The 72,089-nt window shown below is 38.1% G+C and overlaps 1 protein-coding gene across 1 annotated transcript; it reads right to left on the bottom strand.

The window, feature by feature from the left end:
- Positions 1–13,812: 13,812 nt before the first annotated feature.
- Positions 13,813–67,532, bottom strand: ABCB5 (ATP binding cassette subfamily B member 5; the record flags this gene model as incomplete). Its single annotated transcript, XM_084283055.1, has 28 exons — positions 13,813–13,920; positions 34,994–35,140; positions 36,130–36,336; positions 37,210–37,407; positions 38,933–39,089; positions 39,567–39,707; positions 41,134–41,234; positions 42,020–42,223; positions 44,152–44,235; positions 45,307–45,384; positions 46,148–46,252; positions 47,285–47,431; positions 49,476–49,715; positions 49,932–50,093; positions 52,302–52,472; positions 53,122–53,325; positions 54,615–54,740; positions 57,119–57,229; positions 58,116–58,229; positions 60,229–60,406; positions 61,461–61,585; positions 62,767–62,938; positions 64,041–64,232; positions 64,463–64,529; positions 64,936–65,089; positions 66,120–66,165; positions 66,280–66,367; positions 67,484–67,532. The coding sequence occupies 28 exons, from the start codon at positions 67,530–67,532 to the stop codon at positions 13,813–13,815; spliced, it is 3,876 nt and encodes a 1,291-aa protein (XP_084139181.1).
- Positions 67,533–72,089: the final 4,557 nt, after the last annotated feature.

The following is a 72,089-nucleotide window of genomic DNA, read 5'->3' as shown; positions in this document are numbered from 1 at the left end:
CCATTGGGTATTAAGTATTAAATTAATTTTAAATCTCATCCCCTGGCTCACAGCAAGCACTATAAAGGAGTGGTGAAATGGAGAGGAGAAAAATAAGAGGCCATGAACATGTCAGCAAAGTCATTCTCCATGGCCTCATCTCACTTGACAGAAATGTGTATTGCAATCTGTCAACCACCCAGTGCCCATTTTTTCTTTTTCTTTTTTTTTTTTTTTTTCTTTTTTAAACACTATCTGGGCTGAATGCATCTGCACTCAGTGTGTACAGAATTGCTAGTCACACTGAGCCGGAGGTAATATGTTTGGAGAACAGAATCACACAACCCTTGTTAGGACACCTTGGCATTTCATTTCTCTTCTCCCATTCTAGCTTGCATTTTAACACCAATCTTTGAAAAGCCGCCTGTCCCAGGATTTTATGTCAACTGGTTTCCATTCAGACTGGAATACAGAATTAATACCATTGAAAATAATGACAATTTTTAGTTTGACAGCTGAGCCACAAATGTAACCCAAAGTTGGCCCAAATCAGAAAAGTTCTTTCTTTCCATTTTCTGAGTTATTCCAACTTCTTTGAGTGTTGTTTGTAAAGCTGAAGTTCATTTTGATCTGATAATACTGCTTTGAAACAGAACATTTCAGCTTGAAAATGTCAAAACAAAAATGTTTCGACTTACAAATTCCTCTCTTCCCTTTTCTAACCCTTGCTATTTGCTGAATTCAAGAAGTTGCTTTGATTCTTGAAAAAGGAGAATAAGGAGATTTGCAGTTTGCAATTTTTTATTCAAACTCTGTTATATGTCTGGGGTCTCCATAAGAGTTCAGCTGAAATACATTAATTCATGCATTCTGTCTACTTATCACTGATTCAATTGCTTTTTCTGGAACTGGGCTAGTCTGAAATCATATCCCCCAGTACACTTAAACTTTAGGGAACCTTGAAGTTTGGCATTGCTCTCTGCAGTTGGCTGACCTTATAATCCAGCTGAGCAGAGAAGACTCAACCTTTTGGAAAGTTGCAGTGCAAACTTCAAGGTTCACAGCTCAAGCCTACTGCCTCTTCATCTTTTATGCTTTAATATAATATGTTGTTGTTGTTTAAGTGCATGCAGTCTGTGTTGGGCTCTTCAAAGTGAAGTTTGGGTTTGACTGCTCTTGCTCCTGTCTGAAGCCTGTCTGTGTTCCCCTAAGTGTGACTTACTGTTCACTTTGCTGCTTTGTTGTCTTTCACTGTAGAAATAGGCACTCTGTGGAAAGTTTGATATTATTAATAACCTTCAAGACTGACCCATACTTAATGTTAACATTAAACTGACAAAGAAATGCCAGAGACAAACACAAAATTAGATTTTTTCCCCCTTTCTGTGGCTAACCTTGTCAAAACTCCAGTATTATTTTTTTCTTTACCAAAGCAGGGTGTTTCCTATAAGAACATACTGAGACAGAGGATGGGGGGAGAGGGAGAAGAAAAGCAGTTATTCAGTGTGTAAGAGGCTTCTTCTCTCCTTCCCACGTAATTATTAACAAAATCTTCTGTGTCTGCAAGTGCATCTGTTTGCACATGAAAAAAACACCACATGCATTAGTTCAATAGTGCTTCTGCTAATTAATGTGAACACTTACACATGCAAATCACATTAACTATCAGTTTGTGCATGCAATTACTTGATTTATGCATGCAAATGTCCATCTGAGGCCAGATCTTAACCTATTGTAAACTGGCATAGTTCTGCTGACTTCAGTCAAGTTATACTGATATATATTTGCTACAGAATTATTCCATGGTATTTTTGCGGACAACTTTGCATTCTTGGCAGTACTATAGATGCAGTAACAGGTTTGCTTTAAAAAGTTGACCTTTTGCATTCTTAGTAAAGGCACTATCTGACTCTAATGATAAGCCTGGATTTTACAATTTCTTTAAGTCCTATATGCTGAACCTCCTTTTTCTCCCTATGAGCTCTGCTCCCTCTATAAATCTTACTATGCCCTACAACCTGCAGCCTGAAAGAAAAGGAGGTCAGCAATTAGCTTTTTCAAAATGATGACATGTTAGTGTAAGGGCTTTGGGTGGTCCTATATATCAGACTGACTTTTAGTTACTGATCAATTGAAGATCATTTATGGGATACAATGAGAAATTAGATAGCCTGCTGCTCTGTTAGTATCTGAAAAAGGTTGATTCCAGGGCTGGAGTGGAGCTAAGGTAACTGGAAAATGAAGATCTGGAAAAGGCTTCATTATTCAAGTATGTCTCCAACCTAAACTTCACTATAACAGTGAGCAGGCTGTTTTGATGCAAGTATTGATTTTAACCGAGAGTACTTCCATGCATCACTAGAGTCCAGTTCTTCAGGAAATGTTGGGGTCCAAATGACTTCAAAATGATCTTAAAAAAAGGTTTCAGGCAAAAATAAAATGCCTTATATTGATCTAAAGAAAGCATGTCAAAACCATAGCTAAAAACATCTCAGCAGATGTATTGCAAAGCTCATAAAATACAGAATCTATGTTTTCTTGACATCAGAAAGATTGATCTGACCCTAAAGAATATAGAGATGCTTTCACTGGGTGCAGGAGCAGACCTTTTCTAGAGAAGTTGTAAAATAACTGGAAGATGAATTCAGCTCTACTTCCAGAACCAGCTGTAGAACCTGGTCTGCTTATGGCAAATACTGATGGACAGTAGATACATGGGAACACTCTTTCTGCGACATCTACCTTTCGTTGTTCTGAGTCTACAGCCTCTGTTGCTGGTATGGCCATGTTTGTAAGCATATCCATTTCCACCCAGAAAAATGCATGCCACTGGTGTACCACAAATACCTTGTAAATGGTTTTTGATACAATGTCCCTGAAATACCCTGCTGGACCTGACACTGGGAACGGGCAAAACTGAGCTCTCAGAGTAATCATGAGTGCTGGGATAGGAGATGAGACATATAGGTGATTCTGGAAAAAAAAAATAAAATAAAAATCACTGCTTTCAGCCAGAATTGTTTGATTTGTCTTAGCTGATGGACCTGGCAGCAGCAGAAGTAAAGATGCAAGGAGCAGCATAAAAAGCAGGCAGTGACAGGAACCTCAGAGAGATGTAGAGGACAAACTCCAGGACATGGGCAGCTGTGAAAACACCACCTAGTTTCTCAAGAAAGGCCCAGCTTCAAAGATTTTTGATACCAAGGAATCCTCAGAAAAAGTGGGAATCTATGCAAGTAGTAGTGAGATTTTTCAGGAGCATCATGCAGACAAGGACTGTAGAATAATCAGCTTGACCTTCGAAAAGATCTGATGTGGAGGCAATTTTAGCATCCAGAGGGGACTAAATATATCTTTCTGCTCCCTGGCAAACGAAACAGCTATTTTGTCCATGAGCCCTGCTTCTTAAAATTACTACTTGATTTACAGCTGTTAAGTCATTTTAAGGACCTGATTAATCACTTGCTCTTGGCAGGCAGAGTTATGACTGCTAAAAATAAGAAACAATGTCTTGTGTCTTAATCAGTGAAATGGGGAAGGTAGTCAAACAGGAGAGATTCTTGCAAACTTTCTGTGCACATATGTTTTTGATATGTGTTGGAGATAAACATACAAACATTCACCACGGTCTGTTTGGTTAATTGAACCAATCATTAAAAGGAAGCTGAACTACAAAGCATTCACACTGCACTGTAGTGCCATGACTGGTCAGGGAAATTGTGTGAGAGAATAATGTTTAATTGTGGATGTACTTAGCAAAGCTCTCTTCCAATACCAATAGGCACTCCAAAAATAGGTAATTACCAAATGCTTCAAACATTATTTTTTTTTTCTTGTAGAATTTTATTAAAAAAAATAAAAGATCTACAGAAGAGGAAAACGTGAATGAACCTCTTTCCTATTAAGTTTTGCAATACAATAAAAAAAAGTGTTGTGTATATTAGTGTGCCTAATACCAACCTGACTAAGAAAGGTTTTAAATGTTATATGCATTAACATTGTTCTTAGAATTTCTCCCTCTTTACTAAAAAGAAATCATTGCAAGAAAATAACTGTTCACATATAACATTTCAATTTTACTGTATTAGGCACTCAATGCTATTTTTACATGGTGTATATAATTTATTGCAGTATCTATTAAAATAAAGTACTACAAGTAAATACTAAAATGACTGAATCAAAACAGTTTCACAGCCAAGCACTTCTTCACTTTTCATGCCATGATCCCTTTGCTGCAGACACAAAATCCATCACAATTTAAATAAGCAGAATGGAAACTATTTCTTCAAAGAGTTATTCTATTGAACATAAGAATTACCTGCAAAATTTAAGTGGTTAGCAAAATATCACAAGTGTAATTGAAAAGACATGGTTTCATTCTGTTTAATTTCATACTGTTCTTAGTCACAGTCTTGATAATAGAATAGAGAAGAATGGAAAATACTATATGAATGAGTATTTTCAGACTGAGAATGAGGACTCGGTGTAAAGTTTTCCAAGACATTTGTCTTGTAAACTCTGTACACAGTCATTGAGATTTAATGTGCGTTTTGAAAGAACACCATTAGCGTGTCAGTATGGGTTCTGTTAGTTCTAACTGTGACTGTGGAAATAAATTTCTGTTGAAGACACAATCTAACCTCACTATAACAAATCATCAGTGTGCTAGGATAAATATTCATGATATCAGATTGTTCAACATAATAGGATTTGGCTGTTTGCTGCATTAGAAAAATGGGTAAACTTGCAATTTGAATTAAACATTTATATATAGTGCTTTTATCAAAATTGTTTTCCACAGATAAATATTTAGATGGTATCCTAAAAAAGCACAAAATAAATTAGAATGGAAATGAAAAGGAATTTTCCAGACCATGTACAACATGTATTGGGGAAAATTATGAATTTTAAATCTATACTAGGATTAAGTTGACTTTTTTTTTTTTTTTTTTTTTTTTTTAATTCCAACAGACTAATCAATAGCATAAATTCACTCTTGCTGATAGGAATGTTAAGGTAGGATATTATGATGAAGTTAGGATAGTGATTTTGAAAACAGATTATGTTTACATAGAGTATTTCCATTAAAAAAATGACAATTTAGGAATTTTATACAGCCTTGTTTACATCATACAGTCATTAGAGGTTTGCTTAGATCTGACAGGTGGATTTCTACTGTACAAATCTGACAGTCTAACCTATGCTTATCTACACTGAATACATGTATTTAAGATACACCTAGATACACATATAGGTATGTATTTCAGCCACACATTGAAAAACTATTTATGTACATACATTTTTTGAAATGTTTATATGGTTTCTTGACCAAGGCACTGCCTATCCTGTGAGGGACAGTCTTGCTCCAGTTTTCAGCTTCTGGCTACTGGCTTATCAGTCTTATTTGTTTTATATGTGCTGTTCTATTAGTATTTGATGATCCTGTTGGATGATACTATGGACATGATGAGCAGCATGCCCTTGCAGTGAAGCAGGGCAACTGTACAGAGGACTGTTAGTGTAAGAGTGCAGACAGCAGGTGGAAGGAAATGATTATTCTCCTCTGTTCAGAAACAGCGATGATGTCAGGAAGACTGTGTCTAATTCTGGGCTTTGAAGTACAAAAAAGACATTGACATACCTACATGAGTCCAGCAGAAGGCTGCAGAGACAAACTGAGCTCTGGAGCACACAGTGTATGAGAAGCTATTGAGATACTGAGATAAGTGGGTTTGTTTGGCTTGTAGAAAGGGAGTATAGCAATTGATGTCCTCAGCTACTTAATGGGAAGATATAGAGAAGATGGAGCCAGCTTCTTCTCAGAGGTACACAGCAAAAGAATGAGAGGTTACAGGCATTAGCTGCTTAAACAAAATTCTGCCTGATATTAGGAACAAACTGTTCACAGTGGGGTGACCAAACACAGGCACAAACTGCCAAGAGAGGCTGCGGGATCTCTGGAGATAATCAGGGATTGTCTGGACGAGACCCTGAGCAGCCTGACTTAGCTTCAAATCTAGCCCTTCTAGCCCAATAAATGAACATGCATATTTGTTTAATTTCAGTATCTTCAGGCAAGACATTTGGGACAGAGATTCCTATAAAACAGAAATTAAAACAAATATTTTGGTTTAGTTTTTGTTATTCTGGTATTTTGTTTTAAATTTATCCATCTTGCCAAATCAGCAACATTTCTCAAAGCTATTGCTGGGTAAAGCTATAAACATATCTCTTAGTAGGAAAACTATTATCCTTTAGTAGGAAAACTATGTATAAGTCTAAAGGGGAAAAAAAAAAAAAAAGTGAAAAAAGGGTGAATGTGTTGTTTCAAGCTCTAGGAAAACTATACTTGTTTTCCCTCAGAAAGGCTAATTCTGTGCAATTTTGAAAGATTCCTGAAAGCATCCATTGACTACAATGACAGATGTAATTACTCAGCATCTCTTCAAATAGCAAAGTTTGCAAGCAAACAGTAGATTCCTACAGGCATTGACAACTTTCAGTTCCATTGTTTTGAATGTTTTGGCAAACTCTTCAGGAAATGTCTTTGGTGGATGCTACAATTGGTGGGTGCATGTTTGTCAGTGTCTACAGTTTAACAAAGATTCTGATATGGCCAGGTAGGACCAGATTTCAAGATTTTTTTTTCTGTTGTGAGTTTCTTTATAGTTCTAACCACTTCCTCCACAAACACAAAAAAAGCTCATGTAGCTAATCCTAGGTAGTAGGCCAGCAGGACTCCCTGGCCATAGCATACTTCCAGCCATGGCAGAATCACACCTACCAAATGGTTCACATGGCATTCCTGGGTAGGGCCAGATAAGTATACGTTTTAAAGATGCTTTACAGAACATAGTTTTTAATGTGCTTTAGTAACCTCTGGAAATCTGGACCCACTATTTTTACTACCCATTTTAACTTGGTTGTGGTAGACAGGAGTGTCTAAAGTTATGCTATGACAAATGGTATGTGAACTGACAATGTGCTTAGTAAGACTTTGTCTCTTCTGTAATGCTGCCAGCACTTTTCTGCCTGTTGGTGTTGACAATTGCTCAACCCTAATTAGATGGCATGGTGGAGAACCCATTCATACCTGGCCTTCCTCTGTCCTTCTTATGTCTTCATTTGTACTTTTCATTTTGCTGATGGAGGTAGACCAGCTTGAGAAAAGTGATCCAGGCTTTTAATGTCTGCACAAAACCAATATTTGGCTGGAAGTGTTGGGAAATTTTGTGTCCTCCTATCGGTTTGGTTTTAGTTTGGCTTCCACAACACAGGTAGGTTCCACATTTACAGTCTAAGCCTCTGACCTTGTCTTGAGACCCCACTTTGAACAGTGAAAACCTTCACCCACGCTTCTACCTGAGATTACAGGCACAGCTGCTGCAGGCAGTTTACAGAGGAACTGAATTACAAGAAAGGTGTGGCCTACTTTGGAGATGGGTTGATTTTGGCAATGTCTCAGCGCCTGGCAGCATTGACAACTCGGTACAGAAGGGTTTTCCCACTGGAGGCCAATGTTTGGCTCTTATGTCACTCAATGCTTCTGCAGTTGTGCTTAAGTGCCATTTTAAATCATGCAAGGTTATGGCTGAGGCATGAACAAGGCTTTCTTTTAAAGATCATCTGAGACTTTCAGAAATAAAAAAAGTCACCATGCTGCATAAAAGAATCCAGCGTTGTAAAATTGCTGAGTAACAGATACATCTATGGATGGTCATGTTTCCAGCTCTCACAAATAAGATTGGGTTTAGTGGGGACTCGGTCTGTGATATATCATCCTGCATGCTATGATAATACAAATAATAATAGCAATAATAATAAAAGTACCTGTGAGGTTGTAAGTGAATAATCTGTCTCCTTTTTCTCCATCAGCTCTGTGTGTGTTCCCATTCAACCACTGCGCCATCCACAATGCCCACTGTTACATCTGCAGTCTGAGCGCTGGAGAGCCAATGAGCAATAATAACAGTAGTTTGACCTTGCCTGGCCTGTAAACAAAATACCAAACTGTAATTCATGTCCCCTGTTGCTTGGTGGTTTAGAGTAATTCATCTAATTTATCATATTGATACTGCTGTTACATCCCATTGATCTCATCTGTTGAACACCAGTACAATCCATGTTTCTTTCACAACCGACTTAAACTACAACCCATTTCCTTCCCTGACATGCTGGAGTTATAACCTGCTTTCTGTTTTGGTTTATTTGGCTGCTTCTGCTTTTCTTGGAGTATCTCTTGTAGTTTAAAATTCTATTTAAAATCCCATCCAAGAGGTATAAAGTTAGGATTATTTCCCTGGAGGCTGGCTTGTTGGCAGAGGGCACAACAAGGGTCTGTGTTTTGCTCTGTAAGTCCCAGTGATTCCAATAGCAGGGCAGAAGTTATTTGCTACTCGAAAACATTGTCTAGCATTACCTGGCTGAAGACAACTTGTCTGCTTTTAATAGATAGCTTTGGGCCTCTATTTCCACCTAGACACAAAGGTTTCACAATCTTGCAATGTATGGAGGAAAGCTATTGATGTCACCCAAAAGCAGAGGCCTAATTTCCAGGAACAAACAAATATACAGGTTAGTACCTGCAGCCTGTCTGTATAACCAAAGAAGAGACAGACTTCTTCCAAACAGCCTCTGACTCAGCCTCCCTCTGAGTTAACTGTTCTGAGTTGAATATTCAAAGGAGTGAATTGTCTTAAGTGAGGCCAAGTGGAAATCATTGTTTTGGTGGTGGTGAGGTGGAAGATATGATAATATTGCCACAGAAGAACAGAGAGCAGAGGCTTTTTTTTTTTTCCTTTCTTTTTTTTTTTTTTTTTTTTTTTTTTCCCAGTGAATGGGGAAATAACACATGTCATTTCTTCAAATCTGCTATGGAAAATGATAACTGTCACTTCTGTCTCTTCTCTGAATTTGAGTTAAATGCGTGATTTGAGAAAAGAGAAATAAGGGTTATATCAATGACAAAGCACTTACTTTTCCTTACACTTACTTATCAATGACAAATCACTTACTTTTCCTTACACTTACTTTCCTTACACCCTTACACTTTTCCAATACTTGTAGATAAAAGTAATGTTTTCTTGTTATGTGACATTTCCTCCTAGAAACTGAATATCAGTGCAAACCCACTCTAATTCAGCACACTTGTCCACTGACATAACTTAACGCATGTGAGTGGTAATAGCAGCGACATTTGTCAGCCTCAATTTATATTTATATTGAGCATCTTGCTGAAGCAGGGATCTGTTGTACTTACTAAAATATTTTGAGAGCTGTAATTTCCATTTTCGACACGAGGTGGCTGCAGCAAATCACTCTTTGGGTTATGCTGAAGGCCTCCACTCCTGGGTTTCACTGGTTTTGCAGAGGGACAGATGTTTGGGACCAGCATGTAAAACTTTTCCCCATCAAGATGTCAGAGATGTCATTCTAACTTTTAATGGTTCACTTGACCACCTTGTAGCTTTTGATTTTGTTCTTTCTACCCATTATTCCATCTCTCTATTTTCAATCATTTCTGCATCCCTTAGCTTTCATTTGTGTGTTTAGAGATAAGTTATGTTTTATAGATAAGCCCACAAAATTCCTCCAAACACATTAAAAAAATAACTTCTATTCAATACTGAACTTCATGTCAGCTCATTTCCAAGGAAGAAAGATGTTTGTATAACCGGGAAATCCCCTAGGTTAACATATATATTTTCTTCTTTTGTTACAGTTGCAATTTCTTCATTATTTTCTTTGTCTTGTCTTATACCAGTTCTAATTGTTCTAATCCTTGTGAGGATGGCTGCTTGTCTGACCATGCCCTGAATTTTCAGAAATATATATATATTTTTTCCATCATGTTCCTCCAGTGTCATCTATAGAAAAATGCCACACCCTTATCAGAGAGAAAGACTTCATTTTATGGCCTTTCATCTCTTGAGCAGACTGAATTTAGGGCAATGTGATACCATTTTAACGAGTCACAAAGTAAGAGTTCGTCCACATGAGGTGTGTATACAAACATCCCTGCAGATTCTTTGTCTGGGTAAAAAATAAGAAGTGATAATATGTATACATACACGTTTATATTAAGCAGGCATAGAACTGACAAACTTTCCCCTGCATTTTCAAAGAGGAGTGCATGGTACTGGAATTTAGACCTGAGTGTATTTTGCCACAGGGTTAGTGTCTGGGTTTATGGCATTACAGATTGATCTGGAGAGTATATACATGACTTAATGACTTCAGTTCTGTTAACTTTCTTATACTTAATTCCATCTACAAAAGTGTTAACCCAAATTACATCATTATCCATTCTTTCATTTAGGTTCTCTGGAGGCCTCTTAATCTTCTCTCCAGTGATTATTAAGGGAGCTAGATGATTAGCTTAGGCTAAACATCTAACTTCTAGATGGTTAAAACCAGGCAAAATAAAATGTAAGGATGATTAAGTTTAAACTTAGAATGCTTTATAAGTAGAAATGTTAGAAACTGATGAGTAAATTGTTTTCAATGCTACATGTCTCCTTTGGAGAACCAGATTGTCACAAAGAGACAACAAGGTCATTCTCAAACATTCATTAGCTTAACATAAGTAGTTATTATTGGTTCAAGTTTTACAGAAAACCTGCAGGCTCCTGCAGTCAGCACAGGGAGAATTTTTAGCTGGCCACATTATGAACAGCACCATTTCACCTGGAATCTTGTGGACAGAAGCAAATCCAGCTTCATCTCTCTCTGTTGTCTTCAAAATGCTCACCTCTACACATCAAGATATTGTCCAAAGAAAAGGCAACCTGACCTTTCATTAGGCTTTATTAATCACAGAACGTTTAATTAGTATTTGGTGAGAAATACTATCCCTTTCTTCTGTTAAATCCATCTATAGCTTATGATGTTCTCTGTAGCTATTTGAAATCAACAATTAAATGTTCCATGAAGTCACATAATGTTGTTCATGTCATTTATTTATTTAACCAGAGAATAAGTTATATTTTTGGCTTTAATTAGTGTAGAAAGTGATTTTCATGGTCACCTCTCGAACTTCAAGCCATTTCAATTCTTCTAGCACAATATTTACACCAGACAGGAAAAAACATGCTTTAATATGGCTAAGACCACTTTTCTTTCCTGTTATATTTAATTTCTGTTAGGTAGTTGACCAAGATAAGAAATAATTTAGTCTTGTTTGTGACAAACAAACCAAGGTGGATAGAAAAGATAAAAAGGCTTGATTTCAGCATAAACAATGCATTAATTTCATGAAGAAGCTTCATACCTTTTATATTACACTTAAAAAAAAAAAAAAGAAAAAAGAAAAACTTTTTAAATTATGTATACAAAATTTTATATTTATTCAATGAGAGTAAATACTTTATTTTCCTAGGGTAAGATTTCACAAAACAAAATTGCTTTTGGAGGAAATAATGAAGTGCTTTTTCAGTTTGTACAATCCATAGGTAAATAAATTATTTTCTTCTGTCTTTACAATTACCATAGCGAACTTAAACCTCACGATAAATCTAGGTTTTAGGTTGATGCTTACGTGAAAACATCTCCCTTACTGAAAGAACAATCTCAAAGACACAGCCAATACGGTCATTAAGAGTGAAAATAGATGCTTCTCTCTATATATAAACAAACAAACAAACAAACAAAACACCCACAAAGCTCATAATATCCGTTTATAAATTGCTTCACCCAACCAAGAAAAGATCTGAGAGCAATTGCTTTTTTATACTATTGTTTTTTGCTTCTAGTTTAAACACATAATTTCTAGTAAGAAACACTTCAAGCATTGTACCTACAATGAAAATCTGCATCAAAAGGCCGTTATATGCTAGTGAGGGCAAACCAGCTGATTTCTTTCTTTTTGCCTCCAAAGGCTCCCACTACTGATACGGATGATTAGATGTTTTCAGCTGTTACACCTGCACAGGTACAGTTTATTAGTGCCTTACTGGTTACTTTGATAACCACCTACAGGCAAGGGGCAGAAAGAAATAAACCTGAAAAAAATAACAAACAATGTAGACCAGCTTTGTGCAGACTTCCTGTGTTATCTCAGTTGGTCATGGTGACAGAAACACCTGATTTATGTTTTCCAGCTCCCCTGTCCTTTACTGCCAAGTTGCACTGGTGCACAAAGGTAGTCTGCCTCAAGTGCAAGACTTTGTGTTTGCCTTTGCTGAATGTGCTGAGGTTTCTCTCAGCTCCTTCCTCCAACTGGCCAAGACCCCTTGGGTGACAGCCCTGGCTCCTGCCCAGCTGTATCAGCCACTTGCCCCAGTTCAATGTCTTCTGTGAACTTGAGGACACAATATGCTCCATGGTCCAGGTCATTAAAGAAAGCATCAAATAATAGTGTTCATGGAGAAACACCACTTGCAACTGGTCACCTGCTGTACTTTGAACCAGGGACTATTCTCAGAGCATAGTACATCTGTTTTTTCACCAGTTTTGCAGTCCAGCTACCCAGCCCATATTTCCTCATTTTGGCTATTTCTGTGTTATCTATCTATCTATCTAATGTATGTATATATGTGATCTATCTAATGTATGTATATATGTGTGTATGTATTTATCTATCAAATATAAGTTTGTCTTCCATTCATTCAGAGCAATTACATTTCTCTCTGCTTTATGGCACAGCATGTATTGTTCCAATTAAAAAAACCCCTTACTTTTACAAGTACAGTACTGTTTCCCAATTTTTGATTTTGAACGCTTCATCCTAGTATCCTAGTTCTTTCAGTGACTCTACTGGCATTTTCAAAGGAAGGAAAAAAAAAAAAAAAAAGAAAAAAAGGAGAGAGCAAAATAGCTGTGGAAACAGAGCACCAAAAAAAAAAAAAAAAAAAAAAAAAAAGGATGGACAGGACATTGATAGGACATGATTTGATGATTTGGACTTCATATTTCCCTGTGCAAGAGCAATAGCATAATTTCAATATCCAACAACATGAGAACTGTCCATCTGGAACTCAGCAGGAACATTGTGAGTTCCGTTTCCAAAAATTGTTTCTAGCATTATGTCCAATACACTAGCCTAGACTATACTGGACTTTTTTTTTTTTTTTTTTCTGATTTTGCCTTACAAGCCTGGATGCAAGTTACCTATTTAGGGATGCACTTCTTTTACTATAAACAAGTCATCTGATACAACATAATGCTTTCTACAATACTACTACAAAGACAAACATTTTTTGGGTACCAAAGAGTTGCAAACATGAGAAATCACACTTCCTGTCCATATACAGGACATGGTAAGCAGGTTCAGAGGGCTTTCCAGTGCATCCGGAGTTGGTTGAGGTTGTGCAGAAAGTGCATACAAATAGCACATGCAGGTCATTTGCAGAGAATTATTAGTTCAATTGCAACCAATTTTCTGCCTTTTGCCATGGGAGATTGTTTTGCATGAACCTATTTTTAACTTAGGTTATTACAGAACTATTACTATGTTGCAATGGCTACAGGAGTACTGTTTTTAGTTTATCAAAGCAAATGTTTACTGGCAAAATGTGCACTTATTCAGACAGGATGAATACACAGAAAAAAATACTCTTTTATTTTAGAATCAAAAATCATAGCAAAAGACATATTGAGAGAAACGTTAAGAAATTGATGTCTGAGGGATCAATAAGAGAAAAATGGAGAAAAACCATCTCCTGTGGAAGATGTAGCTTGTTGTGTTAACCATCGCAAGAACTAGCACCTCAAGTGGCAGTTCAAGCCAAGCTGCTGACTGCCTGTGGTGTACAAGAGGGCACTCAAAGAATTGTTCCTTTGGCATTGAGCCTTCACTGCTGACAGTTGTCAAAGGTCCCTCAATCATTGTTGAAGCTATCCTGTCACATTGTTAAGCCTGAAGGTTGAAGGCACCTCTGAAACCAGCCTCTTTAGACCTCTCACACCTTCAGATCTGCAAGTTCTTACATCTGTGCTTTGACTCTAGAAGCAAATAAGTACGCAACTCAACTATGCAGCATTGTCTTAATGATTACATTTATCCAAACCACGCTAGGAGTTCAAGTCTCCTTATTCTATACCAGTTGATACACCTGTATGAAACCATAGCTTTCACCAAGAGTTTCCCAGTTGCCAATGAGAATAAAAAGAGGTATGGCAGAGTGAAGGGGTGCCAATATAAAAAATAACAAGGAATACAGGGTAAGAAAAACAGGGAAATGGGCATGTAATTTAAATCTCTAAGTGATTAAAAGGTGAAGGTGTTATTAAAATTCATGAGCATAATTAACCCATAGATTTCACTGTCTTCAAATACAGCGGAACCATAACAAAGCAAACATTTTAGTCTTGAAAAAGTAAATTGACAACATGTAATTAGCAATATATGGGATTTTTTTCTTTTAATTTTAATTGAAAGACAAATGGAACCTTTAACATTCATGACAATCTATTCTCCCATTGATTTCACTACTCATCAGGATCATAAGTGTGTTAACTTCAAAACTTTAGAATGAATTCTATTCCACTGGATTGAATTTCCAGGGAAGTCAGTTGGGTTGAAGAGCTCAGATACTGAATACAGAGGACACTTGAAAGGATTTTTTATTCAGAAGAAAGTTACCAGGAACTGAACAGACTCAGAATATATATTCTTTGATAAAGAATACTATGAGTGAACAAAGAATCCGCCAGAAGGGGAAAATATATTTATCATTTATATTTTAGATGTCAGAAAACATAAAGATGAAATAAGATTTTTTTTGAAGTCAAGCAGGAAAAAGTCAAGAGCTGAAAAAAAAAAAAAAAAAAAAAAAAAAAGACTAATATGAATTAGTTCTTAAAATACCTGGATAGAAAATGAAAGAAGCAACAAGACCATACTGTGTAATTGCCTCCATCATAACTGCATAATCTATGTATGACCTCAGTCAGTACCTTGTCTCAGTTTTTCAGAAAGCTGGTGATGTCATGTATGGAGGAGAAACAGAATGACAAAGGGGACAGACAGCATGGAGAAGGAAATATTTATGGTCACAGAGCTCAAAGGTTCTGCTCAGATAATCTGTGTTCCAGAAAGGAAATGGTGTGTGCAGTTCTGCCCAGGGGCATACAGTCTGAAATGTTCTGGATGCATCAGAGGCATATTGTACGCTTTACTTGGCAGAAAATCAATTTTAAGAATATTTTTGGATGTAAAGAAACAGATAACACAAATGATTCCATCACCTTTTGTACTTGTGTGAACTGTTTATATTATCTTAAATTTATTTTAGTGAGTCAATGGTATGTATAAGAGGAATAAGAGAGAAGTGTAATTTGCATTCAATTTGATCACCAGTAATTTAATTTAATGAACTCTTCCCACATCAGCAAGAATTGAATTTAAATTGTCAGGTTAAATAATGAGTACCTTTCAATACAGAACTGAGGACTTGTTAAAGTTTCTGGTGCAAATTTTCTCTGTTACCCAAGGGATGAATTTGACCTGCAAATTCAGAAAAGAAAAATATTAACTGGTATCATACAAGGCAACAGGGTCACCTCCACCAGCATGTTCCATTTACAAGACATGTCAACATTAAATCTGCAACTCCTTTAGATCCAGACAGTATATTCTAACGTACAAAGTTCTTGTTTAAGACTGGTGATTAATTCCACTACTATTGCATATAAAGCAGAAGCTCGGACCAGGAATGATTATTTCATTGTTGCCTTCACATTGTATTAAGCTCTTCTGGGGTTTATATAAATTATACATATAAATTACATAATCGTAAGTGATAAAACACACATGAGGTGTAGAGCACACAACCTGGCTTGCAAAGATTAAGCTAAGGTTAAAAATATGTTTTTATGAAAAATGCTTGTATTTGAGATATGTCTTTCTCCTCACTTTCCTTTGTACTTACATTCTGTGGATTTGGTAGAAGGTATAGTTTTTATAAATACTTCTCTAAAGTTAATATCTTTTGCAACACTTTCTTTAGGCTCTTCCATCTAAGACAGTTGTCTCCTCATATTTCAACTATCTAGCAGCAAGCTGGCTTTCTGCAAAGTACTGTTCTCTGTACTCACAGAGGAAGGTTATAGACGTCCAAGCAGCAAGTAAAAGTGGGAATGGCTCTGCAACCTGCAACCTCTGACCCATTCACAACAGTGAAAGAGAACAGTCATCTGAAGCAAGGAAGTTTTACACTTATTTGTTTTGCAACTGAATCTTTATCTTTTGCTGAGGAAGCAGCTGACAGTTAAAAAGATAAATGAGGAATGAGAAAACAAAGAAAAAAAATATTTTTTCCCCCAAACATGCTAACTAAACTCAACTCCAAACTGATCACCAATTTCATAGGGACTGACATTCCCTTAAAGAGGTCTGTCATGTGCAGCAAAAAAAATAATTTACTTATTTATATGATTAAAATAAATTGATGGACCTTCTTGTTTTTAAACATTTGTAATAAAATAAATACTACTGTGTGATTATAATAGATTTATTTACTATATAATCACATTACTTATAATGTTACATGCATTAAATATATCATTGCACATGACACATACTTATGCACTGTGTATATATTATAAAATTCATATTTACATTCTGCTGGGTATATATAGTTTTCTGCAGAAAGAGTATCTGAGTATCTGAGCCAGTATATGGTGTTTGCTTCATGCATTATCCTTGCTTTTACAGTATAACTTTTTTTTTAAAAAAAAGAGTTGTGATCAATTTTTCCATGTTGAGTAACTGCATGCTTATAGGCATACTTAAGCTTATGAATATTAATGTCTTTTTATATTTTCCCATTAAAATAATAACAAACAAGTTTTTCTTTTCTAAACAAATTCCATCCTGACCTTCCCTTTCCCCAAGAGTAATGCTCTTGACTCATACGGTATTTCAAAATTCTGGTAACTCTCCAACTGATATGTTTAAAGGATTTTCTTACTAGCATCTGCTTTGTGTTTCTTGGTGAGATGTTTGGCCCCCAGCACATGATCAATAGTTTGCCAAAACATATTCATTGGGATAGCTTCTCAGTTTTACACAGAGGCTTTTCTGGATTCACATTTTTTTTTTTTTTTCCTGAGAATTTCTATGGCTTTGTAAATTTACAACAAAATTCTGATGGAAATAAACACTACTGCCAAAAGTAAATACACAACTTACAGCTATGGACCACAAAAATAAGCTTCATACTTGAACAGAAACTTTTAGATTATGAGAAAAATGTGCTTGAAGACAGTATGTAGCTTGGAGTAGGAAGATGTTTCTTTTCTGAAACAATAAAATAATTTGTTTTTAAATGACAAGCCATTTCTCTGCAGAATTATGAAAGTTGCTGGATAATGGAAAGACATACTGCAATTTGGAATAGGCTTTTTATTTAGAACATTTCCTCTTCAATTTGGTTTGACTTCAGCAAAACACTTGGATGAGGGGGACCTTGCCTTTCAGTCTTTTGAAAGCATTTTCCTTGCAGAACATACTGGAAAATGTTAAGCAATCCAGAAAAAAAAAATGTGCATGTCTATCCCTCTGTGTGATAATGTTTCTTCAAGCCACTGGCATCAATACCAGCTCTCCAAATTCATCACAAGTATCAGGAGACATCACAAGCTATCAGGAGACTTCATTTTAGGGATAAAACTACAGATAATGCTCCTTCCCAAGTCCAAGCTCCAGTGGATTTTGATACTCCAGGAGAAGACATCAGCCAGAATTTAGAGAAAAGTAGAAAAGCTACTAAAAATGCATTTAAAGTCTCTGCAACCAACCAGTTGCAGAGACTTTAAAATGCCAAGATTACCTGCAGAACTGAAGAATGAAGCATTGCAATTTGACCGACACTTTATAGAAAAGTATAGGTCATTTGCAATGTGACTTGTGCTACTTTTTTGCTTCAGGTGGTTGACCATCTAAGCTCTATGTATCTTTTTAGCTCTTAAAACAGTGACTTGGATTATAATCAATACCGAGTCCTTCCAGCTTTAATATAGCTTTTAAACCTCCATGTCTGGATTCACAAATACAACCAATATAATCAGCTGTAGAAAACATTCAAATAAAAGGGAAATTTTAAATTTAAAAATAAAAAAGGAAAAAGAGAATGAAGTTTTGTGAAAACATCTGTGAATTTGCTTTCCCTTATCTTCAGTCCTGGCTCCAGGGACACAGTGGGAATGACACCCAGCAGGATGATTGCTGGACAACCCTGTAAGCCAGGAAGCATTATCATGTAGTGCATGCATAAAACTGTTCACCCAGGATAGCTGTGATGCCACAGGTTTACTGACAAGCAATTTAAACAGCAGCAGTCACTAATTGGCTGAAGTTGTCTCCTGCATGTGAAAACAAATCATGGTTGAGTGATTTACTTATGTTTTTAATCAAACACCATCTCTCTAGAGGAGACCTGACTGCTCACTGGGGATTTTCTTGCACTGCTATGTAGAAAAGCTACTTTCTTCTTCTAGAGGCAGCATTTGTCTCTGTTTGAGCTCTATTTTCTTAGTCATTAGCAGTGAATGCATCAGCTACCACTTCTCCCTAGGCAACAACAATGACTGTGACCACAACAGAAATCCAGTCTCCTCACAGTCTCTTCCTTCTCTGCTTTTGTTACACAAGATTTCATAATATTGGGTGATCTTATTCAGCTTAGGTTTATTTTCACATGGCTGGTTTAGATGCTATAGAGTTAAAAACCATTAATATAATAAAACCTGACTAGACACCACTTTTTACAAAGAATAGCTAACATAGTAGAAATGAAAATCCATTTTAAATCATGCTTATATGACCTCTTCTCTCTCTCTCTTTTTTTTTTTTTTTTTTTTTTTTTTTAAATCAGACTTCTCTGATGTACAAGGAAAGCAGCAAACCAATATGTTCTGGTTAAAATAACTGGTCTTTTAAGCTTTTCTCTACATCTTTTTAGAGCCCCACAGTGCTAGGTAAACTGCTTGCAACTGAGATAATCAGGAATATTTTAACTGAAAGACTGCTTAAAAAAACCCTCTAAGACTAATAAAACTGGAGATTTAACTTGACTTTACAATGCTCCTGAAATGCCCGAGCACACTGTATTCTAGGGACCCAGTTTATCCTCTTGCACTGAGCTGCACGGTATCACGTACAATTATGGAAACAGGAAAAGATCACTGGGAGTTAGTAATGGTTATTGAACAAAATACTCAGCTAGAATCATTATTTTGGCCACACAGCAATCAGGCAGCTCTAGTTAGAAGCAAGCCTCAAAACACTTAAAACTTGCCACCCCAAATCAGAAAAGGTGAGACAGCCATGTAAAAGCAAATAAGAGGGAGTAAAATCACCTGTTTATTGTTCACATCCAGGCAATGAAAAATGGGTAAAGTATCTAATGCCCACATTAGAAGGAGCTAGATAGCATTTGTCTGCATTTACTTTCAGCCCTAGCTTTACTATGGCTCTGACTAGCAGAACAACCACAGCAACCTCAATTCACTCACTGGCAAACTCATCGTTTGCACGTGTACATGCAAAATGCCCTTGTGGCAGCTCATCTGCTCAGCCTGCTGTGTGTCAGCATTGCTGCTCTTCCAGGAAGAATCCAAGAGATAATAAATTTGCATTTATCTTGATTACTAAGACCCTAAGACCCTTCCTAAAGGTGCCTCCAACTCACTGGGTGATTCACTGGGGGCACTATAGGACAACCTGCAGATCTCTGCTCTGTCTGAAAGCACAGGTGTGAACTATTTCCTTGAGAGTATTTCACTTACCCTCTCAAAGCACAGGATTTTTGAAAAAGGGATGCGGCAGAGGAGCCGATTAATAAATTTCAGGCCTTAATGAGAATAAGATATCTTATCCAGGAAAGTTACTTTTATGGTGCAAATTGTGTTAAACCTGAAGAGATGGTCTGGCAAGTGAGGTGATCTAAAATCACCATGAAGCAGCCTAATTTATGACTCTCATAACTCTGCAACACTCTCATGAGCTAGGGAATCTGGAGCGTGTGGCACTTTTGTTTGTTTGTTTGTTTTCCTTCTATTTTATGCCAACAAAAGATTGGGAAAGGAAGTGTCACTCCTTTGACTACTGAAAAATCTATTTTGGAAGGAGACCTGAAGACAGGATTTTCATACATGGGACATCCATGTGATATTATGCATTAGCTTGCTAATTAGTAAAAACAAAACATACAAAAACAACAACCAAAACAAAACAAAACAAAACAAACAAACACAAAACAAAACAAAAAAATATACAAGTTTGATGCCTGTGGCCTGCATAGAAAAGCTGATCTTGCTAAATCTTGTGACGTGGAAAGCAGATGGGGGAGGCTTGCACAACACTGCTGTCATCCTGTGGGGTAAAAAAGAGTTTAAACAGAAAACTAAAAGCAAACCTGAAAAATGTTTGTTCTGCATTTTATAACTAACATTATTTTGCAGGTGTTTCTGTTAAAAAAAAATATATATCTATATATATATGTATAGATATAGATATATTATACAATCTGGTTTCTGCCCTGGAATCTGCCCTGCAAAAGGTACAATGTTTATGAAGGATGTGTGGTGACCTTAACCCAAGCAAGAGACTGCAGGTGCAAGGTGAGGAGGTGGTTCAGGTTCCCCAGCAGCTGGGGTTCTGTGTAAGGCTGGGTGTTCTGCTTAGACCTGTGGAGGAGCATGCTGGCCACAGCCACTGCCCTGCAGGATAGGACAAGAGCTGGAAGGAAGGCTACTTGCCCTTACAGTCAACCTTCTGAGAAGATGGAGAGGAGGTCTTCAAGTGGTAAGTATTATTCTCGTAGTTGTCTGTCTGATTATGATGTTTTGTCTTTTTGCATTCCCTCTACATTTACCTTCTCTCTTCCTAGTCCTATGCAACAAGTTAGGTTTTCTGACAGTGTAATTTCCCTTGAAGACGACCAAGTTCCCTGGGGCTACACTTAATACATAACCTCAAGTTCTGTACATCCCTAAGGGAGAAATAGTCTTACTAGCAGCCTTGGATCTAATGGTCTTTGCCTGGAGAACTGCTGGGTTCCCAAGAGAGAAGATTTTTTTGTGGTGAATTCGCTTCTCCTTCTAAGCTAACGTCACAAATGTTTGTGCTACAAGTGCATATTTTCACAGGTGGATGTATCTTGGGGGGGGGGGGGGGAGGGGCAGAAATGGGTCTACTCTGTGTGTTGCAGAAGCATGAACTGCAGCTTTTACTGTGCAAAGAGAATAGTCTGTTCATAGTCGAGAGTAAATTTCTATGCTTTTTAAGGGCAAGTTATCCAAGGAAGTCTTTACCTGTAATCACAGCAGCATGCTACATGCACTCATGGTATTGCTAATGCAGATTAAAAAAAAATTGTGGTAAACAACCAATGACAGGCGAGGTCTGTGTGCCGATAGATGTCACTGTTGCATACCTTATGTAGCTTCACATTTCTGGCAAATGCTGTCAGATGTAGATGTGCTAGGCAAGAACTGTAAATGTGTCCTGTTTTGTTTTATAAACTCTTGTTTGTGCTTTTTAATATATACGTCTTCCCGTACGACAAGGAGTAAGTGAACTGGGGATTCTGTTGGCTAGCGCTTCATCAGCTAGATTGTTAAAAATAAGTTGCATTTGTCACTTAATGATAAAACCAGACCTTTACCATGGATCTGTTTGAATTTGTGGGCCTGGCAATTAGCAACACCATCTGCAATCCAGTGATAATTAGGCTGCCCAGAGATAAGAGAGGTGAAGCAGAGGAGCTGCAGAGCTGTGCCCAGCAGTGCCTAGCCACTCTGACACCCCAGTTAGTCCTGACATAATATCTCCTCACATGCCGTGCTGCTGTGGGCACATGCATCTGAGAACAGGGCTTGGCACAGCATTTTGGCAGCCCCTGTGGCTGACTCACACTCTGGGAGAGTTACCAGAAGTCTTCTCTGCTGCAGCATTGGGGAAGTGTGCCTTGTCCTTACCCTGCTTGTCAGCCCAAGATGCTGCCAGGAGGCATTTTCCAGGGGGGTTTGCTCTCCCACCAAGGGCTTGCTTTCCCTTCCTCACCGGCTTATTCATCCTGGTCTCATTTCACGCCATCTCCCCCTCTCATGCTCCTGCACCTCTGGATGTGTAGCAGGGGAAATACAGAAAATGTTACTATAATTAATGTGCCACTTCAGGATCCCGTCTTGCTTGTGCTCTCGTTCCTGGCTAATGACTCATCCCTGCTTTTCTTCCCCGTATGGCAATCCATGTGCATCAGTGCTTTTACCCCAAATGGCAATGTTTTTGTTAAAGACAGCAAGCATGCCCTTCTCTCAGCGATGCCAGGTAGAGCACAAGCAATTTTGATCCTACTGACATAACCGGAAAGTCTGAAGAGCCTTTTTGGCCTCCCAAATTTCCTGCATCTCATTAGGCCAATCGGTGCACATCTGTAACAGCTCACAAGCAGGCCTGTCGGCACATGGCTCATTAAAAAGCCATGGCTGCCAGCTTCTCTTGGCCTAACTCCTTCCCCTCCTGGCCTAACACAAATGCTGCTCTGTGCTCTGGATACCTTCATGGGAGCCTGAGGCAGACCAAAGCAATCTCTTATCAGACAGCTCACTTCTCTGTGGGTGTTAGCATATGCTGATGTGCAATGGCCTCCATGCTTCCTGAGTGTGATGAAGTGGAAAATCGCCACAGATGAGGCTCTAACCTAAGGGATTTGCCTTGTCATTCACACAGAAGGGTCCCACTGGTGAGAAGGTTTTGGTTTTGGCCTCCTGCAATTCCTTTTCTTAATCCATCTCTTTCCTTGATCATATTATACCATATACGACTTGCAAGGTGTATAACAAAAAATAAAAGAGAAATATTTAGTCAAAGCTATTTTTCCATTATCCCATTACTCTTTCCTAATTAAATAATAATTAAAAAAAAATCTGGTTAATTATTAGAATTTACTTCTTGTATGTGAACTATTAAACTTACATCAAGAACCAAAGTATCACAACCTTAACCACAGAATCATAGAATGGCTTGGGTTGTAAGGGACCTTAAAGATCATCTAGTTCCAACCCCCCTGCCATAGTCAGGGATGTCACTGACTAGATCAGCTTGGCCAAGGCCCCGCCCAACCTAGCCTTCAATATCTCCAGGGATGGGGCATCCACAACCTCTCTAGGCAACCTGTTCCAGTGCCTCACCACCCTCTGAGCAAAGAGTGAAGAATTTCCTCCTAATCTCTAATCTAAATCTCCCATTCTTTAGTGTAAAACCATTCCCCATTGTCCTGTCATTAAACTGCCTCAAAACCTTTGTCATCCCAGAAACCAGAGCCGAAGGTACAAACTGATCATCATCGCCTTGCCCTGCTAATACTTCTCTTTCTCAGGAATTTCAGATGTTTCCTGGACTGGGAAAACAGAGAATTTCTCACTAAAACATTGTTTGAGAACATTTTTTTCTATAAGCCGCTTGATTTATGGCAACTTAAAAATGTTTTCAACTATCTGTTGAAGCATTAAAAACCACTGAGTTGTGTGGATTTGTGCTAAGGAAGGAGGAAGAGTGTTTTTTTTTTGTTGCTGTTTTTGTTTTTTTTTAGTACTATCAAGTCATTTTTTCCAATTAGGAAAAGTGTTAAGATCATGTAATCAAACCAAACATGATAGAAAACATGGGTGACATCTCCCCATTCTCCTCCAGCCCCAATTCGTACCATGAGCAAGTACCTCAGAGAGTCAAACATCTCCTGCTAAGCCCACACAGGGCTCTACCAGCAGGTCCAGGCCCCATTCACTTCCCATGGGAGAAGAGGGGTGGCAGGGCTGTCCCACCTGGGACATCCCCACTGGTGAGGTGCAGATGGTAGGCAGGTGTAGAGCAGCCATCCTCTGAAATGAATGTTTGTGCTGTGAGTGCTTGGAGAGGCACAGCAGGGATGGGCAGCAGCTGTGGCTTCCTGTCATTGACCTCCCTTTCCTCTCCTACAGATCTCACCACAGGCTCCATACATTTTCCACCTTTCTTTCTGGGCAGCAACCATGAATTTATGTGGGGTGGCCATGTCCCAGCTGGATGAGAAGAGCTCTCCAAGGTGCACATGCTCTTCTTGCTGCTGGTTTATTAATTTGCTGCTCCTCAACCTCCCTTCCCCAACAGGAGTCACCCGCTGAGGTTGTATCTCCAGCCCATTAGCACTAGGACTGGGTGATTGGCTTTGAATATACAGTTTATTTAGTAAAAAGGCCAGTGGAGGTTAAAACTGCTTGCTTCTAAATATGAAAAATAGCTTTGGCCACGAAATTGCTGAGAAGGTTGAAGCTCTTCATCTCAGTGCTTCTAAACCAAATAATTTTTACTTTAAGAAATTATTTCTAATGAAGAATTTTTATAAACAGCATATCTGCTTTCAGTTCATTATACTTTCAATTTTTGCTTCAACAAGCTCTTTGAAGTTGTTGGCTTAGCTAAAATATTTTTTTTTAGCAGATGCATTTTCATTCTGGTTTCTCCAAAACAATCTGGGCAAGAACATCTTTGTAATGGTATTGCAATTACAATTTGCTAGGGCAAAACTTGCCATGACAGAATTAGCAGTGTCAGGTAAGGCCCTTATGCTTTAAAACCTGTGACTGTGTGAGCAGATTGCTTTTCTCAGCTGTTGTTGGATGGAGGAAATTCCCTGTCTTGTGATCTGAGCATAATGAGGCTTCTTTAAAAAATGACCTTTTGAAATCTCTCCTACTAATCAGCCAGAGAGCAACAATACCCAACAGAAATCCTCTTTCTTTGTTAGTTTCCTGAAGCATCATTACTCATCACTTCTGGAGTTTGCTTACTCTTTTTGTTTGTAAGACTCTTTGTTTGCGATACTTTATTATTATTGTGTTCCATGTGATGAAAGTATTCAGTGAGGATTGAAGCTGAACCATGCTAGTCATGTTATAAATGACTTTGGGGAAATATATCCCCCTCTGCTGACGGATTTGCCATTTAATCTGAAGCAAGATAGGACAAGTGAATGTGATGAGCTGAAAGAGGGAAGGCCACATGAGAGCTGCATGGCTAACGTCCTTGTGGCACATCACTTACCCCTTGAGCCTCCTGAAATATTTCCAGAAAGCACATACATCTGACTGTCATTTAATTCAGCCTTTACTGGTTGCCAAGTTTTTTTTTTTTTTTAAGGTTAATATAGTGCAGAGACCTGAAAAAAAAAATTTTGGAGATGTTTCTGCTTGTACATATCCAACTATGAACTTAAAGTGTTTATTTTTTTTTCCCCCTTATTTATTTATTTTTTTTCTGGATTGATCTCATTTGGGCACAGGATTCTCCCTGGTGCTTCAGAAAATAGCTGGCATGTTTTAGAGGCAGTTGTCTAAATAATAAATATGGTAAAAATTACAGTAAAGCCCCTTCTGACTTTGATGTGTCATCAAACTGGGGTTACATGGAGCATCTGCCTCTGTACTAAAAGTTTCTAGACATCTAGTTGATATGGTCATTTTTATTTTTCCTTCTGGTAAATGAAATGCAGCAAGTTTGTGTTCAACTTCTTGACATACTGCTGTTTGAAGGGGAGCCTTATGGTGAGTAATGCAGTCTCACTAAGTGGGCTCTTGTTAGTCTTAGTGAAAGACTGAAATACCAGGGTAGCCTAAGTTCCTTTTCCATGGCGGTGGTTGCAACTGAGACATTGACTAATATGTGGGGCAATCTAAGAAGAAATGAAGGGAGGTAAAGGAAATTCCAGTAGATTTTGGAGAGGGAAGAAGAAAAAAAAAAAAACACCCTACTATTTAGAAAAAAAGATATGTAGCTTTTAAAAATGATTTACAAATTACCCAATCAAATAACACAACTCAGGATACATAGCATTCAACAATATTTATCAAGGCCTGATTTCTTTTGCTTGTGCTTCTTTAATTATTAAAAATAAAAAGAGAGAAAGATTAAATATGACTTGTGTTAGCACAAGTTTATTATAAACACATGTGAATGCTTATATGAATGTGCCAGTCCTGGTGGCATTATGATTGAGTGTGCTTAAAGAGGAAAAGAGGATAAAATACATTTTTTAGATGTACTATACTCCCCAGGAAGATGAAAACAAGCTGAAAAAGTTATGGCAAATGCTGAACTGGAACAAAATATGTTTTAAATGACACCCACGTAGTACAGCTCTTTAACAATTCTTGGCAATAACTAGGCAATTATGACTAGGGAGGTATGAACCGTGCTCCTGTTGCCCTGAGATACTTTTTAAGGGTGCTCAATCTGGCAGTGTTCTGGTGTACGGCATGCGGTGGCACTTGTAGGCTTCTATTGCGGTTCCCCAAAGGTGCTGGTTCAGAGCAGTGGTGGTCACTGCTGGCAGTGTTTTTCTGAGAATGAGGATAGCTGGAAGCAGAATGTAAATATGAAACCTTCACAGGAAAGCTATACTCTCTGGAAGAAAGCAAGCCTCTGGCAAAGCGGAGAGATGAAGAGAGGTTTAATTTTGTTCTGAAAAGTTCTGTCAGAGAAGTTGGTGTGGGTTCTGTAGCTTTTCATAATACTGTCCCTCATGAAAGCCAGAGGACAGCTTCTGGGGTCCTGACAGATTTGCTACTGACTGATTTGCTACTAAAGCGAGCAGTCTGGGTTTTTCAAGTGCATGGATTTTAATTGCTTTCCCAGGAGGTATGGCTAAAAGGCCCAGACATAAAAACTAACAGAGGTTTATCTACTGAAAAGTAGAATAAATCTGCATGTGTAGCTAACATCATGTGGGCAAGAGCAGTATGTGAGCCAGGAGTGATGGCTTATGTGTCTGACTAAGCTGAACAGAGAAATTACATCATCAAAGCTTGATGACTGTCAAAAAAAAAAAAAAAAAAAAGGAAAAAGAACCAAAACACTGAAAGCAAATTGGATTATTATTTTTTTTGATTGATCATCTTGTTTGAGTTCATTTCAAACTTCTTGCCATGAAGCAATCTCTAGTGCATTTAAATATATATGAATATATATTGGTTAAATATTAATCTATATATCCATTTAAGTATGCTCATATATTAAGTATGCTCATGTAGTGTAATATGTATACTTTCCTCTAGTCCTTATAGGATGTAAATTAGAAAAAGCCCACCCATAACTCCCTTTATTTTAAAGAAACAATGATAAATGATCAATACAAATATTATTGAACTATGACGGACAAAGGCAAATTTATCAGGATCAATACACATTAACACAGTGCAACTAAATGTAGGATTGTGAAATAATTATGTCAAGGTACTAAGATCTAACAGGAAAAAAAAAAAAAGAAAGCAAACATAACTTCCAGAAGGATTGGCATATATTCATGGAAAATGTTGTTCCAGGTCTCAAAGTATGTGTGAAATGTAAGAAACTGAAGAAAACAATCATGTGGGTATTTATTGGGAGCCCTGTTTATTCCAACTAAAACTACTTTACTAAGTATTAAAAAGTAAATCATGTTGCAGATACCTCTTCATATTGCTCTAGAATCATAAAGGTGACCCATTAAAATTTCATTTTCATATTCTGTGTTGCTTATATACACTTCATTCACAGTAAATAAAACACATGTACCGAGTTTATAAGTGAGTCCGTTAGTGCTGTATAAAGTGATAGCTGTTTTGTTGAGTTTCCTCTGAAGCAACACATACACTAGATTGCCAGGTGTATGTTCATATGAATAGCAGATGTGAGAATGAGAACTCCACTTACTATTTTTAATGTGGTTTCATAAAAAATAGGCAAAGGATTGGCAGAGAGATCATATTTTGATCCCTGAAAATGTTAACTCCTTGTTTAAAATTCCCCTCCTGCTATTTTGGGGGAGAAATCCTAATTCTGCTAATTCATTCATTATTTTAAGCCATTTTGGATGCTTCTGCAATGTGTGAATTTATTTTCCATTTTACATACTCTGGATAAATAACTCCTGTTTTCTGAACATTTGTCTTTCACTTCGAACTTCGTGCACTGCTGATATCCAGATGGAGAAACTTCACTCTCATATGCTGCAGAGGCCTTTCCTCTTCCTCAAAGCTTTCCTTGTCTGCAAGAGCTGCCTTTGTGATCAGGGACTCCAAATGTTATTTGCAGGACTGATAAGCTAATGTAGCAACCTTTCAAAGAAAGATCAAACATTCAGGGTGGCACTCCTTTCACCTCATGTAAATGCACAACCTGAATGAAAATGGAGAGTCTCCATTTACATTTATGGTAAAGAAGCAGGCACTTCTCTGTTGTGGCTCACGGTGTTCTAAGCAAGACACATCGGGAGAGATGAGTCAGATCCTAGAGGTGCTTTAAAAGCCATCTAATGTATTGCTTCATCCCTACCTATCTGAAGTGGAAGTGTCCCATTACAGTGCCTTTCCCCCCTTTTTTGTAGAATACCATGCGCTTCTGCAGGAGCGCTGCCTGTTCTGGATCAAATACTAACAAGTCTGGGTGAATCTCAACAATTACTTGCACAAACATAACCACATTCAGATTATTATCATTATTATTATTATTAGGATCTGAAGGACTGCAACAAAGGGAACTATTCTCGTGGTGACTAACAGTAGGTGTTTTTGCTTTTGGAATATATATGAAAAGGATGACATGGAAAAAAGGATGATGTCACAGATGCCATTCAAATTGTTAAAAAAAAAAAAAAGGTATTACTCCTATGGAAACAGCAGAACAAATATATAATAATCAATTCAAACATCCATAAAAACTTTGTTTTTGAGTTGACATGATTTTACGATCTCTTTCTGTGAAAGCATTCAGTAAAATAAAGATTGGCATCTTCATGAGAATTACAGGAAGGCTTAGTGAGTTTTCTTTGGAGCATGAGATACTGACGTCGTTGGATGGGCTAGGGATAACTACAGCGGATGTGTGAGCCTCCCTAAGGGCACAGCAAATTATTATTTCCAGACGGAGAGACATGCTTCATAAAATAGTTTCTGGACATAACTGCTGATGAACCAGGTAGGCAATAAAAGCTCACATGAGAAGATGATTGCTAGGATCTCAGGTAGATAAGAGCTGGTTGAAGTCTATATTTGACAAAGCACAGCACAGTGGCAGATGGAAGCAATCCAGTGGAAATGATTCACTTACTGAGAGCAATGACCAGTTCTGCTGAGGAATTTTCTTGAATTTAGAATGTAATCCTTTTGCATCTCTATTGCTTTTGGCACATCCCCTCTCATCTCTATCCGTCCTTTTACCTTGCATCACATAGTACAGCATCTGCTCTGCGTGCTCGTGCAGGTGCTTGAGGAGGAAAAGCAGCTCAGGCAGCTGGAAGAGAACATCCAGGGAGAGCTGTAACTCTGGAAAATGTCAAAGTGATGGGCAATCTGTGATAAGGATTATAGGGCAGCTGGAAGTTGATAAAGAATAGCATAGCATCTGGATTCTTCTACCTTTGCATGGAAAACCAGGAGTCCTTCGCAAGTACCTAAGGATCAGTGCTTAACAAATTAGTCGCTTGAGAATATTTTACTTTAAGATACTACATATATGTTCTTGATAGCTTCATTGCCTAGCTATTATATTTCTTCCTAACAGTTTAGAAATACCTCAGTATATCAGACTTTAGATACACAACAATAATTTTTTAACAGAAATTTGTCCTACACATAGCACTATTGATGTACAGAAAGAGGTCAAGTAATTTACATAAAAGCTTGGAAAAAAAAACCTTGATTTCCTTCTTCAGCAAGGTACAACCATGGCTCCAAATACTGTATGAACTTTCCTGATTTTGGTTGTTTCTTTGTAGAAAGATGAGTTATCTCTCAAAACCACCCATGGTTGCAGGCAGTAGGTGAGTTCTGCTTTGAGACGGAGCTCCAGCATTGATTGCTGTGAAATGCTCTCTCATGGAAGAGAAGGCCTCGTCCAGAAAAGTATTTTAATCCTCAAACAGAAAGCCAAACTCTTGTGCTAGATGTAGAAAGAAGTTCACTGAAGGTAATGGTGCTGGGTTATCAGCTGTCCTACTGATATCTATGTGTTAGGATCTGGTAGATCAAAATCTGGCTTTTTATTACCAGTGCTACAAGTGTTGCTGTTTTCCTAGAGCAGGCGCAATCCAGTAAAGCAGTTTCACTTCAAACCCTCCAGCAATGTCAGGTGAACGGACCTTAACGATCCTGAATAGTTTCTTAACGTTTCCCCTATTAATTAGGTGAAATCACCTACCATTACCATCTAAATAGGCCTGTTTCTAAGTGGGACAGGAATTTTCCTAGCACTTGGCATAACAAGGGCCCTGAGAGCTCTCCCCTAGCCTCGTTTGTACTTACAAACTCAACAATAAAAAGTCACCGGTACAATGTTGATTACAGCCAAAAAAAGGACGAGTTAGTTATTGCCTGCCACGGATTAATGGAAATTTTCAAACTTCCTTAATTTTAATTAAACTCATAAATTTAATATCATTTTTTAAAAAATGGTTAATATAGTATTTCAGCTGACCCTAAGTAAACTGTGATTGTTCTTTTCTCCCACTTAAAATAAATAAATAAATAAATAAATAAATAAAAATTCTAAAAGGAAAGGATTGAGAATAACAATTTTCACAAAAACATTTATCTTTGCTATACAATCATCATTATCAATAACTTCTTTATGAGGCTGTGCACTTCTTTTAGGTTTTAAGTGAATATAAATTTTACAGGCTACAGAGGAAAGTAGACTTTTGGGGAAAAAAATAATAATAATAATAAAAAAAAAAAAACACGAGATGGTAAATGGTGCATTCCTTTACTGTTTTGCAAACATTTTACTTCAATCACTGACAGGTATTTCAAACCGAAATAGTACATCCAGGAATGGGAAACATCCACACCCACTAGGACTGTGAGCTCCATAGCTCACATGAGGACAATTAACTCTTTGAGCCATAACGATAATCAGTTCCCATGCCCTCTAGTTCACATTTTTGTCAACTATTTATCTCATCTCTAGGCTAGGTCATCAGCTTGTGTTAGTAACTAACTTATTAAACTAGATTGTCAATTTAAGAGGCTGTCAATTCTTTCTCCAAAACACCTTAAGAATGCTTTCTGAAGTCTTGACTCTCTTCTTCAGCACATGGTGCTTCATCAGTTCATGAACAGGCTTAGACTAGGGCTGGCATAGAGCAAGTACATGAACTAAGTGCTGCTTGTCTAGTCAAGAACGAGGCCTCTGGTGTTCATTGGCAAGTATGGGCTGATGAGCTTCCTTCATCAATCATGGTCGCAGAAGCAGCTCACCTTATTTTGGACATGTTTGGAGAACTCCAGCCTCTTCTTGGGCAGGGATAAGGAAGCGTAACTCTAGCACATGGGGTAGATGGCAGCACAGGACAAAGAGTGCTGGGGCCAACAAATCCTCAGCTCTTAGGATCATAGTTCATAGGCTTTTCTTTACTGTCAGGGTTAATTCTTTTGATCTCTATACCAGCCTGCTGGTGCTGAAAAGGTGCTTTTAACATGCATTTGTCTCTGAATTTACATCTGCTTTTAATTGGAGCACAGCCAGTCTGCAAGCTGTATGGGCATATCCAGCTGGGGAAGGTGACGTGAATGGTCTGAAATAAACCATCAGAGCACTGAGTTTGCTGGTAATGCCTACAGGCTGAACAAATTAATCTATTTACAGATTAAGGGAGTCACTAAAGTCATCCAGCTCAGCCTGACAGTTGCAGGCATTCAGTACTGTGCTTTTCTGTTGTTTTAACTGATGGTTGGAATTTTGCTCAGTTTCCTTCTCCACCATCTTTCATGGGGGGTAGGACTTGATTCTGTCTAATGGTTTTCTCACATCCGCAGAGAATCTTTTAATGGGGACTACGACATTAGCAGCTACGACATTAGCAGTATCCTTCCATTGAGATAAATCTGTAAAACGCATTCTTATGTTAAATAACGTTTCACTTGTTAAGTAAATGAATGCAATTTGTGTCAGTCATGTTTTCTGTTTCCCTGTTTTAACTACATAAGAGCAGAGGACAGCCTGAGACACATCTGTTAGACACTGCTCTTTCACTGCTCAGCTCCCACAGCCCCAAGCAGTGTACACCCACTCCTCTTGTCACGACATCAGCACCTGCTCCTTCTGGCCCCAGCCAAACTTCAAGTCCATCTTTCCACACGTGCTGCCAAGCATCTCACTTTGAGACCTTTATTTGTTTATCCCTAAAATACAGAGCTGGTACTGAGACTGTCCAGCTATTGCACCATGAGAATGTTCTATATAAACAGGGAAGAGGAACATGCCAAAAATGATGCAAGGGTAATCACTTTTCTTTCCATGGTAGGTAATGTTGACCTCTGTAAGAGCAAATAAGGGGAAACAAGTCCCAGTAGTCACAAAACTTATTTTTCTAGGCTGACTGTGGTGTAGCTGTTTCAGCACCTTCCAGGTCAAATAGTGCACATTTCCTCACTCCTCTTGCCCCTGTGTTACTAAATAATTCCAAGCTGGGCAGTAGGAAGCACCTTTTGGATTCTTCACTTACCTGCATGGATGTACGCATAGTATTTTCCACAAAGATGTTCCATTAACTGACCTCAGATGTTAGATGATTAGTTTTGTTACAGAGCCTTAGCTTATTATGTGCTATCTTTATTTATATAAAAAAATATTTTACTTGTTCTAAAAGTGTAATGAAAAAGTTTCTGCAATGTTGCAATTTATTACAGTAATAATGCAAAAAAAAACAACACACAGATGCATGCAATCTAAAGGAAAAAATCAGTCTTTGCTTCAACATGAGGGTAGATTAATATTTTTGTATTTTTCCCTCAAAAAATTGTAAGTCAAACTCTGCTACCTATTTTAACTCCAGTGAAGAAATAAAACAAAGAAAAAGGGAATTATAGTCCATTGAATAATTCAGAATGTAATGAGGACAGCAGTCTTTGCCTACCACAAGTAAAAGGTCACACAACAGGGGTGCCTGAATAATTGATAACTTCTTTGTAACAGTCTCTGAAAATGACTATGCTGTGCGAGGGAGAGTGACTATTTATTTTGGCAAAGCTGAGACCAGCATTTGTTTTCTTGTGTGTATTCTTTTCCCGTCATGAACCTCAATGCTGGAAAACAATTGAGATAAGCAGAGATGATCATTACTGTAAGTCTGCTCAGCTGTAGCAGACAAGAGTTATCTGGAAGCGATAAAGAACTGCAGGTTGCTCCAGGCCATAAATCCTAAAACAAAGCCACAAGCAAAAGCCTTGGAAAATTAAAATGCTGTAATTGGGTTTAGCCAACCAAAAAACAGCTTCCAAGTCACACTCTTGGGCTACACAGTAGGTATTCCACAGCTGCTGAAGGAGGTAGTGCAGCATCATGAAGGAGCAGGTGAATAATCTATTACTACAGAAAATTTGTGTAAACTTAAATTTTTCAACACTTTAAACAAGCTTCAAAATTATTAAAAAAAAAAAAAAAGAAAGAAAAGAAACAAGAACAGATTTTTTTAAAGCTATTTACGTTGCTGATGTGAGTCTACTCCAAAGGAGCCAACCTAACTTTTTTTTTTTTTTCCCCAGAAGACTTCTGAAGTGACCCTGATGGCTACCAAGAATCATTAAATTTAGGTCCTCAGTTGAAAAATACTAAGCAAAACAATAGTATATTTTATGTCAATTTATCTCTATATGGAAGTTTTGCTATTTTGCTACAGTTACAATTAATGTCTGAAATAAGATACTGAATCCCCAAGAAACGTGTGAAATTGTATAAGAAATGTGTTTAAAAAAAAAAAAAGACAAAAACAAAAAACACTCCCTTCTCTCTCAATTTAATAGAAATTATTTTATTTTGAATCTCATCTGTGAGAATCAACAGTTATTAGATAATCAAGAAGACTTTATGGCTGCATCTGGTTGGTGAAAAAAGCCCAGGGACAAGCATAAATACCAACCTCTCTGCTTAACCATGACACTTGGTCACTGTCACACTCCTGTACCAGTGTGCAAGAGTCTGTGCCAACTTTATGGGTCAGGGTTTGAGGGGCCAGAAAGACCTGGGTACCCCACCAGAACCAGTAGAATGGATGAGACCAGTCCAGATATGGTCTCATGTTGCTCTCTCCTGATTGAATGATCCCTACAAACGTAGATGCAGATTCAGACCTTGGGATGCCCCCATGCACCTACCGCTTCTTGGCATACATTGCTCATTTCCCTGGGTATATGGGGAAAAGAATATTCTACCAGGTAGAATAACCAGTCCTTGTTGATCATGGCAGATACAGCTAGCATTACTCCTCTGTAAGCTTTTTTTTTTTTTTTCCAGGAAGATGTGAAAGTGTCTGAACAGCACTAATTAGAGACTTGTGCATTTACAAGGGCATAGTAGTGTCCTTCCTTTGCCAGTAACTGGCTGTGGGTGCCCTGCTCCACCACTCTGCCATTCTGGATCACTGCAATGATGTCTGCATTCTGTATGGTCGTCAGGCGGTGAGCAATTATGATGCAGGTTCGACCTTGCCGGGCATTATCCAGAGCTTTCTGAACAATCTGCACACAGATGTGAAAATGCTGTTAGTACCTGGAGAGCCTTACTTGTAGGAACCACATATGATTTCTTACTGTTATCACCTCAGTACATCTCCTGTAGATATACATGTAAAGTCAGTGCATATAAGACACCCTTGCTCAACAGGGTTTTGCTTTGAGGCCAGTCAGACTTGTCATTGAAAATTGGTTCTTGTGCATTTAGGTTGGAACAGAACGTAAATTCAGTATTTACTATCAAATGCAGCTAACATGAAGACTATTGAGGAGTTATCTTTCTGGAGGTGCTTTCTAATGTTGCTGGTTATTATATATATATATATAACTTAAGAAAAGGAAACTTTCTTAATAGATATGCACAGATTCCTGCCGCCTTTTAATTCAAAGCTTGCAAATGGAAAAGCTACTGATATACACCTGCCTGGTTGTTTCATAGCTGAGCACCTGCAATACTTCATGTTGATTTCTCTTAAAATTTTGTTCTACAGAAAGTAACTAACCATGTATACAGACATAAGTAGTTCATGTAACATTCACTACTCACCTTTTCACTTTCTGTGTCAAGTGCAGAAGTAGCTTCGTCCAGAAGTAGAATGGCAGGATTACGAACCAGAGCACGGGCAATTGCTATTCTTTGTTTTTGACCTCCAGAAAGTTGTGTTCCTTTCTCACCCACCCGGGTATTATATTTCTGGATATTAAAAATGAAGAGAGGTGAAAAATAAATAATAATCATGAGAATACTCTTAGAGAAAGGAGAGAAAGATTAGAAAGAATGATTTTACGTGTAGCTATAAAAATAATCAGGTATTTCCATGATGAAAGTAAAGAAAAGTACAAATGGTTTTAATAAAGCTAAGGTTTTATAAGCACCTCAAGTATAAACAGTTATATATAAGCCACATGTTTATACCTGGCCTGAAAATTTACTTCTCCAAAGACTGGAGTACTGCCAGTAATAGTGGTAAGGCGTCCAGACATTTGGCCATGAGTGTATGACCATAAGAGTAACAATGTATTTAATGTTTTGTGACATATACATCATGGACTTGATCCTTGTTACTTGTGAATAACAATACAAGATCCCAAACATCATTAGTAGTAAGAAAAATACAGTATTTTTCAGCATCATTACATCATTTTCAGTTACGCAGAACTACAGCAAAAACAAACCATCAAAGCATTTTTTCTTGCTAGAAGCAAATTCTTGGCAGGCATGAAGGTTAAATGCCATGTCATTCACTTTTGATTTATCAGCATGTGTTATTTTAAGAATCACTCCCTATGCATGCACATCCAATTAGAAATAAAGCATTTAGTTTTACTGAAATACTCTAAGATGATTTTTTTCTAAAATAATGTGAGAAGTTTCAGCTGTAAAAGGAAAAAAATATTAAAAATTGAGGACATGAGGAAATATTTTTATGCAGTGTCCTCATTTTTTCCACTCATTCTCCTTTATCTACTGCTATATTGATTGGAATATTGACTTTTGTTTTCAACAATTTAACAGGGATTTTAAACTTATCACACATGCTGAAATTTTTAAGCATCAATTCTGTATTTTCTCATTTTCAAGTGTGCACTTTAATTCTGATCTATATAAGCATATTGCCTAGATTTCTCTATGTCACTCTAGATATCTAATTGTGCTGTGAAGAGAAGACCACTATCTCTTACCTCTGGCAATTTTTCAATGAAGGCATGAATATTTGCTGCTTTAGCTGCTGCTTCAATTTCCTCCTGACTAACAACCCTACTGTTGTCTCCATATTGAATATTTTCTGCGATGCTGCAGTCAAACAAAATAGGCTCCTGTGACACCAGACCCAGTTTGGACCTCAGCCATTGTAAATGCAAAGATTTAGTATCAAATCCATCTGCTAACTAGAAAGAGCAAGAGAAAAATGATGCCAAGTTGACTACAGAGCTCATCTAGAGATACACGGTGTAAATAGGAAGCATGAATTGTAACAGGAAACCTGTTGTGTGTTAGATTTCCAGCTGAAATCAAGTACATTTTTCATGCAAAGTGGAATTGAACCAGCAGTATAGATAAATATTTCCTTTCATTAGTTTTTAATTTTGTGTGTGTTTTCACTTCTACTTCCTAGCAAACAGAAGCATGGAGAACACATCGCACAGGCTGTTCCTGCAATCCATCCAGCCCTGCCGAAGCCAAACAGTATTTGGAAACTTTACACATAAAAAACATCCCTAAGATGCTGCATGCAACAACTTTAGCCCAATTTTAAAACACCCAAGAAAGTTTTCTTGGACCTTCTATACATATTATTAGCAACACATCGCAAAACCCATTGCACCCCTCTGATGGTAGGATCCTGTGAGATTACATTTGTATTGTCTGGAGTGCATAGCTATGGCTCTAATGTGTGAATTTGTATTATGAGAGAACTCATACACCACCAAGCAAGTGATATGAGTGTTACGCACTAGTGTGACCACATTGTGAGCAGCTCTGGGGAGACAATGCAGTCTGAAACTACCTTTTTCAGTGGTATCTGTGCCCTGAGTGCCTGTGTGCCAACACAGGTGCCAGCGCTGGCCTGGTAATGCGCGGAGGCAGGCAGTGACAGGGGTCTTGAGGTTGATTACAGCTGCAACCTCAGTAGCCCATACCTCTGAAAGAGGCAGCTCTCCAGAGATATTGCCAGGATTTTTTAAGGCCTCTGAAACTCTGGAAGATAAGGAGTTCAGTAGATTCAACAATTATTAATAGCCACACAAATCTATTTTTACCACTTGTCCTTCTGCAGGGTCATAAAATCTCTCCAAGAGCTGAATGGATGTGCTTTTGCCACAGCCACTGCTTCCTACTAATGCCAGAGTCTGTCCTTTGTTAACCTTCACGGTGAGTCCTTGCAAAACTTGAACTTCTGGCCTTGTTGGATATACAAAATTGATGTTTCTGAATTCAATGTTGCCTTCAAAATTACTCTGGAAAAAAAAACAGAGATCACATGATTGTATTAGCATTTAGTAGCTTCAACTAAAATAACCAAGTGTTAAATGAGAGCTGAGTTTGGGATGGAGTTTTTGAAATCACTTTTGATGCTCTTTGCTATTACATATTGGACTGCATTCAGTATTGTTATTTATGGTATAACCTCCAGATGCAAATTGCTAGATCCTTTGGATTTTTCTGCATCTCACTCCTGTATTTGTTTTTCATTTCAATTTTCAAGGATTATCTTTATTTCACAGAAATAATGTTAATATTTTTCATTTGTGATGCACTTAGTTGAGGCAATTCTACAGCATTTGCTTTCCTGACCTCACGTTGTGGGTAGCATGATTTGAATGAATAAACCACAAGTTCATGATCAGATATTAAGGTAACAGAGCAAAACTCTTTAGCAGATAATTTACAAGTATGTAGGGCAAGATGTGTTTTAAAAAGTAACTGCAGTTATTAATTAGCTAGACAGACAGATTTCTAAGCACAAGTGGAAGAAAGGAGGCATGCATTAAGACTTTGCCTATTATTTGGGGGCAGGAGCCAGTCCCACGTACATGTAAACAGCAGCACTAGCACAGCAGCTGAAGATCTAATTTAAGGGCCTCAAATCTTTCCTTTGCTGAAGTCACAAGTGTTGCTTATATTTGAGTCTTGTCTGTAACAGAAATACTTAGTTTCAAGTTTAATTTTACCAGGGACTTTCTACTAAATCTTTTGAAGTCTGTGCCTGAGGGCTCTGTTTCAAGAATATAAATAAGCATGATCCTAACTATAAAGGTTGAAAACCCTGTGTAAGAGCTTAATGTTAATGAAACCAGATTACAGTTGCCTGAGTAGTGGCTACCACATAACACCTACAAGGGGGTTCATTTTGAACTGGATGTGCAAACATAATCCTTCCAGATCATGTCAAGTTTCTGCATGAAATGCTCCCAGTTTAAGTGCCATGATCAGTTTCCTTAACGACTATGTTGGTTTAAAAGTGAGATATTTTAAGCCTCTGGAGTAAAATAGATTATTCATTAGGTTAGTTCTGAATCCTCAAGAGCACATTTTTGCTTGTGAGAGTGTCCACAGTTGTATGAAGACGGATTTTGGCAATACTCTTCTGTCTCTGAAAGAACTACTCTTACTTGTCTACAAAAACAGCAGTAAAGTGCATTTGGATTTTATTTCTCCCATAAACCCTTACAAAGACAATGCAACTGTGAGTGGAACTGACATTGTCAGTGTTTTCCTGAAACCCCTTAAAATGTGGGCCAGATGAATAAAAAATCATTTTGAGCTCATTCAGAGCAAAGCTTTGAAGGCTATACACTTCTGACCAAAAAACGGGAATAATATGGTCCATTAAAATAAGAAACGCAAAATAACAAGGCAGTACCATTATTTTATAGTGTCTGTCTTTAGTGACACCCTACAAATATGAAACTCTGTACATACAGTTGTAGACAATAAAGCATTACTAAGTAGTTATATAAAGGTTTTTCTGAAAAACCTTACCAATCTTTCACCTTCCTTGCTGTAACTGTCAATTTGAGGTTTTCTGTCCAAAAGATGAAAGATTCTTTGAGCTGAAATTCTAGCTTTACCATAATCTGGTGCCAGGGAAGCAGATTGACCAACATTCATAGCTGCAAATATGACAGAAGAGAAGACTCTAAAAACAAAAGACAAAGCATCATTATTTTTTTTTTCTTCACATGTAAAACAAGCCCTCAAAATAAAGTTTTCAGCATCTTTAGATTATGACATTTGTAGAGCACTTTCTCTTCCCTCCTCCACCTCCACCCCAAATGTCAGAGTATTAGAAAAAAATATTTGTTGCTATTTTATAGGTAAGTAGTTTAGGTTAGTGTCATGTCATTTGCCTGTGTAAAACCCTCTGCCTGGAAGGAATGTCAAACTGCAAAGACCCCTTCAGAGACTGTGCACTGAGCACAGTCACATGCTTGCTGCTTCACTGCCCAAATACACACCTTTCCCCAAAACAGCCCTTCTGCTCAAACTGCACTCCCAACCAGACTGCAGATTCCTGAGTCTCCACACCCCATTACCTCTGTAATTAGATTAAATTTAGCATGCATTTAAATCACTATCCCATGTATCCATCTTTACCTTCACAAACTATACTCACATAAACACACTTTCAAAGTTGCTCAAACAATGGGCAATGAGCCATGCCCCAAATCTGAAGACTGCTGCATTAACAAAGTAGTTTGCAGACTGAGCTACTCCATAGGTAAATCCATAGAAAGGGGCTTTTGTTAGAGAATCTCTGATAAAGGAAGAAGACTTTCTGTAAATAACTCATAAAATAGAAACAGCAGACACTGGCTTGGGGATGGCCAACTTTCTGGGTTAAGGTTTCCAAGGAACACAGCTCTTTCCCTGAAAACACAACTGTAACCCAGAATGTGCAAACACTCACAAACCACCCCTGCCTGACCCTAAAAACACCATGCCTCGTGATATGGAGCTGCCCTTAGGACGGAAAATTAGAGCAATGAGATCCTTCATCCTCAGTTATGCTATTCTGAATCTCTCCCTTTGCTTTTCTACAGCAGGGCAGGTCACTGGAGCAGATAAACATATTTTAATAACTACCACATATGACCCAGCGTATTAAGAAAACAGGCAGGCTTCAGCCCAGCTTTAAGAGCTGCCTGCGGCCTTCCGACAGGTCTTCCCATCCAAGCAGAGACATCTCATCTCAATTCGAAGCAGGGACATATTGTTGGGTTTCCCCTCAGGGATTTAGACTAAGCCTCTCTTTCTCAATCTGTCCTTCTGGAGAAGTTTCATTTTGTGTAGCTAATTGAATGCACACTGAATCAGAGTCAGGAGGACTCTCTGCCCTTGTGGTTTAGGATGCTCTCTCTGAAGGAATGGAGATCTCCTTTCCAATCTGAGCAGTAAATCAGAGACTTTTGATAGTCTAGGCAAGCATCCTGCCTATATCCTGGATAATGCTAGTTTACCAGATACTGAATTTTAATACTGTTTTGTCTGAGGGTAGTTTTTTTTTTTTTCTTTTTTTTTTTTTCCTTCCTCATTTTCCATCTTTTACATTTTCACCTTGAAGGAGGAAAGAAACAAATAAGATTTTAGGCTATTTCATTTAAATAAAATGGGGTTAGAAAAATCTGGCAGCCATGGTGGTCTGAATGCATTTCAGCAGAGACAAAGTCAGTGGCAGATAGTAGGTCAAACAAGGGAAATGTATGAAGTTTATTTTGAGGTTTCGATATCACATGGGTGGAATCAAGCTGGTTTATGTTATAATGGGTGTGGCATGGGAGGTAACTGTCTGTTCCTGAGTTAACAAGTATTAATCCAACATGCTGAAATTGAGTGAAAAAGATATCCTATATCCTATGTATACACAAGCAAACAATATTCTGTAAAATATGAGGAAAATAAATTTTATAAAGTGTTTGCATAATGAAAATGCAATTCCTGCAAATGCGTGTTTAATTAATTAATTTATTTTTTAATCTCCTCTAAACTCTGCATTCAAGAAAGTATGTTAGACACCAAGAAAGCATGAAAGACACCAAGCAAACAAGTTTCAAGCATATGGAAAAGGTTATTGATATCCTTTCTAATCTTGTGGGTATTGAACAGTTTGCAAGAAGTGTATTTACAATAAATCTGAAAGACTAAACTGTTCAAAGAACAGAATTGAAGAAAAAAGATCCTACCTATACGGACCATTCAAACTTGTTACGTATTTTTCATAAAATGCTTCTTCCCTTGTCAGTGAAGCTACAGTTCTTATATTTTCAACTGATTCTGTTGATATCTAAATTGGGAGATAAAAAATAAGAGGTAATACCTTACACCTGAAATCTACAGCATCTCTCTTAAATGCTTGATATCTTTTCTAACGTTTATTAGTTTAGATCAGAAAGCATGTACTTAAGAAACGAAATTGAGGTCTGTTATCTCCGGGAAGAAAAGCCCAGAATAATGAAGTTACCCCAAGGTCACAAGGCAAGGGGAGTCTGAAGCCAACAAAGTATTTGAATTTTGAACCTTTACATCAGGATGTAGGAAGTGTAAACAGTCCCTGCCCTATCCCATAAGTTGGGATCTAAATAAAATACTATTTAATAAAATAAGAATAAACTTCAGTCATCTAGACACAGTTTACTTTTTTGCATGGATTACTTCTGTCTCCTTGAAAATTAGTATCAGGTAAATGAAGGCAGTACCCTAACTCTTGAGCACATTAAGAGTTTGTGTTTTGTGACAGAATGAAGAAGCAGTTGTGTCAGGGCTTGGTAGCTCAGCCCTGCAACACTTCTGGCTACAGCACAGGCACAAAACACAGCAGTACTGCTACAGCTGTCGCTGCCCAGAAATCTGCTACAGAGGCATTCAAATGCATTTTTATAATCCAATTTACAGATGTTTTGCGTTATCTATGTTTTGCTTTTCTTGGGGATATATAAACATTTCCTCCATCCTCCCACCCTGTCTTGGCCTCTCCCCCCTTCATTTATTTTGGATAATTGAGTCAGCTGTAATGTTGTCCTTAAAAGTGATCTCACACCAAAACCCTGTAGTTAAAATTGGAGAACTTACTCTTCCAGCCTCTTCCAAAGCTTTTTGATCTTTTGCTGCATGACCAGACACCGAGCTAACACTTGCAGCATTTGTAGCAATAACGAAAGGAATGCAGGCCAGGATAAGCAAAGTCAACTGCCAACCGTACACAAAAGCAATAATGACGGCAGTCAGAAGGGTAAAGACCGTCATAGTCATCAGTCCAAGTCGGCTTCCAGTTGCCTAAGAAAAATCCAGAAACCCCAAAATATCCATCATTAGGTTTTCTTTTTGTTAGTTATATCACCACTTGAAATCACTATTTACTTGAGGCCAACAGTTCAGCTGGAAAACTAAATCATGCATGGTCATCTGCACTGACATTGTGCATGTACTTATGTAACTGTTCCTTGACATTCCTCTATCTCCCAGTGTTCAAGCCTTCAAGGGAGGTTAAAGATGTCTCAAAAGTTGTTCATAGAAGTTGTATAATATATATCTGAAACTTCCTTTGCTACCTGAGGCACACGAAACTGTGGTCACTGTTGTAAGAAGGCAGATTGGGTGCCCAGCAGTAGGCAAGAGGAGCTTAGTTCTAATGACAGTCATCCATTAACCCATCCCACTAGCAGCAGTGAAACTACACATCTCCAAGTCCTTGCATTGCTCCATCTAACATTTTTCTGGGAACCCAACCCCAATTTGGCCACCCTGCAAAAATGCTTAATCTCAGCAAGGCTAATGAGTGGAAAATATTAACTTGTACTGAAGAACTCCTATCTCCTCCCAGCCTGTATAACCTTTACATTGAGAGCTTTCAAAATGAAATATGATTAGTATCCAGCATCAGGGTGGCTGGATACTGCTCTGATGTGTAGTAAAAAAGGCCTGAAAACAGCCCCGTGGAAATAGCTTGTCTTCCAACATTTGGCTTGATGGAAAAAAAAATCCTCAGGCAGGAAACAAAATTCCTCTCTTTTGCCAAAGACTTTCCTGCCCTAAAAAGACTTTTCTTGTTCAATACAATTTAAAATAGTAATAATTAAACCAATGCCAAGGTGAATTGCTGCCATATGTTCCAGGGGCTGCACATAAAGATGAATTTGGAAACTTCAGCCAGCACAGCATGAGGCATGGCACTTACTGACACTGTAGCGCTTCATAGAACACAATAGACTTGGAGAGCAATTCATGCCCTTGGTTGGTTTTTATAGTTTGAGGGCCCAATGCATCCCCTTTTTCTATTTCTGCCCTGCATGATGATGTAGTTCAATGCCACTGAAGCAAACTGCAAATTTGAAAGATGCAAATGATGAAATTTTTTCAAAGACTTTTTTTCTCACTACCAGCCCATAAGAAAGGAGGAGGACAGAGGACTGAAAGAAACAAACAATATCTACCGAGAATGAAAAATGCAGGGATTAAAGGGTTTTTGAGTTACACATTTGAAGGAAACAAAGCCATCTTACAATGAAAAAGCCAACCCTTCCCTTGCAAGTCCTGCAATGTATTTTTTTTTCCCAAGGAATGCTAATGAGATGAGCAGTAGGTGGAACTGTGCACAATTTGCTATATTCTCCTGCCACCATCAAGTGGCCACCTCTCCAGTATCAGCACCTTAAATCATCTCCTTCCTTGGGTATTACCCTCTCTAGTATTCTTTATTAGTGCCATAACATTTCTTTCTGTTTGGGCTTCTTGTGTGTAAAGCACATTTGGTAGGGGATAGGAAGAATTCTCTTCATTAAGGCCAGTAAGAGTCTGCCTCATCTGCAGATGCAGCTTTCATGGCACCCTGATGATACACATCATAGAGTGCAAACACCTGGGGGTCCATTAACTGTGTATGTCCCCAGCACATACACAGTTTCTATTTTGTATAGTGATGTATTCTACAATTATATGTTTAGCTTAAAGGCTTGTGGAGAGAGAAATGAAAGGTACATGAATATCTGCTGGATTTCCTATAGTTTTCAAATTATCAGTTGGAAGCCATGCTCAAAGTGTCAGCAACATGCTATTTAAATGCATCCGTCAGTCTGTAGAGGTAGATTTACTACCCTGTCTCCTGAAATAATTTACTACCCTGTCTCCTGAAATAAAAAATTTATTTCTCCTGAAATAAAAATAAATAAATAAATAAATAAACACACAAAATACAATCAACATACCCCTTTGACTTGGGAAGCATCTGTAGCAAGTCGAGTTAATAGAATGCCAACAGCATTTTTCTGATCATCGTACCATCCAATCTCCTGTAAGAAAAAAGTTATTAATTTTTGTTTTATGAAGTTACATGTTCTTATCACATTTCAGATTTATCAGGTTTACCAGTAAAATGGATAAATATTTCCAGATCAGATAGCATACAGGGAAATGGAAGTACAAGTCAAGTGACAGCTAACTGCATTATTCTTCCAAATAAAGTAAAGAAAAAGCTTAAAGAGCATGAATAATTATATGTTCCACGCAGAATAACAATAAAGTGTTATTAATGGTAATGTTTTTCTGAATGTGCCTATTTAGGCAAGTTTTATTATAATCTGCTTTTATCCAGTCTTCCTTTGGGCCTGAAGAGGTTAACCATTCTCTTTTTACAAGTTATCTATTGCTTTAACTATAGAGAATGAGTTGCTCATCTCTATTTTTTACATAAAAGGGCCTTACTCTCTCTATATATATCTCCAGAGACAACATGAGTTATTTTTTAACCACTTTTAATTTTCCCTCCCCTAGTTCCTTTCAGGTGTTTCTATGAACATCTGGGCTCTTGCCAGCTGTCCCCCAGTGGGTGCATGGTATACTAAGTCATGCATTCTTAAAAGTCCTATGCAAGTAACACAAAGTCTCATGAACAGGAAATATTTAGTACAAGTAACTTCACTCTTCTGAATTAATTCTTGATGCAATAGGGCAATTTGAATTTTTGCATTAGAAAGTTACCAGACTGTATTTATTATGGATTGAAGTACATATATTTAAATTGGAATAGCCAAACAGATAAGATTTAAGTAAGCAGAGATTAAGTTTTTGGTCATCCTGCAGGAATCTGGGTACACACAGACAGCTGCAAACCATGTGCATATTAGAGTGTCAGAAATGCTCATGTTTGCAGTGACGCTCCTTCAGAATTAGACTATTGAGCTAAGTTACATGTTACAGGAGATTTATGTTATATTAAGTTATATTTTTTTCTAAGCTAGTGGTAGAAGAGAAATGTTTTTGTTTTTCTTGTCTCCAGATCACACAGTGGAAACCCAACATGTACCTTGCAAGGTCTGCAAAAAACATCTGGCTTCATGGCAACCTCACTGCATAATTCATACCTGCTGAAGTAATGCTCTGAAGGACAAAGAACGCAGTCTCATTGTTAGTATTTCCCCAGACTTCCCAAACATGAATCCCTGCAGGGGAAAAAGTCACATTTTCTCATTTGATGCTTCATCTCTGTTTATAAAACCACACAATAAAAGCAATTACATCAAAAAGTCTCCTACAACCCTCTGCACATATGTAAGTTTTGGGAAGAGTGCCATTCACGTTCCTGGAACCTGAAACTCTCTTTTCCCACAGAAAGGGAGCAACGTGACAAAGAAGTCAGGAGCTTTGTTGTAATGCCTTATTCACGTGCCTCAACAGCTTTAGAGGATAAATTGGCCTATCTAGTTGTTGACCTCTATTCCAACCACTACCAGAGGCGTCCACTCACAGCAGTCATACCAATGCACTTTATGGGATGGACATCAATATGCAGTATTTCCTGCAAGCTGCAAAACAGTAGTAAGAGGACAGCAAATTATGGAATTTGTTTGATGGTATGGCCCTTTCAGAAAGCCATTTTATATTTCCTTTGGCAAGAGCCTACAGACTGTCAGTTAGAAATGTTGGTTTTTGACTTTTATGGTCTGACACTCAGCATTGGTTTCAGTCATGCTGAATTGACATTGCCTTCAGTGGACCCGTGCTTATTTAGACAGAAAACATGGCCATATATTTAAGTAAATACATCAATAAAAATCAGGCATCTCAGGAAGAATCCTGGCAATTGTGCATGTTTTTGTAAACTCTGATTGGTGCTTTGGCTTCTCAAACTGCACTGATACAAGTTATACCTGCAGCCTGCTGGCGAGTTAAGACCTTCCAACATTTCTGTGTAGTGACACTTACTTGAATTATGTAAGCAACTAAAGTAATCACTCCAAGTAAAAGAAACATTAGAGAAAGAACCAAAGTGTTTTTACTCCTCTTTTCTGCATCTGTTTCTTGAAAAGCCTGTGCAAGAAAAAAATAAATAAAATGGAGTACACAGACAGTGACTGCTATGTACATAAACTAACACATAAACCAACTTTCATCTGAAGAAACATGCTTGCTTTGAATTCTCGTGGCATATATTCTAGATCCTGAAACCCACCTGCACTCAACTTTCTGTTGAAAGCCAGAATGCAGTCCAGCTTTCTATTTAGCCTACATGTCACTAACTCATTTCTCCAGCTCCAACTATTCCTCCTTTCCTCTACTAGTCAGGTGCAGTCACACTGGGATCTACCTCTAGAGTGTCACTAACTTTTACCCATTTTTCATTGGATTTGGCTGACGGAGAGACAGGATCCATCACTCATCAAGCTGCTTGGAAATCCTATCACCCTCCTTTATGATCTCACTCCAGTCTTCTCCAACATGATAGTCTGTCACCCTACTTCTGCACTGACAACTTTCAAACAGTTTGGGGTAGGAAATGCATGGGAGATTCCTTAACCCTTATAATGTGGGAAATACAGAAGCAATTGTTTACAAAGTCTGATTGTCAGTGCCTTTCAGAATTATTTGAGATATCCTTGAAGAATTTAAGAAGAAAAAAAAAGAAGCTCTAAGGGCAAGCATAAACAGGGGGTATGTACACAACTGGAGCAAACCTGGTGAATTTTTAAGACAAACCTGAGGCCCACAAGACAGCTAATTCCTATACATATAAAACTATGGGGATGGAAAACAGAGAATACAGTTCAGTTGGAGAGAAGTTCTGATTGAAGTTACCTGGATCAGAGAACACAACAACAAACCACAAAAATACCAGCATCCAGAGGCAGTAAGGGATGCAATTCTGATGTGGCAGGGATGTAATTCTGCTGTCTAAAAATGCAGCTAATGCCTTTCTACATGATGTTGGGCATCTGAGACACCTTTGGAGGTGTCAGGAAACCTACACTTATACACATGAATCTCACTCGTCTTGCATAGAGGGAACTGGCTGAACATGAATGAAACTCAGGATTGCAGTGTTCATTTGTGAAAAAAACTCACCCCAATGATTTTTCCAAATATAACAGCAAATGCAGGATGAACCCCACCTGAGATGGCAGCAGCAATCACTCCCAGCAGTACATACAGCCACTCAGGTTTGTTCAGAGCCAGGATTCTTGAGTAAGGCACAACAGGAAGATTTTCTTCCTACAAAAGAAAAAAAAAAAAAAAAAAGGAAAAAAAAAAAGGAAGGTTGCAAGTTTTCCTTGGAAAGTTGCAAAACATGAAAATCCTCAGGCAGCAGTTCATTATGCTTTGAGTAGCGATCTGTCTTTGTAAACTACTGAAAACCCTCTCTGTGCACTCCAAGTGAGCAAACATATTGGAGAACTGCAGCTTTGCTGTTCCATACTCCAGAACTTCAACTGCACTGTAAAGTTCAGAGGCAAAGATTTAATAAAAGGCTAAGTCATGAGGGGTGAATGAGGGCCAGTGCACTTCATTGAAAGTTGGACAGGGCTGGTCACCATGAATGGCAACTTTAACACTTGCATCATTATAAAGAACGTAGAGTCTCACTGTTCAGAGCCCAAAAGAAAATCCCTCCAGTTCAGCTAAATGCTAGTGGGTTGGCAATAATGTAATTGAGCATAGATGTCATTTTTCTCTTTTGCAAACTATAGCTTATGCATTGTTACCAAGAGCATAAAAGAGGGGTATGTAACAGTGAGTTAGCCTGTATCTCCTTTGAAATTACAGACAATGTCCTGTTCTGCTTTAATAATTTATTCAAGTGTCTGTGCCTCCACAGAGGGAGTTCTGGAAAAGCAAAAAATGAAAACATTGGAAGTGAGACAAAATATTAGGCAGGATTATAAGTAAATTGCTCTTGCTTCCTGGTTATTTTATCCCATGCTTCAGATGCTGAATTAGGGGGGCTAAGCCTTAGCCATAAAAGTGGGTTGAACTTTTTGAAATAATTAATTACAACAGCTGGACACTTGATTTCTCTCTTCCTCTTCCCCCATGTGTATGAATGTAATGAATACTTCAGTCATAAGCATGAACATCCACTACTTCCTCTAACAAGGTCTTAAACTGTACAAATACATAGACAAAGTATTTTTTGAAGTTGTATAACTTTTAGTAATAATAGGAATGGATCCAGTTCCTTCATACTGTTCAATGTATTAGTTGGAATCCATATTCTAGTGAGAAGGAAGATAGATGCAAAGTACACTGAGGTTTCCACAAGTGTGTTGAATAATCCAGTTACAGATGAAAACCTAACTTCAATAGATTTCAAAGAATCCATGATTTGTATTTCAGAATTTATAATTTATTTCCTCACTTTGATGGTCCTGAAGTCAGGTTAAGAAGAAAAAAAACACAGACATAACACAACTTTTAATACATTTCACACACATACAAAAAAAAAAAAAAAAAAAAAAAAGCTGCAGACCAAGCAGTACAAAATAGGAAAAAAAAGTTAAGCTTCTTTTGACCTGCCTGCCCAAAAGCTAACCACATCCACTAGAAGTCTTCTCTTATGGACTGCAGTGAGCAAGTTTTACTCAACTTTGACAAGTCAAAGTTCTGTTTTTAAAACTGAATTTCCTATATGACTTATATTCTTATTTAGTATTGGTCAAAGTGTATTATGTGAACGAAAAGCTCAGTGTTTGAAACCATATAATAAGGCACAGAGATTGAGAGGCTGTAGGAGGGTGGTGTTGTGGGAGACAGATTATTCTGTTATTTAGGTAACACCAAAGCTTCAGGGTTTTGATATGTTTTTTTTTCCATTTGATACACAGTATTCTAAAGTGCTGTAAAGCTTAGTACACATGGATTATATTGTCCAGTAGTATTTGCAACAGTGATTACCAGGGAGCAAAGAAAAATCCTGGAAATTAAATCTCACAGCTTGTTTTAATTAGATAGAATTAAAATTTCAGTAGTAATGAAATAATATACCTAATTTTATGAAGTATGACAAATCAACAATACAAAATGTTTCCCAACTCACTTCGTTAAGTCAATAGTGTTAAAGCAAAGGTTTTGGTAAGACATGACCACCCTTGTCTTCCGAGGGCAAACACTCAACCTGCTGAGTACTGCTTCTCATAGGACCAGAGAAAGGGTTGCATGGCAACCCCTTTGTGCTATCCCAAAACAATTAAAATGATGTGTTTTGTGATTATGCTTATATATTATCACTAAAATTCCAACTGGAAGTTTTAATACTAACCTCCACCTCCTTTTTTTTCTTTTTTTCAGATGACTTTTTCTTAGAAGAGCACCTCTTGCTCTTGTATCTGCTGGATCTTCTACGAATACTGTTTCTCCCAGAGACCACCAATTCTTCAGAATGATCTTGAAGGGTCTGTTCCCCCACAAAATCACTTCTGTCATTTTCCTCATGTTCCTCATCTTCTGTCTTCTCATCTTCTTCTGATGTACCATCATCTTGAACATTATTGCTACAGCCCTAGTGAGAATTCAGGATACAAGGTCATAAGACATTTTGAGCAGGGAAAACAAGAGTGAAAATTATTTCTCATGATTGCTGCTGCTTCAATCACATGACTGCTGTTACTTATAGGCCACTTGTTTCAGTGTCTAATGGCAGAAGAGCAGACTAGCATCCATAAGACGTTACAGATCTTGATGAAATGGATAAATAAAGCAAATAAATTGCACTTACTTGCTGCATTACAAGAGAATAGTAGACTCCCTTTTGCAACATGAGTTCACTGTGTGTTCCTTGCTCAACCACAATTCCATTCTCAAATGCAGCAATAGTGTCAGCAGTCCTGATGGTAGACAGTCTGTGAGCAATCACAATAGTGGTACGTCCAGTCCGAGCCTTATGAAAAGCAACAAAAGCAGTTCACATTAAGATGCATGACTACATCAGAAATTAACTGAAGTTAATTTAGGCATTTACAATACAAGACATGCAATGTTAAGATATGTCCATGCATATTTTCAGGAGGTATAACACCAGCATGGCTTTCAATAAAGCTTAATGAGAAAGTGTAGAGGAGTGGAGCACATTTTGAGTCAGAAATATATTTTATCCATTTCCTAAAACTCTTTCCCAGTCCATCGAAATAAAGTACAGCTCAAATGTTCAGCTAAGACATTCTCCACAGAAGCCTGCTGAGATTTTGCAGCTAGAGCCTCCAAAGCCTCAGTCTGCAGGTTACATGTTCCAACCCTCTACAGTTCCCACATGCGGATGAGTTGCTGGCACAGTCCTCATGCAGTGACTGAGCACACACACAGGTCAACTTGCAGCTGCTGGAGAAAGTGACCTCCCTCATGGCTGACAGCTGGAGCAGACAGTGACTTGATGGCAGGAGGACATATTCGAGGGGACCTTGTGCAACATTTATGTTCTGTAGTCAAGGAGCCTGTTTAAAGTTACTTGCCACAGAAGTCGTACAGTGTACAAGCACAGGAACAGGGGCATGGAGATGAGGACATCTTTGGTAGATGAATACTTCCATGCAGATTTGTATTCTTGCCCTACCCTGGCTCACAGATCTGACATGAGTCATTCAGAGCCTTCACAGGAGGTCAGTCTTGGTGCGGTTTCCATGTCTTTGCCCTAATATGCAGAGGTGCATCACTGTAGCTGGGAGCTGTGATCAGAACTTTTAATATTTTTAAAGCATTTTGCTTGTTATCTGAAAAAAACATCAGATCATAAGGATCTGCACATGACCTCTCAGAAGAGGTGTGCATTTGTGAGGTTAATATCTTTGCTCCCCAGTTGTAGACAAATGACTAATATTAGCACCACTTTTTCCACTCAGGGATGCGGAGAAGAAATTCATAAACCCCATTGAGAGACTACACATCAAAAAGCTGTGGAAAAAAGGATTAAGTTATGATTCAGGGTTCATCATGGCATGATCTGGGAACATGCTGAAGCTTGAGGATAAACTATATATAACAGTTGCTTTAATTCAGTGTTCTCCCTTTATGTCAACCACTAAATGAAGCAAGTTCCTGGAAAAAAGTTAGTATGGAATTAAAGAACATGCAAGAGGAGGCTAAATTATAGTTGAAGCAGCAACCTTCTAGTACTTGACTTTGCAGTGATATCACTGATATACAAATATTACTTTGACATCTTTGTATTACCTTAGAACCAATAACCAGTGCAGTCTGGTGAATATAACAGACAGCTACATTTTACCTCAGATTTAAACTGACTGGTGGCAAAGGTGGTAAATTCTGTATTTCCCTTGAGCCATACTTGCAACTCTCACCTCTGTTCATAACTACTGAAATGAAAGGTAGGATTTTTCACTTAGCTTTTTAAAAATACATTAAGTATTAGATATGTGAAACAACATTCCCATCCAAACACGTAGTAGTATTTTTTTTTTTTTTTTTTTTTTTTTAAAGTCTTTAGGTTCCATTGCATCTTGGTGGAAATTGCTGATGTAAAAGTGAAGTGAAGAAAGGACCATGAGCTGGAGGGTACAGAGGCACAGGTATAAGCTTACAGCTCTGCAGTACTATCTGCCTTAGAGCAGCGGGGCTGATAAAAATAAATAAATAAATAAATAAAAAAGAAGGAAAATTTGCATTCAGCCTCTGTAAAGAAATGAAATGGCTAATTCCAAAAGCTTTCTGAATATTATGAAGCAACTGTTCAATGAAGAACCAGTACAAGCAATATTATACTATACTTTGCTGTTATTCTTCCTGAAAATAGTCCAAGTCCTCATGCCTTGTCTTGATAACATGGTCCCCATAGTTCACCAGCAAATGAACAAATGATTTGAGAAGAAAGCACAGGAGACCTAAGTTACAGTTGCACTTAAGTACAAATGCATTTGTTTTTTAGCATTATTACTAATTACTAACTGAAATGATTCCTAAGCAAAGTTTTGATTGCTTTAAACTCAGTTTTAACACTGAAATTGAAACATCCATCCAAATTTTATTTTCCAGTATTCTTGATTCCAGTGGAAAGCTGCATTGAAAACTGTGTTAATGTTTCTTAATTGCTATTGCACCTTTTCATAGTAATTGACTTCAATAACATAACCCTTACCTTATCAAGAGCTGCTTGCACTATGGATTCACTCTGAGTATCTAGCGCAGATGTAGCTTCATCCAGAAGAAGAATCTTAGGATTTCTTGCCAGGGCACGAGCAATAGCTATTCGTTGTTTCTGTCCTCCACTCAGCTGAGCCCCTCTCTCACCTACCATGGTGTTAAATTTCTGAGAAAAGAGAAAACAAAACAGAAGTTGGGGAATGTCTCAAAAGAAATCCCTACTTCTTTGTGCAATAAGCACTCAGTTTCTAGACAAGAGATATCAGGACCAAAAGGAGGGCTATAATATCATCCATTCCTAAGGATGGATTAAATAGTTAATAATATTTTTTTTTTTTCTTTGAAAGGTGTAAGGCATCTACTGAGTTAGCTCAAAACTGAATGCCAGGTATAGAAAGAGCTAAAGTTTCCAGCTGCTAAAAATGGTCTTGGTTCAGGGCATACTTTCCTCCCTCATTTCCTACTAAGGAAATGTTCCTGATAATGCTCTGGATTTCTGGTTCTCCTCTTTTAAAGCCCAACTCTTCCCGTGCCATGTGAGATCAGTATGGATGGTAATACAACTGTGTAGCTTCCTTTCTCCTGAATTAAGGCATCAACACTTTTTTTTTCCAGACTTAGGCACAAATCCCTTGAAGGCAACTAAACAAAAGTACAATATCTAGCTTAGAGAGTCCCCAAACTGAAAGCTGCTGGAGGCTATGAGTATTTTGGGAAGTTATAACATGAATTCCCATGCTCTCCATGTCAGAAATGGGACACCAGCTTAAATGGACCTTTCGTTCTTCTACTCAAAAAAAAGTTCATGAACTCACATCAGGCAGTCTAGATATGAAGTCAAAAGCATTGGCTTCCTTGGCTGCTTTCTCAATTTCAGCGTCAGAAATATCTTCCCTGCCATAGCGAATGTTTTCAGCTATTGTTGTTGCAAACAAAACAGGCTCCTGGCTCACAATACCAATATTTTCTCTTAGCCACTTTACATTTAGTGCCCGAATATCCTGACCATCTAAGGTAACCTGAGAAAAAAGTGTATGTTAGAATTTGAGGAAATGCATTTTGTTTATAATAAATCCATTGTTATTATTTAAGTATCATCTACAAGGACAATAAAAAAAGAAAAAAGGAAAAAACAGAAGAAAGAAAATTAGTGTCCTCTTTAACAGAAAACTAAGCCAAAGAAATTACAACAGTATTTTTTCCATCTACTGCACAAACTAAAAAACAGTGAGGAACAGCATAACTAGAGAAATCAGGGTTTTGTCCAATAACTATGCTGTCCAAGAACAAACCCAGCTTAAAAGTTTCCCAGCTTCCCTACACATTATTTACTATGTTTTCATGCCCCTGTGCCACAGTTTGTGGTCCTCTCAGTTGTGGCAATGCTTTACACCACATCAAAGAATAATCCAAATAGACTAAAGTGAAGTGAGAGGTCGTTTTTCTTACCACTTTTCTTTTCACTTGCAATGTGACCGTATGAACATTAGTATAAGCACAGGAGTGAAACAAAACTGTGATTGTTCATTCTTGTCCCCATGCCTCAGAAATGGCAAGTATAAAAAGCAACTGTGTTGATAATTGATAACCTTGACATGCAGCGATAAATAGTTCAATGGTTAATAGCACTCAACTATTTAGTGTTAATAGCACTGAACTAGTGTTAATACATAGTTCCATCTGTAACTACTGAGTGCCATTCTTTGGCTATTAAATACAAAAAGAACATTATTCTTAAGCATGTTATTGTCGTTATTCTACTTTTTTCACCCCTTTGGAAATTTGCAATCAGAAAAATGATAAATGCTTCTCATATCTAGTGCTGAGTGACAGTAGAACAGACATATCCTGTGTAATGATGGGAAGTTTTGCTCTGGGTTATCAGAGACAAAAAAAACCAAAAAAAAAAAAAAAAAAAAAAAAAGACCACTTAAAATAGGAAAATCTCTCTAGTTTACGGTCGTTAAAAAAGCAGAAAAAGTATTGTTGTATTATTCTTTACTTTAAAAAGTTTACAGTATCTTAAAAGTCTACTAACAAAAAGAAATTTAAATAGATAGATGCAAGGATATAAATTTACAGACTTGTGGTGTTTACTACTTTTGGCATCACACTTGGAGGAGGAGACGTATGAAGTCAGGCCACCAGAAAAAGTACACTGGAAGCTTAAATCATGGAAATACAGATCTGTGAAGACTAATTCTCAAATCTGATAAAAAAAATCAAAGTTCAGTTAACATGGGAAAATTCATGCTTATATTAATAGCATTTTTTTTTCTTTAAATACAATTCACTTGCAGGCACTCACTTCTCCCTGGTCAGGATCATAGAATCTCTGCAGCAACTGAACACTAGTGCTTTTTCCACAGCCACTAGCTCCAACCAAAGCAATGGTCTTCCCAGTTTGAACTTTCAAGTTCAGACCTTTGAGAATCTAGAAAAAATACATCTTATTTTGACAAATTTGATTAGAAAACAGTCTGTCAAGGTAATTGTAGCAATAATCAATGTAAGGCACAGAGTTTAAAGGCTGGGCATTTAATTAATTAATAGCTAGGAATGTTCTGGGGCACTGTTATGAAAGAACATGCATCTATGCTTCTGAAGTTTATTAGATTTTGAAACAGGGTGGCTACATACAACCTGCCTTTTGGGAATGGTCCCTGGATTCTTCTGGCTACCAAACCAAGCCTGGGAATTGAGAAGATTGATAACTGGAACAGGCCAAGCTCATGCCAAGAAACATTTTAAGAGTTCCCCTACATAGACCATTACATTCCATTGCCTGGGAAAATTCCCAGCACACTCAAAATCAACTAATACAGCCACAGTATTCTAAATGTGATAGTTCAGTTTATTCTATTGGTGTGATCTGGTAGCAGGCTCAATGTTCTGTTGTCCCATTTTGCAGTGCTTAGACAGTGGCATAACAGTAATGAATCTCAAGGGTATGTAGCACCTTTGAAATATTTTTGTTGAGAAACAAGTTTGCTTTCTTCTACTTTTAGAAAACAAAGTTGTTTTGACAAGGTAACTGCTGGAAAGTCCTTACTAAAACCCAATCCTTATTGTTAACAGCCTCAGAAATCCAGGGAGTAGTTACAGATAAATGGTACCTTTGTTGCCATTTTCACATTTAGGAACATCTTACCTCAAAAGATGTCGATTTCATATATGAGTAATGCTGTGTAATTGCCAAAATATTTGGCTGCTATGGGAACTCTTCTTGTTTATAATTTTGCCTACACATGTTTTTGCAATGAGAGATTAAAATAGTTGCAATATTGTTCTCTTCTCCCTGTGTTACAACCAGTGTGGTTTGTACTTAGAGAAGCTGATATCCTGATGCCTACATTGTCAATCTAGAGCTACATTCTGGATACCATAATTTCTCCAGGTGCAAATAGTCACAACCACATAATAGGCTATTTCTAACTCTTATCAAGTTAGCTGTTGTCAAGACTAACACTGACAATAGCTAGACTCTAATCTAGTTTAGTCTACACAGGGAGATTACACTGTGTTGCATCAATCACTTGAGAGATTGTAGGTAATTTATACATCTTTGCTGATTCTTTTTGGCTCTATTAAATAACAGATACTATTAGCAGGGAAAGCTGCTGACTCAGTAGACTTGGGAAGGATGACAAAATATTTATTTCCCTCCCTTTTGGCTTGCAGGCTCACAACACAGCTTATCTGCCTGGGAATTTCTAGGAAGATGGATTAACAGTCTGATGAAGGGTCTGCTCTGTCACTTCTGATTTCTCAGCCAAGAGTTAAATAAGATGCACTAAACTGCCTTCGGCTAGGCAGAGAGCCCAGCTCTGGGCCTGTCCTCCAGCAGCCTCAGTGTCCTGGAAACAGATTTGATGCATAATGATTTGATACATGATGGGACAGACACCATATAACTGAAGTGAGATGACCAATCTGAAATAACAGCCACAGTGATACAAACTTCCCCATTCTCACCCCTCCGTTGGCATGACCAGCCTTTACTTGTTAACACTTGAAATCTTTATTTCTACTAATTTCTTCATCATCAGTGGCAAATGGCAAATCACTGTATTTTACCTTTGAACGTCTGTAAGAAACTGCTTGCCGAATATAGTAGAGATAAACCAACAATATACAACTGTATCACCAAAGGAGCAGATCACCATGACAACATAACACTGCACAATAAGGTTACTGAGGAAGTTCAGCTGGCAGAAAATATGGACATCTGCTTATTGAACAGCAATTTTAACGTTTTTCCAGAAAAACATTTGATTTCCAAGGTAGGTAGGTTTGAATTCATTTGAAGTCCTATTGTTATAAAGCCTAACTATCTCACAGGTCACCTTTCCTCACATAGGACATCACAGCAACTCAGGACAACCGAGGGACTGAAAAGAGCAACTTCATGGATTAACTGTGTAAGCTCTAGAAGTCTTAGTGACTAATTTTGAAGGGAAAAAACAAAACAAAACCAAAACAACAAAAAAAAATCTTATTTGGTTTATCATAGATCTTATTCATAGAAATTCAGACTAAGAACAACACATATCTTTTTTTTTTTTTTTTTTTTTTTTTTTTTTTTTTTTTAAGTTTTGTCCAACAGAGAAGAATAGTGAGCAAGTGGCCAGTGGCAGTAGTTCTAGAGCTTTGTCTTTTGACATTATGGATTTATCCCCAGTAGTGCACAATCCCCCAAGATAGGATGCATTTTGCATTCAAGAACATCATCATAATCAAGATCAGAGAAAGAATCTTGGACACAGGCTTCAGGATTTCAGTCCAGCAGGTGCATCTAACATGAACACTTACTTTAACATCAGGTCTAGATGGGTAACTGAAATGGATGTTTCTGAATTCGATTTCTCCTATGAGCTTGTCAGGTTTGTAGCCTTCCTTAGAACTGCTATCTATAAGCCGTTTCTGGAAAGAGGTTTTAACATACTGCTTGTTACTACACTTTTGGAACTGCTATTTCTGCTGGTTACATTGTTCAATACTTTCTTAGATACTAATTAACACTGCACCACACCATTACAAAGCTACATTTTACTTACAAGATGCTGAATGCAGAGGAACCGAATTTTAATTCCACAGTTATAGCACATTTGAAAATGAGGAAAAAAATGAAAATCAGCAATTCAATAACTTTACGTTCTTGCAGCCAAAACATGGCTCTCAATTATGCATATAGGAGGGTTATAGACACACATCAAGATGGATGATATAGACATTTCTGTATGAACTTCCTAGCCCTACTTGTTTTAATTATTTTATATACACAGATATCGAACCAGCAATAACACAGCAAGAGGGAGATAATAGTGTGGAAACCATTTTCCATTTTTCACAGCAACATCAGCATGTCACTTTACATTAATATAGCTTTCAATAGCACTATTTAATCCCTTCTGCAATCCCACCCTTTCCCCAACCCCCCTCAAACAAACAAACAAAAAAAAAAACAGCTCACCTGAAATCATGTATACATGCATTCAAGAAAAAAAAAAAAAGTATAGCGCCTTATTACTTTCCCTCTGGAGTTGCAAATCTAATATTGGAAAAAACTGTACCAATAAATAATGTTGTACATGCCAGGTCAGATTTCCAAATATTAATTGTAACAAATAATGAGGCAGATTTATTTATTTATTTATTTTTAATATGTGGAAATACTGGCTTCAGTGGTAGGCATCTATGGAGTTTATGGTTTATTTTTTTTTTTTTTTTTTTGGCCATTTTTGTTACACATCAAGGAAAGATGAAAATTTTAAGTGTGGTTGAAAGGCTTTTTTACTCAGATTCTTACCTTATTGATAATTCGATATACTTCATAGGCAGCCCCACGCGCATTAGACACGCTCTCCAAGTTGGGAGCTGCCTGTCCCAGGGAGAAGGCTCCAACAAGCACAGAGAAGAACACCTGCAAGGGAGAGAGAGAGAAGCCTTGTGGTTAATCATGACTTCAGAGTCATTAGTGCCTGGCTGTTAAATGTTAAAAGCCTTTTTTTTTTTTTTCATAGGAAAATTAAATGTTGAAGTTAAAGGTGTATTTCAGACATTTGTGTCCACTCCCATTTTCCTGAAGTGAATAGTTAACTACTTGTATTGGGTTTACATGGCAAGGTTTTGGTAGCAGGGGACTGCAGGGATGGCCTCTGTGAGCAGTGCCCAGTAGCTGCCACATGTCAGGTCAGAGACAGCTCCAAAGGGACCTGCCACTGGCCAGAGCTGAGTCAGTAAATGGTGTAGTTTGTACCTCTGTGAGAGCAGATTTAAGAAAGGGAAAAGAAATTGCTGTCCCACAGCAGCTGGCAGAGCAAGGAGTGAGAACCAGCCGTGCAGCCCCCGAGGTCAGTGCAGCAGGAGGGCAGGAGGTGCTCCAGGCATGCAGCAGCAGTTCCCCTGCAGCCTGTGGAGAGGCCCCTGGTGGAGCAGGCTGTCCCCCTGCTGCCCATGGGTCCCACATGGAGCAGATCTCCACCCTGCAGCCCGTGGAGGAGCCCCTGGTAGAGCAGGTGGATATGGCCTGGAGGAGGCTGCGGCCCATGGAGAGCCCCCGCAGGAGCAGGGGGTCTGGGGAGAGCCGCCACCCTTGGGGGACCCGTGCTGGAGCAGTTTGCTCCCAGGGGATAGACCCCGTGGTACGGAGCCATGTGGGAGCAGTGCTTGAGAAGCCACTGCCTGTGGGCAGCCCCCGCACGCTCAGTTCTGGAAGGATGGCATCCCGTGGGAGGGACCCCACATGGAGCAGGGGCAAAGAGTGACTGTGAAGGAATGGTGGAGAGGAAGCATCAGTGACTGAAGCATCAGGGACTGACCGCAGCCCCCATTCACCATTCCACTGCACCACTAGGGAGGAGAAAGTAGAAGAGGGTGGATAAGAAAGAAGATGTTTTTACTGCCCTGGCTTATTAGTAATAGGTAAGAAATTATATTAATCTCCCTATGCTGAGTCTGTTTTGCCCATGATGATAATTTGGGAGTGCTCTCCTTGTCCTTATCTCAACCCTTGAGCCCTTTTCCATCATATTTTTTCCCCTTTTACCTTTGAGTAGGGGGAGTGATATAGCAGTTGTGGTAGAGTTCAGCTGCCACAACCAGTAAAACCACCAGGATACTGACATGATTTTTGGCATAAAAAAAAAAATAATCAAAAAGAAAAGTCTTTAAGTTATCTACAAACAGAACACATCTTTCTTGTTGCTTTCCAGATGTCACCAAAGTTAAGGGACCCTCAAAATTTAGTCCAGAGTTTCCTAATTGAAGTCTCACATGTGAGACCAATGCATAATTAACTTCACTTGCTATGAGGAGCCATAGTCAGAGAACTTGTTAAAAGTCACTTGGGTATCATAGCCAAGCATGTAGCCAAATTTATGATGACAAGACAGCTAAATATTCTCAAATCAATACTAACTTAGTCATATTAGTAATGGATGGTAAATCCTTGCAAGTAAACAATAACAGCAGACATCATGGCTAAATGAGATCTGGAGGATTTAGCAGTACACATTCAACACATTGAGATTCATTTAGTCCTAGGAGCTAAGCAGAGTTTTGTTGGAAAGCCAAGTAATTTATCTTTGCCTCGTAACAATCAGCTCTAGCTTGTTCATCCTGTCCTGTGCTTAAGACAGGGTAAAAAAAAAAAAAAATTAAAAAAAATAATCAATCCTCTGCATGTAATTTTGTCTTTACATTGATTAGAGTGGGAACCCGGGTGCCCTGCTCAAACCTGTAACGTCAAAAGCTAGGTAAGATGAATGCCTTCTTTCCAGTTATTTTATACCAAGCAAGTTTGTAACTTGCTAATTTAGCAAGCACTTAGGAGAAAATAGGGATAATCATATATACTACTTACATATCAGTATTTTCTTCAATTTGCAGAACATTTTTCAAAGCTGCATTTCTATACTTACAATTAAAACATGGCCAATGTCATAATTTTCTTTCTCCTCAGCAGTGAGCTTGGTTCCATACCAAAATGCAAGAGCATAGGATCCAAATATAAGGAACTGTGAAACACCTAGAGATACATTGGTGGTAATGGATTTTTTCACTCCAACGCTTCTAGCCAGCTCTAGGTTAGCATCATATCTGAAAATGGATGAGGAAACAATTAATCTGACATGCCATTCAGATTGATATTTCCCATGCCTCTTTTTAGTTACCAGGTCTTTCTGCCTTAAAAGCAATTGAAGTCTCACATGCTGCAGAGAATATTTTTGACAAGGGACTAGTAGGTATACAACTCCTTTGTGTAAATCTGTTCTGACATTCCGACAACATCTAATCTTGTCATTCACAGGTTTAGATGATACCACTATGGAAGACATACTTTGAAAACAATTGGGTAGCATTACTTCATTATCATGACAGAAGACAAGATACCACTCTTGAGCAATTTGTTTGCATTAGTCCTGAGAGGAAGTCTTGAAAAACATTTATCAACATTACCTATCAAAGGCAAGGTTTGGTCTTCCACATTTGAAAAAAACAAATGAACCCCCCCCAAAAAAGTGGGTACTGCGGTTGAAGGCAGGCAAATGTATAAAAGCCAGGGCCTTCTGATGCCAGACCAGAAGATGACTAAAAGTCCCTTGCAAAGATAAACATTGTGAAGGCACTGTGCAGCGAAAGATTGCTTTTCCTAACTCTAAAGTCATCATTCAAGAGCTATGTAGGAGTCACAATCCATAGATTAGAAAATGCTCTACTCAGTCCCTAGTGATCAGCCATATCTGATTCGTAAAAGATAAATCATTTGATGGATGTGACTAGGACATGCTGGATTAGGCCAACAGGTGTTATTTGCAAACCAAAGTAATAAAAAGCAGTGATATGATTTTACTTAAGACCATTATCCAGTGAAGCTTAAATATAAGTCATTAATCAAAGATAAAAACAGCAGTACATATGCTCTAGAAGTTAGTTAATCGATCACATGCTTTGCTGCATTTGACAACTAGGTAAAGATAATCCTCCCAATGCTTTCATTTCTAAATGAGAGTCCAGATCTTATTCATAAGAAAAATTTGGGTCTATGATGCTGTCCTGGTTTTGGCTGACCCTCCAATAAAACAAACCAAAACAACTCCCAGAGCCAAACTCAAACTCACTTTAAATACAATTATTAATTCAAGAAACTTACTTTGCTAATGCCTTCTGCTGTCCATTGAAAGCCACAACTGTCCTGATTGCAGTCAAAATTTCTTCTGCCACAGCTCCTGCTTTGGCATAAGCAGACAGCTCTTTAGCAGTAAGGGATGCCAAAAGCTGGAAAGTTGAAAAATGGGTGTTATTGGAGCATCCTGAAAGGATACACACATTGTATTGGTGAATAAGAATGATCAGTGGTCAAGGCATAAGATGACATTTCAGGAAAGCTAGGGTCAACTCCTTTGGGCCCTGAATTTCTCCAAACTCTAGCTTCTCTCATTGCATCATTGTTACAGTGAACACCTGCATCAGCATCACATGGGCTCCATGACTTAACGCTTTTCTCCCACACGAAGGAGAGCCTATGATCTGCCCATACTGTCCCACACTGTTGTGTGTGTGTGGGATCAGGGAGGCATGTTGCAGCTGCTCTGCAGAGTGTCCCTTGGCATACCTATGAAGAGGTTTGGGAACTCTGCTTCATAGGAAAGAAGTTAATGGACTGCAGAGATAGCTGCGTTCTCTAAATAATGGGGACAAGGAGCATTTTTACATAATGGTGCTCAGAGCATAGAAGTATCACCTACTGAGGTGGTTCAGAAGCTAGAGCAACAGCAAACTTTAAGTATATATATGCTAGTTGTACTACAACTTCTTCTTAAATGCTTTAAGAGGAAAAAGAAAAGTAAGCACTCAGAAATACAAGCAGTACCCATTAATGTGGCCACAGTGGATCGCAAGGGAAAAAAAAACAAACACATTTCCTTGCCTGAAAGTGAAACCTGTCCAACTATTTCATTAATTTGTTTCAGTCCTGTCTGTGGTAGCTGTATATACACCCTAGTGTCAACTGTAAGCAGCATGAAACTTAGTAAAAAACATTTGCAAGAAATGTGGTGTCCTGTACATATGGATGGAAAGAGCTTAAAAGGCACTTCTTTTAACAGGGAAGAGATCATGAGCATGTGCCTGGGCTGCCCCAGGCAGTGTTCTGCACAAGGAAAATGCTATGTGAGGAAGATGCTGGTGCCAGTTATCCTCTTGCCACATGGCATGAGAACAGAGTAAAGAAATGAGAGGAATATGACATGCAAGTACATGCTTGGGAACTCAGAAAAACTACAGAGGAAGCAGAAATCATGAAGGAAGCATGGGACAAACCTCCCAACTTAGAAACCACACTAGGTTTCTCCCATTCTCTCTCCCCCCCAAACCCCCTCCCCCCCCGCTTTCCTGTGCATGAGAAAAAATGTAATGTTTTTCTGGTTTGCTCTGTTTGTTAATCCCCAAACACTTACAGTTGACCAAACTGCTGCTGATGCAGCTAGCAGAGGGCTGACTGACAAAATCACCAGTGTCAGCTTCCAGCCATGGATGAATCCTATAATAATCCCTGCCAGAAATGTGGCAAAAAACTGTACAAATATACAGATTTTGTCTCCGATGCCTTCATGGATGGTGTTGATGTCACTTTAAATAACAATAATAAAAAGAAAGATTTGTTAGCTTTGAATGGCTTTCATTCTACCTCCCCCCATTTCATACTATGTGGCCTAATGTCAGAAGTTTTGTCATTTCCTAACTGGCATAGCAAAATTTCTAACCACAGCTACTGTGCAGTACCACTGGTCTCTTGCGTGGCCAAAGCACAGCAGACACTTTTTTTTTTCTAATTTGATGTACTTTCCATCATTCTCTGGTGTTTCTATACACCGTTACTAGGTCACAAATGACCTAGTTTCCTTATCCAGTATCCAAATGGAGAAGTAAAAGTAAACAGATAAATGGCCTCCTCACCTTCTGTGACCCTACCCAAAGGATTTTCCTTTATGATTTTCAATGCATTATGTTCCTAATTTTGGTTACAGCCTCAGATCAGGTGTTATTTTCACTCTATCAGAAAAACATTATTTGGAAGAAACTTTGTTTTTCCATACACATTTTTCTTTCACATTTTCTCTTCCCAGCAAGTACAGATAAGATCTGAGAGGGATTTTATTTAAGCTTCTCTTGCACTTTTCAGGACATAGCTCTTTCCAAAACCACCTCAAAACCCAGAAAAGTCTGTGCTCATGCATACTGTCCTCATCCCTAGATCTATTGAGAGATCTGGAAGAGGACCAAAGACCAAAGACTAACTGACATTGGACTGAGTCCAGTCTGAGATCTGGCTAGATGTAAGCACAAGCTCATTTCCATTCAAGTGTCAGAGCTTTCAGTGTTTGTAAACTAGCTGGAGAAAGCAGAGCTGTTTATCTACTGCTGTCTGCCATGTACTTCACAAATGTTACAAAGGTGGTGCCAGATAAGTAGAATACTGCATTTCACAGCATAACCCCTTCAAGTATATGTATCACAGAAACTGCACAAAGCAAGTGGAAAAACAGTAACAGATTTCTCCGTCTGTGCAGTATTGCTTTTTTTTTTTGCTTTGTTTTGTTTTTTCCTCTTCTTTTTCATAAAAAAAAAAAAAGTAAAAGCGGTCTATAGGTGATCCCATAGATGTTTAAAAGAAAACTGCCATTTATCATCATGCTTAGAAGGTCAAAAAAAACCACAACAGCTCTCTCACTCTGTCAGTCTGGTGTTCAATGTTCCTATCTGGGTACTATCAAACCAAGCCATTTCTTGATGGAGCACTGCAAAAAAGAACTTCTGACGAATCCTTGCTGACTGCCTTGTAGCAGCAACCAAAAATGTCCACACTTGGATCATGCTTAGGATCAACACAGCAAAACCAATTCCCACATAGTAGTAAGCAAACCTGCAATAAGGAGACAAAAGGCCATATCACCACAAGGTATTTTGTTGGAGAAATACACAGATAAGCTACAATCAGTCTTTATTTATCCCACCACACTAAACATGGAAGTCTGGGATATTATTGTGAAGCCTTTCTGAGGAGGTAGAAGTTTGGTTTCTGCTTGAAGGGATAACACAATAAAAGAAAATCCCCCAGTACTCTGTTAACAGAATAACTACAAAGATTCTTACTTTGTCATTTCAGCTTCTATATCTATACCTGGAATTGATGGACAGATGGAGCTATTTACTGAAGTATCTGCGGGGAAAAACAAATATTTAAGAAAGTGTCTTCTATGTATGATAAATCATGATGATACAGGGTCATCACTTTTGGAATGATTTGTATTTTGGCAGTAGGGTCAGACATGTGGCAGATACACATACATTTATTTCTTCTGAAATTCTAATAACAGTAGATACCCGATAAGTCATGATACAAAAGGTGGTTCATTCTCCTTACTATACTACCCAAAATAGGGAGCATAACCAACACACTGCCTTTGTCCAGTTCAAGCCATTAAAGTTTAATATGAATGGGCAATTTGCAGCAAGATGAATTTCACTCTTGTTCTGATAGGTAACATGTACATTGTCTAGAGAACAATCTTAGATCCTGTAGCAAAACGTAACTGGTACACAGCAAAGTCTATTTTTAACTTTACCTTTTGATGCATTTGAATTCACACCACTTAGCACAAAGCTGTTTGTCATATCTCCAAAGACAATGATCATAAGTGGTAATCCAGTACCATTTGCAGCAGCTGCGATCAAGCCAACTACCATCAAAAGTATATCCAACCAATCAGCATAACGAAACTATGTGAACATTAAAGAAAGAGTAGAAGTTATGCCTGGCAGTTCATACTACGTACAATACAACAGACTTACAGAATACACATTTCTTAGAATCATAGAATGGTTTGTATTCTAAAAAGCAATGATACTACAGCTGAAGGCAAAAGAGAATGAGAAGAATTTTGTAGTAGGTTCCACACATCTTTAAATCACTTATTCAATAAGGTTGCTGAGGGAATGTTGGCAAGACATATGGTTACTCCCCAGCTCAGCAGAAAGTTAGAAAAAATAAAAATGTATATCTTACATTTTCTAAGTGATGGACTTCTCTGCACAATATACTACATTTAGCATTCCAGTAAGTTTCATATTTACCAAGATAATGCCTTTGAAATGTAAACAAGAGTGAGTTATTGATCAGCACCTGGCTTGTATCTAATGGGAGAGTGTTTGCAGCAGTGATTGTATCTTAAGACTTGCCTATCCTTCAGTGTTTCTTTGGTTTAAAAAAGGATGCAAATTTAAATCTCAATAGCTGTTCTTGGATGTGATTCATCTGAAACAAGCCCATTTTATTGTTGACTGCCCTAGCATAAATGGACATGGAATAAACCGGAGAAGAATAAAAGTTCTCTTATTCTGGAACAAGCAAGTTTACATGTAGGGTTAACAGCTATTGTATAGAAAATGGAAGCAAAAATGCACCCCTGGTTCTTTCAGACAGCAACTCCCTCAGATATCAAACACAGGATAAATCCTTTACTAAATATCACCAAGGCAAGGACCTGCACAGTATGTGTAGCCCAGATCAGGCTAAGGATGGGTGAAACTCATTCTTCAAAAGCACTAACATTGAATTGCTTTAAGTGCTACCAATACACTAAGATGGCAACCTGACATAACAGGTCAAATTTTAAAAGAGAACTGTCATCAACATTAGCATTTCATAGGTCTCAGGATACTTCTCCTTTTTTGATTTGATAGGCAAACAATTTGCAATGACAAATAAAGAAAAGGAAATCTAAGATAGACCATCAACCTGGACACTAACCAGTTCAAAAACGCCAACCACCTTTTTCTCTGGCTTATTTTCCTTCCTAGAAAATACAAGATACAATTAAGATAAGCTTTTTCTAGGAGAGCCATATTAAAAATAAATCCATACACCCAACACACACATGGCCAATATGTTCAGTTCAAAGAATGCCTACGTTTTTTTCTTGGTCTTTAACTGGTCACTTTGTTCAAGATCTTCATCATGTTGGAAAGAAGGGTTGTCATATCCCTTACTTGCCGATTCTGTGGAAGAAGCGGCAGACTTTGTTAACATAATATTCCGTATTTTCTTCCAGTTTCCTGCAACTTTCATTGCTTATTCTTTTGCTTTTCAAGCTTAAAGATCATTTCTTTCCCTCATGTTCCTGAAATAGCCCAATGATATTTTTTGAAACTTCCTTTCTCTTCAGTTCATCTCCTCCTCTTCAGAAGAAGCTGCCAGCTCCATTTCTGAGTTGAATACAATTAAAAATATACCTATAGAGAAAAGTTACCAAGGACTAAAAGCAAGACTTGAGCAGTGATTCTGCAAACACCTACTACTTCCTTTGAAAAAAATGGAAGTTCTAATGATAAAAATTGAGTTGCTTATCAGTTAAAATTGATGTATTTAACAGTAAAGGCATGCTAATTCACTGAAGAATCATGCCTTTGCCTGTAATAACCCTCATTATATTTTCTTTGTGTTACAGTAGTTGCCACACACCCAGCTTCTTTTGTACTAAGGACTTTAGAAGTCTATACAAAAGAGGAATCCTACCCTTGAAAGCTCATAAATCTAAAAACACAGGATGTAATAAATGGATAAAGAAATTGATGAGCAACCACAGTAGGGAGCCAGCTATCAATTACACCAGGAGAAGAGGGTTCAAATCAAGTGTCTCCCATCTGTACTAAGCTGAGTAAGTATAATTATCTGTATACAGTTTTTCATGTGCTCTCATCCGTCAGTCCAAAAAGAACAACTTAGAGAAACATTTAAAGGCAGTAATATGCTTCTACCTTAATGAATTTATCCTAGAAGCATTTTCCTGCCCAGCCTAGGACCCACCTAAATAGTTTTACCCATCTGAATGAAGTTCGTTGAACTTGGTGGAATGACTCATGCATAAATGTTTTCTAGGTGGTGGCTTTAATTCACTAGAAACTCACTAGAAACTTAAGGAGCTGGAATCACTAAGGAGAAAATCAGAGGTGCCCAGCAAGTCACTACAGAATACAAAGATTCAGATATTGTTAACACGTTATCTCCTCTAAAACCACTATGACAGTCAGGAAGGATTTATAACAGACTTTCAGATTTGGAGCTGTGGAATATTTTCCTTAAATGCATATGCTGTTTTCATGTATGTGGCTTACCAGCATCAGAGAGGTCCTTTTCCGTTGGATTTACAAAATAGTCCTTCATTTTTGTTCTTTGTTGTATGCTTCTGAGGTGAAGATAAAAGTTACATTAAGCAAGATCTGCATCTGCAACAAAACCTTTGAAAATAGTAGGTATTTAAAGAGTTTAAATTATATTTACTTTTTTTTTTTTTTAACTTTTTTTTTTTTTTACATGAATCATATTTGGTCCTAACATTGTCCTATTAACATCAACAACAAAAAAAAAGAGATATAACAGCACAATAAAAAGACTACTTTTAAGGAGATATTATAAACAGTACAAACTGGAACAGTGGCACTTATTTCAGTAGCTTGTTTTAGTAGTCTTTGGTCTTTTTAGTAGTCTACGGCAAAGCCCTAGATCATTCATATTCAGATTATTGTGGATGATCTATTTTAGAATAGATGATTTCCTTCATTAGTTTGAGCAAAACTTACTTAACAGTTGTAACAAGATCATGATTATAATGGTAAAGACTACAGATACACATATGTATTATTGCATGCACTAGCTAAGCAAAATTTAGAGGTAGTGACTGATGCTCAGTGTCCGCAAGCTTTTCTTCTTGATGCTTCACATATAGCAGCTTAAAAAACACAAGCAGAAATAGATATGAATTTGATGCAGGTTCAAACAATAACGAAAGAAAACACAGAATCAACCTGACATTAACACTTGACGTTAAAGCTTGTATATTCACATATAAGCATCCTTTCTGATAGATTTCTGGCTGTTGCTGTCCTCGTATTACCTCGGCTTACCTTTACACCCAGTGCTGTGCCCACACGCGGGGGTGTCCGTGGGGATCAGCCCCACTCGCGCCCCTCACTGGAGGCGAGGTTGTGCTTGCCGCCACCCAGAGACTACGGGGCAGGCTGCCCGCTGCCCGCCGTGCGCTTTATAGCGCCGGGCACCGCCCGCCCTCCGGCGGCTCGGGTTTCAGGTGAAGGTCGGTGCCGCAGCCCGGCGGGAGGTTGCCTCGGCGAGGGGCCCTCAGGCACGTCTCGGTTGGCTGATGGCACACGCACCGGCTCCTGTCTTCAGAGCCAGGTCGGGTGCTCCGGCCTGCAAGTCCCACAGCCGCTTGGCCATGCTCTGTGGGACATGCTCTCAATGGACCTTTCCGACTCGGTTCTCACCATTAATAAAGGTGGAAGGATTTTAGTTGGGAAAAGTATCACAGTGACCACTTCTGCTCCCTCCTGTCATCTTGTTCTAGCAGGCAGAGGTTGCAGGGGGATGAAGTAGAGTCACTTGTCCATGGGGATGGGAAACTCATGAAAACTTGAGCATCACATTTTGCTCATGTAATTCTTGCTCCTTCCCCATAATTTGTGTGGAGTTTCATTTTGGCAAAAGTCAGACTGTTTCTTGCTTTGGGTTAATTCAGAAGTTGCTCCCTCAAACTCCTCTTTGGGAAACAAACAAACAAACAGGTACACAAACTGAGCTTTCTGCACAGCCCTAAAAACATGGATTCTTAATCACTTTCACCTGCACATACTGAAATATCTATCATTTGCTTCCAGTAACGTCTTCAGAATTTATGAAAAACAAACTGTAGTTGTTTTCCCATCCACTCAAATACCACTGTCCCAAAGCTGAGTCCCAGTCAATTAAGATAGTCAGTCAGATAGCTGAATTTGTTCCTGAGTAACATGTTCAGAACTAAAACAAAATTAAGCTTCTCTTTTCAGCTGGCCCCATGGGATTCACTTTACATTTTACATATTTATTGTGGTGCCCTGAAAGAACCTCAGAAGCAAAGGCATTTTGCTTGCTGAGCCTTCATTGCCTTGCTGCTCACTGGGACTGTCTATGTTCACTTTAGAAAACTTAGAAACTTGTGTCAGGCTTATTATTATTATTATTATTATTATTATTATTTTAAATATATATATATATATTTACCTTTCTTATCTCATTAGCATTACCCAAGTCTTATATTCCAGACTCAAGTTAAGCCCACATAACCCACATCAGCAACTGTGTTTTCTGTTCCAGAAAGCTTACAGAAAGCTTTAACTTCTGCAGCCATGAAGAATCTTCATTTACGGACTTTGACAGAAGGGCGAGTGGCAAGCTGAAATACCTTGCTGCCCCAGCCCCAAGGTTCACAGCTGCATGCAGAATTTTCATCACTAAAGACAACTTTTTAAAAATCATTTTTATTATTTATTTCTCTCACGATGAGCAAGAAGTTAGAGGTGACCCACAAGGATCATCAAATCCAACTCCTGGCTCCACACAACCAAAAAATTGGACCATGTGTCTGATAGCATTGTCCAAACACTTCTTGAACTCCTTCAGGCTCTGTGCTGTGACCACTGCACTGGCGAGCCTGTCCCAGTGCCCGACCACCCTCTGGGTGCAGAACCTTTACCTAACCCCCAGACTGACCCTCCCCTGTCCCAGCTCCATGTGGTTCCCTCGGGTCCTGTCGCTGTCCCCAGAGAGCAGAGCTCAGTGCCTGCCCTTCCGCTCCCCTCATGAGGGAGCTGCAGGCCGCCATGAGGCCTCCCCTCAGCCTGCTCTGCTCTGGGATGAAAAAACCAAGGGACCCTAGCTATTGCTCATATGTCTTGCCCTCCACACTCTTCACCATCTTCATTTGGACACTATTCTACCTCCTTTGGACACTAATTTGTGTCCTTAAATTGTGGCACCCAAAACTGCACACAGTACTTGAGGTGAGGCTGCACCAGCACAGAGTAGGGTTCACTTTTCAAAGCCTTGTTATCAGTCATTCACACACAGTAGCACTGAAGCGTCAACTAGCATTCAGATCCATTGCTTTATGCACTGCACACCTGGTAAGAGAAAGTCTCAGATCTCCCCAGCTTAGAAAATACAGACTCAAAAGGGTGTGAAAATAATGAGGGCAAACATCTCATAGTACAATGAAGAGAATCACAGGGTGTTGCAAGGAAAGTTATTTCCTCCTTTGACCTCCCCACTCCCCTTATAGTTCTTCCTTCAGGAGTGATATTAAACCCCAAAGGGAGACATAGACCCCAAACACAAACAAATAAAAGAAAGAAAGAAAGAAACAAACAAACAAACAAAATCCTTACCAACCACAACAATCAACCAACCAGATAAGGAGTAGCCTCTTAGCAAGAACCTTCATCCAGTCTACTGAGCAACATGGACTCCTTCCTCACTGAAGTATAAAAACAGTAAACTACTCTTTGTTTCAATCAAAAATAAGTCAGCATAATTTGCCTTTTTTTTTTTTTTTTCAGAAACAGAAGTTCTGCACTAAAATATGCAGATGTCAAGGATAAAATAGTCCAGTTTATAGAGAATGGCAAGGAAGTAATGCAAGAGCTGGCAGTTTGTAGTAATGCCTCTGTAACTTTTTTGGGGACTGGTACAATAAAATATCATATGTGATTTGGAGGTGAAATACTGTTTTCTGTTTTATCCAAAAATATTTTTTAACTTCAGAAAACACCTGCTACATCTGAAAAACTCTCTTCTAATCAAAACAGAGAGTATGATTCTATGCATTTGGTTCTGGATATGTCCAGAACAGCTAGCAACAGGAATTGAAGAAATAAACACAATCAAGTAGCATTAATTAACACCTTCTATAACTGACTTAACTAGAAGAGATACCTACTCTGAAGATCTATTAATCAGAATCACAGCACAATTAAAAACAAATAGAAAAACAAAACAACACCAAAAATTCCCCCAAAGCACAGGCTGGAAACAAGAATTAATGTCTTTAGCAAAACAGTAGTACTAATGAGAATGCAATGCATGGTATGTGAAAACAGAAGACACCCAATTTTACTGGAACATCTCATCAAAATAATAATCAAACAGAAAGAAGGTGCATTGCATTTTACAAGCATTGTAACAACTTACTGCTTTTCAACTTTTGCAACAGCCCAGAAGAGCGTCAGTAAGACACCCAGTCTGCACCCATGAGCTACATATGGGCAGTCATGGGTGGTATTTGATTCATTTCCTTAATTGTAGCTGATCTCTTACCCTTCCTATGTAGCTGGGTCATAATTAGCAGGATGGAGCTATAAAAAGCTTTATCTTTCCTTACTGCTATTTGGAATAGTTGTTTTGTGGTTCTTGCATCTTTGTTATGCTTGTGATTCAGCCAGAAAAGACTTGCCATAGTCAATTAAAATATATATTTATATTTCATATATTTATATACACAAATATATATGATATAATATTATATAAATATATACATATTTATATAATGTATATACGTATATATAAATAATGTATGTATGTATATATAGATATATATAATGTATGTATATATAAAAATATATATAATGTGTGTATATATAAATAATATATATATTTATATATATTTATATATATTTATATAAATAAATATAATATATAAATAATGTATATATATACATATTTATATAATGTATATAAATATTAAATTCATTTATATACATTTTTATGTACAAAAATAAATCTGTTTTCATTCTTATTTCTCAGAAATATGACTAAAACAGAATGCATGATTGTGGAGCATTTCTAGGCTTCTGTGTCTTTTAGAGGATGCCCTTTTTTCCCCCATTCTCTGTT

Source organism: Netta rufina (genome assembly GCF_964035555.1).
Source record: "Netta rufina genome assembly, chromosome: 2".
In the NCBI taxonomy this organism is placed as follows: domain Eukaryota; kingdom Metazoa; phylum Chordata; class Aves; order Anseriformes; family Anatidae; genus Netta; species Netta rufina.
Note: the sequence above shows the minus strand (reverse complement) of the source record. Positions and strands in the feature narration are given on the sequence as shown.